The 64,305-nt window shown below is 39.9% G+C and overlaps 4 protein-coding genes and 1 long non-coding RNA gene across 5 annotated transcripts; 1 reads left to right on the top strand and 4 right to left on the bottom strand.

Annotated features, from left to right (window-relative positions):
* Positions 1-7,623: 7,623 nt before the first annotated feature.
* Positions 7,624-8,723, bottom strand: LOC147524646 (uncharacterized). Its single transcript, XR_015220186.1, has 2 exons — positions 8,319-8,723; positions 7,624-8,220 (listed from the first exon to the last, which is right to left on the bottom strand). It is a non-coding gene; the product is annotated as an uncharacterized LOC147524646 (long non-coding RNA).
* A 1,603-nt stretch (positions 8,724-10,326) lies between these two features.
* LOC147524647 (uncharacterized) lies at positions 10,327-18,559 on the bottom strand. Its single transcript, XM_086603956.1, has 7 exons — positions 18,396-18,559; positions 18,243-18,310; positions 11,647-11,714; positions 11,254-11,360; positions 10,930-10,979; positions 10,743-10,825; positions 10,327-10,659 (listed from the first exon to the last, which is right to left on the bottom strand). The coding sequence occupies exons 1-7, from the start codon at positions 18,457-18,459 to the stop codon at positions 10,545-10,547; spliced, it is 555 nt and encodes a 184-aa protein (XP_086460082.1). The 5' UTR covers positions 18,460-18,559; the 3' UTR covers positions 10,327-10,544.
* An 827-nt stretch (positions 18,560-19,386) lies between these two features.
* LOC147524648 (uncharacterized) lies at positions 19,387-26,112 on the top strand. Its single transcript, XM_086603962.1, has 2 exons — positions 19,387-19,833; positions 25,560-26,112. The coding sequence occupies exons 1-2, from the start codon at positions 19,609-19,611 to the stop codon at positions 25,800-25,802; spliced, it is 468 nt and encodes a 155-aa protein (XP_086460088.1). The 5' UTR covers positions 19,387-19,608; the 3' UTR covers positions 25,803-26,112.
* A 13,796-nt stretch (positions 26,113-39,908) lies between these two features.
* LOC147524649 (uncharacterized) lies at positions 39,909-40,682 on the bottom strand. The gene has a single exon (XM_086575694.1). The coding sequence runs from the start codon at positions 40,680-40,682 to the stop codon at positions 39,909-39,911; it is 774 nt and encodes a 257-aa protein (XP_086431820.1).
* Positions 40,683-41,943: 1,261 nt separating this feature from the next.
* Positions 41,944-42,393, bottom strand: LOC147524650 (uncharacterized). The gene has a single exon (XM_086575706.1). The coding sequence runs from the start codon at positions 42,391-42,393 to the stop codon at positions 41,944-41,946; it is 450 nt and encodes a 149-aa protein (XP_086431832.1).
* Between the last annotated feature and the right edge of the window lie 21,912 nt (positions 42,394-64,305).

The raw sequence follows: 64,305 nt of genomic DNA on the forward strand, positions 1-64,305 counted from the left end.
TTCCGAATCTTTATAATCTTCGAGAACAGACTCATGGCACTTCAAAGCTACTATCGATCACGCCGAACTTTGCATACCCTACCATCACACCGAACTTGATAGCGATGGAAAGTAGAAACGACAGCTCCCATTGAGTGAATCCAATCTTTTCCCAAAATGACATTGTAGGAGGAGTTACAATCCAAGAGAAGAAAATCAATTGTAACTTCCTTGTTCATTAATGTCACCGGAAGAGAGCATCTACCAACTGATGTTGCTGCTGTCCCATCGAAGCCAATGATAGGATTTGGATCGGGAACTATCATTTTATCGGGGAGGTTGAGTCCTTTGTAACAACGCTTGTAGATCACACTTGCCGAACTACCTGTATCAATCATGATTTTCTGCACACGGTGAATTCCAACAAAAGCTTGTATTATAACGGCATCATAATGAGGATGGTGCACTCCTATCAGGTCATTGTCAGTCCAACTGAGAGGTCCTTCCTCATAAGTTTCAGTACCCATTCCATGGAGAAAATCATATTCACTATAAACATAGTGGTGGCTGAGATCAGTGATCTTGGAGTGATTGAAATTCTTGCGCTGGGTGTTAGACATTGAATCAACTCTGGCATGACCGACTTTGATTACATAGTGTGCGGTAACGACTAAAGCTTGTTTCGTTTTACCCAGCACATAATCCTGAAGCATACCCTTCTCGATCAAACCTTGGATTCTACCCCTTAGAGATCGGCATTGTTCAATTCATGACCAAAATCATCGTGAAATTTGCACCACAGGGATTTATCATGTGTAGCCTTGGTATCTTCGGAGAGAGGAAAAGGTGGAGATAAGATATTCTTTTCCTTAATCTTCTCATAGATAATAGCGTACTTCTCGTTGAGGGCGGTAAGCTTTAACTCTGGAAGTTTCTTTTGTTCTTTGTCGTTCCATTGTTGTGGCCTACCATCACTCTTGGACTTTTGATCGGTTGTTTGTTGAAACTTCGGTTTTTGACTCTGATCCTGCGGCTTGCTTATTCGATCCCTATCTCTGTGAACTTCGTGCGATGCATCATCTTCATTTCGAATAAACTGTTGAGTTCGAGAGAAAAGTTCATAACGAGTTGTTGGGACGCTTTTACAATAGAGTTGTAAATGCCATCCCTATCATAATTAATGCCTTCCTTGAAGGCATAAATGACAAGAATATCGATGCATCCGGGATTTCAATGTACCGCTTTCGAAATCTCTTAACAAACTTCATCGAGCTTTTCTTCTTTTTGTTATTTAATACTGAATAGAGAATCAATATGTTTCGGTTCTTTCCAGTTGTGACGAAAATGCTCGGCAAACTTGTAAGCCAAATCAGTAAAATTGTGGATGGATCTTTCTAGAAGCATGTTAAACCATCTCATCAACTCAATTCCAATGAGTGTGGACGGGAATAACTTGCAAAGAAGATCATCGTCGAAAGCCCATAAGATCATCTTATTTCTGTAATTAACAAGATGCATCAAAGGATCTCCATCAATCTCATCATACTTTTCGAATTTTGGCTGCTTGAAGTCCTTGTGATGAACAGTTGTTTGGATTCGGAGAGAGAAGGGAGAATCGATACCACTCTCGATAGCAAGATTTCGTATTTTATTTTCTCGTGACTCCTTATCATTAATAGCCCCGGTATCATTTTCGTGATAGACGCGTCGTTCAGAAAATGGAACATTCTCTTGACGATGGTCACGACCGAACTGTGGACGTTTTGGCCAAGATTTCTTCGGAGGAGGTGGAGTGAGTTCTCGTCGACCCGTCCATGTAGGTGAAGGTGACCGAGCCAGTAGAGGAGTTCGGTTCCTTCGTCTCCTATGGTGAACATCGGGAGAATACGGACGGAGTGCTGGACTGTCACAACCATTTTCTTGACCTGATGCAAGTGAGTCTCCATCTCCATGGCTACCATTGTCAACATACTTTGGCCGACAATGAGCTCTTGGATTGGGACTACAACTTGAGCGACTTGGTTGTGAACTGGAACTGCTTGGTGAATAGTCCTGCTGTCGAGATCGGCGCATACTGCTGTTGCGACGAGGACTTGCAGTGACTTGCCTACCCCTTCTATAGCTTGGGGTAGGAACTTCTTTGGTTTTTCGTTGGTTGGGTAGTCTATCTTGCCGACCTATATGAATATTTTGCCGATCTCCCTTAGTACGGTTCAAATCGGTAAAACCGGTTTTCGTCATGAGATCTTTTGTGAGTTGGTGATCCCTGACAGGGTGGTCGGCATCAAGGTCGGCAGAGGAGTTTGTGGATTCGCTTACGATTACACTGGAAAGTGTAGGCTTTCGGCGTTGCACATTTTGTTTTCTTGTGAAGCCTTTTCGTAGCGACTTCGCGACGGTTTTTCTTGGTGCGGGGAGTTTGTACTTTCGGAGTCTTTGGATGGTGATGCTTGCGTTCAAGCGATCCCAAACACTTTTGCCGTAGACCACGAATCATCTTCGAGAAGTTGACGCCTTGTTGTTTTTTTGATTGTTATTCTTGCTCTCCAATTGTCGGAGGCGACGATCCTACTTGAGTTGATGGATCGGATACACGAATACCCACTCTCGATCCGCAGATGGCCGAGGACCATTGGACTTGGAAAGTGAAATTCCAATGAAGGTGAATGAACAATGCGGCGTAAAAGGGATACTTTCACCGTTGTTTGTTTTTCGAGAAGCCATTGGCGTAACTTTTGTTTTGTGGTTGAGGGTAGAACACGAGGCGCCAAATATGTTTCAAAGAAGATTTGCCAAAACACACCGGTTGAGGGTTGGAAGTAATGTTTTTTGGAGATGGTGATTGGGGAAAGATGAGACTGGACTTCGGTTTTGAAGTTGCCTACGTACCCAAAGATATTGCTTGGGATCAAGTCTCGATTGCGTAGTTCTGGAAAAATGACTAAGGTTGGATTTTATAGGTAGCATTGGTGATAGTTACTTCCTCGTTCTCCAATATTCCAATCGTGGGATGAAGTTGGAGAACTGGCGGGAGAACTGTCCAATCATGGGATGAAGTTGGAGAGCTGGCGGGACAACTGTCAGCTCGTGGGATGAAGTTGGAGAACTGGCGGGACATCTGTCAGCTCGTGGAATGAAGTTGGAGAACTGGCGGGAGAACTGTCAGCTCGTGGGATGAAGTTGGAGAACTGGCGGGACATCTGTCAGCTCGTGGGATGAAGTTGGAGAACTGGCGGGGACATCTGTCAGCTCGTGGGATGAAGTCGAGCTGGCGGGACATCTGTCATTTCGTAGGATGAAGTTGAGAACCGGGCGGGAGAACTGTCATTTCGTGGGATGAAGTCGAGAGGCTGGCGGGAGAACTGTCAGTTCGTGGGATGAAGTTGGAGAACTGGCGGGACATCTGTCATCTCGTGGATTGAAGTTGGAGAACTGGTGGGAGAACTGACAGCTCGTGGGATGAAGTTGGAGAACTGGCGGGAGAACTGTCAGCTCGTGGAATATAGGCTTTGAGCATGGGCTTTTTCATAGATAAGCTCTGAGCATGGGCTCTGAGCGTGGGCTTGTTTATAGTTGGGCTCTGAGCGTGGGCTTGTTTATAGTTAAGTTCTGAGCATGGGCTCTGAGCGTGGGCTTGTTTATAGTTGGGCTCTGAGCGTAGGCTTGTTTATAGTTGGGCTCTGAGCGTGGGCTTGTTTATAGTTGGGCTCTGAGCGTGGGTTTGTTTATAGTTTGGCTCTGAGCATGGGCTTGTATTGAGTTGGGCTTATATTGGGCCACATTTGTGGGGGCCGGAACAGGTATCTTTTTGTTATGTTCAACAGCTCAATTTCGCAAGGCCCAGTTCAAGTTTCGCCAGGCCCATTTTCGGGTTGCACTTCCGAGTCAAGGTGATTTGATGAAATCTACCTAAGTCCGGATCATTATAATACTTGGGATGTCCGGACTTGACAAATTTCGATTCCTTGTGCTTAGCTCCTCATATCCTAGGTTCGGCCTAATATACAAGGTTCAGGGCATGGTGATGACAAGTCTGGCTTTCACGAAGTTTAGTTCCGGAATGTAATCCCAAGAAGTCCGGATCTTTGTGAAACATGGGTCGGATTGATCTGACCAAGTCCGGGTCATCACAATATATTGCATGTTCGATTTCACCAAGTTCCTCATGTCCAAGTCCGGATCATCACAAGGCATGGCAGGACCGGTTTTCAGCAAGTTTGGCTTAATATACAAGGTTTGGGGCATGGTCATGGTAGGTTCGAATTTACAATTCCTTGTACTGAAGTAATGCGAAATTTTACCGATACATTCCACAAAGAAAGTCGAGGCATAAGAAGTCACGTACATTTTTACCGGGCCTTTTTCCTTAAGGGTTTGATTCACAACCCATGAATAAAAAAGGGGGGCATCTGTGTGTGCATATTTTAGCAAATAGATATGCAACACGTGGCAGCATCTTCTTAAGGCTCGGATATGGTCTTGGTGTGGGTAGAAAGTACCAGAACATACCTCAAGTCCAAATCCTCTTACTTCCTAGGTTCGGAAGTGAGACAAAAAGAGGAGGTTCATGGGCTTTGGAACTAGTTGGAGTAGTAGGTTTGTATAACCAACTCCTAACTATGAACTCCAAATCCGGAACTCAACTACTAGGTTCGGAGCAAGTTCGTGGGCTTTGGAACTAGTTGGAGTAGTAGGCTCGTATAACCAACTCCTAACTATGAACTCCAAATCCGGAACTCAACTACTAGGCTCGGAACTCTAACTACTACTCCGAACCTAAACATGTTTTTCTGTTGTTTAAGTCAATAAAGGGGACCTATTTGACTTGGGAAACATGAGGCTTCTAGAAGAGTCAAGATGAGACTTAACAAGAGACGGTCTCCTAGTTAAATACTAATTGGGAAACCTCATCTATTCTTATAAATAGAATAGTTGAACTACGCTTTGAGTTTTATTCCTATTTCACAGGATACGTAGGCAACCATTAAAGAACGTGGTTCAACTCATCATCTTCTACATCTCTTCTTCTTCTTGATCTAATACTTTTCATTATTCTTTGATCATCAACAAAATATTTGTGTTTCTATATTAGGAAAAATCATCACACATAGTCCAAAATAAATTGATTTGGACGGGCAATATTGGTTGTATACCTAGCCCCTAGTTCGTGCTGTAGACAGCCTGACAATGAACAAACTGTGCAAGGTATATACTCTAATTATGTAGGAATTAATCTGTGTTGCGTGGAGTGCCAAGTTGACATATTTGTGTGTTTCTCCTTTATGAGAAAATCATAGGTCACATGTACAATCTATATGTTGAACTTTTAAATCCATATATAAAACCTATTGAAAGTTATCTCTTCCTAAGACTATGTTGCCATGTTGCAGCTGGCATCTAAATATATTAGTTCAAAAGAAAGATAAAAGAGATAGAAAAGCCTTGTAAAAATGGTGAATTAAAAACGAGTGAACTTAATATGATTTGAGAATGCTTAGATAGTTTTCGGTTTTGAATTGCCGATTCATTGATTCAACAGATTGCTTCCCTCTGATTTTTTACTTTAATTGATGCTGAAGTTGAATGAAATTTTGGTAGTTTTTTAACCATGCTGCAGGAGCTTGAGTAGAACGAGTGAAGAACGCATTATTCTCAAGAACTTCGACCCACTGATGGCGCCACTATAAAGTTTCATTTTGTGCAGAACCTTATGATTCTGAGAAAAATGGGGGAAATTGGATGGAAATGTGGTATTGACTGAGCTCGGGTATGTGCGAGCTGCCTACGTATCCAGTTTTTTGGTGAACATACTGGAATCAAGTCAGACGTAGTTCATGTTTGAATTGGACTTTCTGGTGTGAGATGGAGAGTGGAGAAGATCCTGTCTAGAGCAAGTCTAGGGAGGATTGAGCATGGAGCATGGGGTGTGTAGAACCTAGAGCATATGAATGGCTTTCTCTCTGATGGATAATGGAGATGGAGGGTTGAGGGAGTGAAGGAGACCAGCAATGTGTTGAAAGAGAAGAGACTTTTTCCCATTGTCGAGTTTCCGCTTTCTAAACTAGAATGATAATTTCTGGTGGTAGTGGTTATAATTGAAATAGACATCAGATCACTAACACATAACAATTTGTAACCATAATGTTACAAAAACTGAAAAAATGTATATTGCAAAAGAAAGAAGGAACGGTTAGGTATAAAGAAACTATAAAAATCAAAGCTAGAACCCTAGAGATTGTGATTCCACTTGAATATCCATGGAAGCCTTAGTCTTGTGAGAAATGTAATCGATTTCACAGTACCGATCAATATGGTGTAAGAACTACTAGGGTGTGGACAAGAAAACAAAATGGGCAATGTAACCAAAATGGTGCTGGAGCAACCACTGAAGGGACCACTCATATGGAAATAGAGAGTGATGTAATTGTGCAGCAAGGAGGTGACCAGGTATCTGAAGGAGCAGTTGAACCTCTTGCCATATCATAGTGGTTGCTACGAGCTCACTTACAAAACAAGTATTGACCATCAGAGAAGCAGATATTGAGGGAAACTTAAATAAATCAGAGGGGAGAATGTGTGAACACATGTAGAACCCCTCGTCATTGCTACCAGAGGTGGTGCCAGAAACCCTCAAACTGCAAGCCCTGGATCAGACAGGGAAGTAACATTGATAAAGATAAAGGAGTGACCAATTCTTTTATGCTCTTGAACTCTAGTGAAACCTATTTAGAGGATGAGTCACATGCTAACATGCTCACAATTGAAGGAGTGGCAAGTGTAGATGAGAGTCATCAACATAGAGTTTTACCGATTAGCCAACTGTCGAGTCGTAGTAGAGAACGAAATATGTATGAAGAGTTAGCTGTTGGATATGAAGAGTTGAGGACGAAAATGATGATCCCTTAGGCTAAGTCCAATGGTGCATCACCCTCTATCTCCATTCCACACAAAAATAGTGTTTTGAGGATGGGGAGTCAATTTTGGTGTCCAATAGTTTGGACCATTCTACGCCACTTCGACCGGCGCAGAATTAAAAAAAAAATGCATTCCACGCCACTTCAAGTGGCGCCGTTTGGGATTTTACAAACCACACCACTTCAAATAGCGCGGTATGAAATTGAAAAATGCATTCCACGCCACTTCAAGTGGCGCCGTTTAGGTTTTTACAAACCACTCTATTTCAAGTGGCGTGGAATGCACTCTCTATATATGGAGAGTTAAATAGAGATGAAGGGCAAAAACCACCGCCACTCCCTCCACTTTTGAAGGAATGGAAAGCCATTGCACCCAGCCTCAGAGAAGGAAACTGAGTTCTTTAGGAATAAAGTAGCACTTGCATCTTTGCGTAGGAGCTCATCAAAATATGTATCGCCTTTTGAAGATCAAAATCAATAGACTACTGTGAAACAAAAAAAAAACAAAATGATTCCAGAGTGTTCTTCAGGAGAAATAGAGCCTGCAATGATAAAGAAGGTAAAATCGCTAACAAAAAAACAAAAAAATGAGATCAATATAAAAGGTGGTCTGCCTTACACCCAGCTTAAATTATTTTTATTTTTTTTAAACAAAAAAAAAGGAAGGAATTAATGAACGGTTCCTAAAAGGTTAAAATTGATGATACTGAGATCTAAGAGCAACATTATGTAACCAAAACATGACAACAGTATTTCATATACATATAGCTCCATAACACAGAGAAACCAGACGTCCCTAAAATGATCTGGTCCCAATTTCAAAACACAAATTATCAAAAAAACACAAAGTGCATTTAACTGTGAGTGAATCGAAAAACTGCTTCAGCACCACACACAAATTAGAAGTAAAAGGGAAATTCTAAACTTCAATACCACACAACATTACAAAATCAGATATCACTTAGTACACCCAATTACATACACGCATATAAATGATTTATTTCCAACATCTCGAATTCTACAGATGTTTCCACCCAGGGGGGTGTCCAGCAGCAAGGTGAGTTGTAGTTGCTGTTGTAGCTGGGAGTTTTGAACCTGCCGTTGTGGTATGGTGTCCTTGAAGCCCATGTCCCTATGTATGATGACCTTTTGCGGCGTCCTGATGGCCATGACCGCGCATGATGCGGTTGTGCCTGGCATCGAGTTTTTCGGCTTTGTGCTCAGCTTTGGCTTGGTGTAGCTCCATTTTGGCTTCAGCTTCTTTTGCTTTCCGTCGCTCCGTGACTAACTTCTTCTCCTCTTTAGTCCTAGCAGTTACTTTCTCAGTCTGCATACATTTTTCACATCAAAGTAATCACTAATCAGTAGACCAATACTTGTAAATAAAAAACATCAGAACTTGTATTTAATAAAAATCAAACTAACCTTCTCATCAACTTTGGCTTTGGAAATTTTGGCACGTTCTTTAATAGAACTTACAACGTTGCGAAACTTCTCTTTGACAGAATGCATTCTCTTCTGAAAATTGTTTAAATAACCAAATTATAGACAAGTAGTAGAATAGAGAGGAGTTGATGAACTTAATTCTACTGATGAGGGATGAGCTTTTATTATATATAGGACTTGGATATCGTGATCATCTTTATTCTAAGACCACCAGATCGTGGAACAAAATTAACCATGTCGACAACCACGCGTCACTAATGCAGGCACGCAGCTAATATGATAATTCACTTCATGACACGTAGTGTAGCAGATAACGTTTCGTACTAGATTACAGGTATGATGTACTTATTGTCATGTCGTTTGTGTTATTGTAACGGAACAACCGTGTTTGTCGACACCAGTAATCATACAATATACGCAAAACGTTTGCGTAGCTTGTCAACATTCTGTCTTCAGCCACGTGTCATTCCTTAATTCACCACCAAAACTATGTGTGAAAAGAGACGAGTTTTTCACGTTGTTGAGTTTATGATTACTGAACTGTTCAACTCTGGTGGTAGTGGGTTGGAATTTGGAAATAGACATTAACTTGTAACAATATATAATAACATAAATAAAGATTGTCTAAAAAAACGAATAAATTGAAATGATCTGGTCCCAATTCTAAAACATAAAGTGCATTTGAGTGCGATTGAATCGAAAAACTGCTTCAGCATATACAAATCAGTCAAACTTTAAATTACACAACATTTCAACATCTGACATCACATAGTACACCCAATGACCCAAGTACATCCACATATATACACATTATTATTTCCGACATCTCACACTCTACATATATTTCGACCCAGGGGTGTGTCCAGCAGCAGGGTAAGTTGTAGCTGGGAGCGAACGTTGAACCTGCGGTTGTGGTATGGTGTCCGTGAAGCTCATGTGCCTGTGTGATGACCATATGTGGTGTCGTGATTGCCAGACATCATGTGTGTATGCTTGCCGTGGAGTTGCTCGGCTTTGTCTTGGTGTAGCTCCATCTTGGCTTCAGCTTCTTTAGCTTTTCTTCGTTCCTCGGCTATCTCCTTCTCCTCTTTAGTCCTAGCCGTTGCTTTCTCAGCCTGCATGTATTTTTCACAAGTAATTAATAGACCAGTAGTATTTGTACATATAAAACATCAATACTTGAATTTAAGGATTAAAATAACCTTCTCTTCAACTTTGGCTTTGTAAATTTTGGCATGTTCTTGAGCAGAACTTGCAACGTTGCTAACTTTCTCTTTGACAGGATGCATTTCTCTTCTGAAAATTGTTTGAATCACCACAGTATGGACAAGTAGAATGTATAGGTTTGAGTTGATTATCGTGATCATCTTCATTTCTAAGATCACCAACAGATCAAGCACGCGTCACTCATGCAGCTAAGTATGACAATTCACTTTATGACACGTAGTGTAGCAGATAATGTCTGATACTCTAGATCACAGGTATGATGGAATTATTGTCGTTGTGCTAGTGTGAGTGTATCAGTGTAACCCGTACGTGTTCAGGTTCAATGTTGCACTATCTTACAAATGTCTCACTCGTTCACTGAGGTTCCCAAAATAACCCAAAACCCAACCACTGACCACCAATTGGAAGCATCATTCAGTCATTCTTACCCATTTAAAAAAACTTGAAACTCCTGCAGTGAACGAAGATGTACCAGTGTACTTTAAGCTTACTTAGCTTAATTGATAGTTTGTAAACCATCATGGCAGATGCATTGGCAGCTAGCATTCCCAATAGTTGGTTCATTGAAAATTTGAAATTGTACCTAGCTCATTAGATTATATTAGAAAATGCTATAGGCAAAGTCGCAAAGAGTATGTAACCGGCTCTCTATCTTCAATGAAAGGAGGTGAGGGACCACTCCAACCCTGCTTGCTTATCAATCAACCAAAAAGGGAAAAAAGAATACTGATGGTTGATGCAATATTTAATGCCCCAAAAATGTAATATAAAGCCAATTTTCCATTGATCGAAGACTAACTCACATCACGAGCTCTATCCCTGAACCGTCACCATAGACTACACTACAATTTATTTCCGGAGAAATATAAGGTTTGGTTATGATACAAATGATGACTCGCCTCATAACTCTTTAAACATGCTACAAAATTGGGATAAATGCATCCTTTACACTCAATCAGTACACTACATAGAAATCCTTTAGTGGGGTTTAGGTACATGCCCATCAACAGCGAAGTTACGCGTAGCAGCTGGCAATGCTAAGCGAATTCCATCGAGTTCAGGCTTTGCAATTACTTGACATCCCAGCCTAGACCTGAAACAAACAAAATACTGTTAAAACTGAATTTTAGTAAATTAGAAAAACGTACAATAACAACTTGAGATAGAGAGACGAACGTTTCTGTAAGACCAAAAGCGAGATCCAGCATGTCGTTCTCCTCATCATTCGGTTCTTCTAGTCTATTATAATAGTCGCCATCCTAGACAAAAGATTCAGTAGTCAGCATTAAAATAACCATGTCTTGCACGTTAGAATAGCACAAAGAACCCAAAACATATAGTCTTGTAGCGTTAAGTTGCATACCCTTACAATCACATGACACGTTGAACACGCCAATGAGCCTTCACACGCTCCTGCAATAAGATAAAAGAAGGGAGAGTAAGAAGTAAGACTTGATCAGGGTGAGAAGTTGAATTTCAAGTGATAACATAGACCAGTTCACTGATGATGCTAAATACACAGTTAAAATCTTTATGAGGATACTCGTCCTGATATCATGCTAGTTCCAATCTTCTAAAAAAACTATTTGGCATGTAATTTTGCAAATTTGAATTGATCAAGAAAGCTAGAGTAAAAGTTCACGACTAGAACAAAAAACATGATCATAAAGTATGCCCAGACACTTGCCTTCTAGTTCTATCTCATTTTCATGTGCAGCTTCCAACATTGACATTCCAACAGGAACTTCGATATTTTTTTCCTCTCCATCCTTGTCCATAAATGTTACAGATATCCTACTCAGTCATAGAAACATAAAAAAAGGTGCATATCAGGATAACACCATTGAACCAGATAAGAAACATATTTGGGTGTGTGACTGTTATCATACATAATTCATGGGGTCATCAAAGTGGTAAAACAATGGCATGTTCCCAGATCAAGCCTAATATGTCAGAACCATGGATTTGGAGGATTTGCACTATTAACGTAAGTCTGGAGCCCAGGGAGTCACATTTTAACATGTACTATTCTCAGCGCATTATGGTGTTTATAGCTTTACCAGAAAGAGTAATGACTTACATCACTTTTTGTTGATTCCCTTCTCCATGAGCAATATCACAGGCAGATGTGGAAAAGGCATGCGATTTCTGAAGAATGAAATAGTACAACACTTTTGAGTTTCTTCTTCTTGTTACTGTCTTAAAGAATAAATCAAAGAAGAAAATTGACAAGTGTAGACGTGTAGTGAAGGTTAGAAGAGAACTCAAAGGTGCAGCCGACTAGCAAAGTTGGTAAAATCTTTGGGTGATGATACCAGAGGTCTGGGGCTCGAACCCCGCCAGCATCAAAGAGTTACTGATCTCATTTAAAACAGGCTTGCCAATCAAAAAAAAAAAGCTATCATGGCTACTGTCTATGATACTCGTACACGCTTTTACCCATGGTCCTGAGACAATATTAATATCAGAAAGAGTAACAGTTCTAGATATTTTCGAGATACTTACTACCCTTCCTGTTTCGTCACTTCTTGTCATAATTACAACTTTTCTTTTAATGAGGAGCACCCAAACATCTAAAATCAGATTCCACTCCAGAAGTTGCATTGCATGCACCAGTGGAGAATAACACCTTTTTTGCCAAAGATAGAATGCATACAGTCCTTCGTCTATGACGAAAAACTTCTGGTGGTTACAAAAGAGGAAAATACTGGGAAATCTCTTCCCCCCCCCCCCTCTTTCTCTCTCCCGCATCTCCTAAAACAGCAAAGGCCAAGTGCAAGTGTGAAGGCCAAACAGATAGTAAAGCTTGCAATGACACCAACTGAACAAAACGGAAATAACTCTAGGTCATAAATAAACAGGCATGATCAAATGAGTTTCCCTTATGCATAAAAGGAGGACAAGGTCTCTTATAGAGTTCCCGTTTTCCTTTTCAAAGGGCAGTCATTAGTGGGAATCGCCAACACAATAAACAAGATGAAAATAAAATAAAATAAAAATGGACACAACCTTGGGACAAACGCCAAGGCCAAAAGGGAAGAGGGAAGAGAAATGAGGGGTATAAATATCGCATGGACACTTAAAAAAAAAACATCCATGTTAGAAACTTTTTGATTTAATATTATTGTAAATGTCGTGTCATGGTCATATATAAGTCCTTGATGTAGCAGAGGTGAGGAATAAAATACTATAATGTAACAGAATCGGAAAGAGACAAAGCCTTCGTCTCATTCTATATCCTCTCTAATAAGAAGGTTGCATAGCCTTTTTAAAAGTCAAATTCAACTCCCAACTTTTTCAACAGCTGCTAAAAAGTCACACCTCAACAATAATTCATAAACGGTTTGAAGTTCTAATCTTATATAAAAGACAATATAGGAAAATCCGCAGAGCTAGAGTGACCTCCAGCACTAAACCCGTTTTTCCTCTTACCCTGAATGAAAAAGGTTGTCTAACCTCCTCCATACTCTCCCTCAAACAGCCTTTTCAATACCCCACCAAAGAAGGGAACAAATAGAGCGAGCATCTGCTCCCATGCATCAGTGCAATTACTTGTCGGCAACCAATTGCCAAAGTCAGGTCCCTTCACAATATGAATAATTTCATAAACCCAGGACCCCCATCGAGTTTAACAACCACACCATATCCTATTAAAAAATGGGAGATTGTGATCCACCTTGATTTCTCCCCATAAAAAGGTCTGAAACATAATATAAAGGAGACAAGCCAAGGAGTTTATGGTAAAGACAACCTCCGTCCCCCCTCCTTTTTAAGAAGTTGACAAAATTTTCACCCAGCCAACTTCGTATCAAACCTCTCCAACAATACATACATACAGATTAGGGTGTAAACGGGTACTTATTGAATCGAATACAATACACACACATCCAAATCAGATAAAAATACTTAACATAGAAATTTGAAACCAAACTGGAAAGAACACTACAAAAGATATCAGAAGTTGAAATCCGAGAGGTAATATCAGATCCGTCCGATTAGCTCAAACAAACTTAACAACATCGCATACCAGCTTGAGAGATTAGATAACTATCCAATATATAAGCCTTTCTTTGGTTGTTTAATGACAAGTTGCTATCAACTTAACACAATATCTTCATATATTGATCAAAACATTTTGTTAAGCATATCTAACCGATTCATATATTGATCAAAACATTTTGTTAAGCATATCTAATCGAATACTATTGAAGCAAATATTCAGGATCCTAATCCAAGAAATTTTCCAATTTAAGTTAGATATCAGCCTGAGTTCAATGTCCGAAAATTTTCAAATGGACTCCTAATTTCGTCCCCTAGTAAAGGTTTTCACAAATAGTGTGCGCACAAGGAATAACCCAGATAGGAAGGGAATGACGCTTAACATCGCTTAGGACCCCAAGCCATAAAAGAAATTGTTTTCCATACTAAGCGCCTCAGTTTTTGGTATTTTTTTGTCATATCATCTTAAAACTCAATACAGCCATTGAAAACACCGAAAGACCTCTGAGTCTCTGACATACCTTAATAAGCTCTCTTTGAATCCAAATGTCTCATTCACAAACTGAAGATTGCATAACAATTTGAGGCATAAGAAGGTACCCTAGTCGTTGGACAACGAAGGATCGTGCCAAGGGCTTTCACCACAATGATGAAGAGTGTTAAAACTCCAATTTTTTTTTACTAAAGCAAGGTAATATTTACATTAGAGCACCTATCTATTTTAGAGGTTACTTACCCACCATCCTAGCTGAGTAATGGGTGCTAATCGGTAAAATAATGAGCAATAAATTATGATATAAAACCAAACATAGAAACAAGCTCCCAATACTCTCACTACTCCCCCAACTCCCCCAATATCTAAACAGTGCTTCTCAAACCAAAATATACATGGTGTCTATCAGGAATTCAGGATTGAGAAAAATGCAACTTGATCGAGGGAGTCAATCAAAATCATTTAAAATTAGATAAAGTCGAAATTAATAATAATAATAATAATAAATAAATAGATATGTAAGTAAATAAAAATCACAACTTTGATGCATAAATCCAAACTCATTAACAGCCAAATTATTTGTGGGATACGAACCCTTACTATGACTTGGGATTTCCTGGAAACCAAGAATCCACACATAATGGAAATTAATATACCCCTGCCAAACACTGAATCACTCGACCTATAAGTAAACACTCGCTTAAAATTTAACAAAAGAACAAACCAGATTAAAGACTCTGGAGTCAGAATGGATGACATGGTCCAAGACTCCGTGTGTGTGTGACACGGTAAATGAATGCCCAAATTCTTCTGAGGCAGGAGCATGAAAGAATATTTAATTGCTTCTAATTACATTATTAGTAGTCTTATGAAATTAGTAGAATTTCCTATTTGTTTTAGATCTAGAGTAATTAGCAAGGTTTCTATTTTGAGTTCAAGTAGAATTAGGAATATGGTATATTATATGAAGGCATCTAGGCCTTCATTGTTAGATGGTTTTTTATTGAATATCATTTTAAAGAGAATTGTTCTTCTTGTTGAAAGTTTAAACCCTAATTTTAGGTGTTTTTTTCATTAAACTTAATTGATGTTTATCGATTGTTGAAGCTTTCGCCAACAAGTTACCTCATCATCTATAATGAGACAAAACTTGACAACAAGATTTGTTACAATCAAACAACTAGAGATCAAGAGAATCAGGCCAAACAGAGAGCAAGTTTCTCCAGACTCCCAACAGAAAATTGTACCACATAATTGTTCCTCCAAAACCCATCAAAATTCTGTAATTGACCTTCAAGAGAACCAATGACTATTTTCATGTTAAACAGATACGATGGTTTCAGAGACCTAAGGTTCAATTTTGTGAAACTCCAAGATATTTGGATTAAAATAAGGTATATTTACATCAAAATGTTTTTCTATAAATAGAAAAGGTAAGTTACCCACAATGTTAGTTGAGCAATATGGGACTACTTTATAAACATAGAACAAGAACTGACTCCTAAGACTTTCACTACTATCCTCTAAACAAAGAGAAGCAATTAACGGTGTCCCCCAATTTAAAAATCTACAGCTCTTAACTACCACCTGATAAGTTGATGCAGCGTGTGGTGGAGAAACTATTGCTTTTCTATCGAATCAGTTGAACGTAATAACAACGTTGCCTAAAACTTGACGAACTTCCTTCGAATTAATTGAAATTCACAAAGAACTTATTTGAAAATCGAAAGACATCCAAGATTTGTTGATCCTACTAATATAATACCAAGATATGGGGAGATAAATAAGAGAAAACACTTCTCTAAACAATTTTCACTAATCAATAAGCAAATTTCGTGTTACAACTTAGAGTCACATTTATAGGCTTCCAAACACTTCAAATTGGAAATAGAAACATCAAGAAAAATCATAAATTAATACTACTACCTAAAAGGACTTAAAACTACTTAAAATACTTCAAAAACAGCTTTGGAAACTTCTAAAAACACCCTAGAATCCTAAATAACGAAAATACATAAAATAAGTAATTTCTAAGATCACATATGGGCTGAAACTTTGGAATTCCATCAATCTCATTGATCTGGACTTGCATCATAAGCTATTGAACAGGACTAGAAAAACAATGGGCTAGAGATACACACATTATCTAGCATCCCAAAATAACACAAAAGCTAATTATTCTAATGTGTTACTTATGAAACTAACATGGCCTAGTATTTAGTGAGATCCACCTCCCAATATATTCTAAGATAAGTTTCCTCCTACCATTAAATAAATTCATTTGCAAACTCCCCTTCCAAACTAAAAACCCTTTGTTAAGGCATTAGGGATCCACAAGGATAACCTCGATAGGCTATGAGAAGGCTTGCTACATAACTTTGTGAGCAATAAAAACCAGAGTAAAGGGTCTATAATCACCTATATTCATCAATCCTTGCACCTACATACACTCTAGTCGCTGACCTTGTGTAGTTACCAACATGTGAAAAAGAAACAGGGAACCCAAAGGTAGCAGCTGCTAAAAAAAGAGAAGTGATAAAGAGTACAATGCAAAGGATCAGAAACAGATGCAGCGACAATCTTGATTGGTAAAAAAGCTTGAATGTGTTTAGGAGCTTGATGTAGTTTAGAGAAGACAACTTTGTGTTTGGCCTGGATCCTACAATGATGATGTGTGTATCAGTGTGGTGCCAGAAACTAATCTAATGGGGGAGGGGAGACACATAGCATAGCTCTCTACTGCTCTACTGGAGGAAATGTGGGAAGAAGAAGCCTTTGAAAGTGAATGGCCTCCATCAACCTTGCTTCCACTGTGAAGAGAATTTGTACTCAGAGCGCAATAAGCCAAACACTACTTTTACAATGCTCAAAGCCTCTAACAAGCTAATATGAGAACCTTATCCAATGACATGTATATTACTGTTTCGACTCGTATGAGAGACCTTATCAACCACCCACCCCCAGTTTGTCACATTATAACAAATTACAAATGTATTTTCACAGCTTCCCCTACATCCTCCCTATGAAGCATGGACACCGACATAGACGCAGAAGTGGACAACGCAGCGGCACGATCATATCCTAAAACAGCAGGACACAGACGCAGCAAGGGTGCGGACATTAAATAATGTTTTAAAATTTATTATATAATGATGTAACATTAGATTTCAAGTCATATCATAAACACAGGAACAATAAAAAGAGTCATAAAGACATCTCACGTAACTATATAAGTCATGTCAGACGTGTTCAAACCACCCTACCACGTGGGGCACACACGTGTCCAAGCCGCGTCCGCATCCAACATGTGTCCAAGCAATGACACAGTGGAATATTATAGGTGTCTGTGCTTTGGAGCATCCTCCTGATAATCTCCCTGGATCATGTCCTGAGGAACCTGTTCGGAAACATTAGTCCCCGCTGCCAATACCCGTCCAGATTATCGGTAACCATGAAAACTTTAACCTCTTCGAATTACCTCTTGAGCCAAAAAACTACTTTGGTTAAATTGGAGTAAAAACTGACAATCTCCCAACAGGTGCCTTCCTCCTCCAACATACCTTCTAATGTTAGACCAAAGCATTTCTTTTGCATCTTCCATTTACAATGGTAGATATAGATTTATATTTTGATTCCATTCCTTGAACGACCTAACGTTTAGCCTATTCGCCTTTGATATCTACTTACGTAAATGAAACACGCTAGCTCCCTTTTGATAGACCATCGTCTCCTATCCCAATGATCGAAGGCAAGTCTATGATCAGTTTATTAACAAAGGTTCTTTATGAGAATAATCAAATGGACCCTCCAATCCTTTTTCCTCACTTTTGTACTATCTCAGCACGTGCTCAAATTTTTCTCTTGTATAGTCATTTTTTTATTTTATTTTAGATTGTTTGAGAAAATGCATAAATGTCTCTCAACTAGATTATTTCTGTTTTGTCTTTTCTTTATTGTTATCTTCTTCTTCTTTGTTCCAGCTTTTGAGGTAACTTCAAAAGCGTATAAATTACATTAGTTCATGCAAAGAGTAAAAATGTAAAACAGACAACGTCCAATGCTAAACAAGGATTACAAAACCAACGATCTTTCTAGAAAACAATGACATAGCATGTACCAAACAAAACAAAGCAATCAATAGTTTCATAATGAGCATGTGAGAGATGGAAAAACAGAAGCCTAACCAGAGATTGTAAATGTTGAGTATAAGGTCCTTGCATATATCCTCTTCTTCTTATAGTAGTATACTGACCTGCAAAACAGATCTTATAGAACTCAAATCATACTTCCTTGCATGATAAAAAATTTTTAAAAAAAAGTAAATCATTTTATTGTACCTCTTGTAAGCTCCTTTACTATAGAAGACCCAACTTGTGCGAGTTTGGATTTTGCCATATTCATCCTGATGAGTCGAATTTCAGTGTTGTTTCTCGAAACAAAAAATTATACTGTTTTTAGTTTTCAGTGTTGTCCATTTTCAAATCCGGGCCGGGCCAAATGTATAAGCCCTTACCCGTACATTTATCTTGTTGAATAGCTGATAGGCTAGACCGCTAGGGGGTGTTCATGGTCCGGTTTCTATATAAACAGCAAACCAAGCCATCTTGTCGGTTTTCCCATTTTCAAAATCAAAACCAAACCGTTATTAAGTAGAACCCCATATAAAACCGAACCAACTTAATGGTTTGATTCTGATTTTGTTATTTGGTTAGGGCCATCCATTGGGCTTGTTGTCAAGTTCCATATAGGGTTGTCAATGGATTTCGATAATCAGATAACCGATCCGAACCAAACCGATACAAAATGGTTTTGGTAATTTGGTTTATCCTCTGCCGATTTCTATTTTCCACCGAACCGATAAGATGGCATTTTAGTAATATTTAAGATTAATTTTGAATATGTTTATCAATTGTGTGGTTGAAATTAATTGATTTAATTTAGGATTTAATTGATTTTATAGTTTTCGGTTTGGATCGATGATTCGGTTTAGGTTTGTAATATATTTTATCGGTTTGGTTCGGTTTCAAATTTTCAATTTTCTTATCATTTCAGTTCGGTTCGATTTTGGATTCCTATTTTTCTTATCGGTTCAGGTTCGAATTTTCCAGAATCCGACCCAAACCGATCCATTAACAGCCCTATTTCCATATCCAATTAATACGGTTTGGTTTCAGTTTTCATTACGAACCAAAGACTGAATCTAGCCCACAGGTTCTTAATTTTTGGAACCAAACAGAAAATACCAAGAACCGTAAAACCTGTCCGGTTCGGGATTTTTGTTGAACAGCCCTAGCTGATACTCCTTGCTCCAAATCAGAATTTGTTTGTGCAGCCGCAGCGCGCGTGCCCATTTTATAAACTAAAAAAGAAAAATGAAACGAGAAAAGACGCAGAAAGAGTCCACAATCAAGTAATCGAAAAACAAAGCAAAATCGTTCCTCATTCTTTCTTTCTTCTCTTTATTAATATATAACAAGAACACTCCATTTCTCTCTCTCTCAATTTCGTAGAAAACGAGAAATCTAAATAATAAAATAGAAAATAAATGAGATGAGATTTTTGAAAAGAATAGCCGGTATATTCGGTCTACTGAAAGACGAACGAGAATTAGAATCAGAAGAATCAGGGGACACTCACGATCGTGAGATAAAAGAAGAGCTTCCACTTCCACTGCCACGTGGACAAAGAAAAGGTTTTAGTGTTCAAGTACCCGTTCATAATCAACTTGGTCCACTTCTTACTCCTTCCAACAATCTCAACGATGGAGGTGTTCAGGTGCACCCACTTCCACACTCAATTCCTTAAATTTGTTTTACAATAAATATATATTTTATTGGCTATATAACTTGGCATACTGTCCATGGATCTGGCATCTGGAAAATTATCAATTGTATACTCCTTACTACCACTAAATAGGAAATCCTTTGCAAGTGATCAAAGCTGCATAGCAAAAGTAAAGGAAGTGGAGGCTAGGTTGGCACCATACACCCCTAGCAACCACTTGCACAACTTTCTATTTTGGACCAACTAGGTTGCCACCTTACACCCCTACTAATCTATAATTAATCAGGCTGGTTTCTTTTTAGATTATTTCTAATTATAGATTTCGGTAATCGGTATCGTTTTTAGTTCCTTTTCCATTAGTTTTTAATTTGTAAACCGTCTAAGGCTATAAATATTTATGTAGGCCTTTAGTTAAATTAATTCTTGATTGAATGGAAATTAGGTTACAGTAGAGAAATTCGTTAAATTTTCATTATTTTGATGTCAGCTTATTTTTTATTTTTTTAGATTTGCTGTCTCAATCCTTTATGAGGCATATTCCAGTCATAACTAGTCAATTATTCTTTGCATTTTCTATTACATGATAATCACTTGAAAAACTTCCTATCTTGGACCTCCCACCTCCTGATCCCAAGTTGGTCTTCCTTAAAAAAGCTTAGATTCATTGTTGCACATCACTGATGCATGCTATTTTTTAATCAATGCAACTGGCTGTTATATCTTTATTTGGCAATGCTGTATGGTAATTAGATTCTTTGGTATTTGTTGTTGCTTTGTTGACACAAATATCATATAAACTTACTGAGGATTCACTTACGGCATCAACGCGGATCATTTCCGTGCCCAACCATAGTTATTTGAGCATGTGTGCTAGAAGTCTCCGTAAGTTAGTGCTTGTTGTCTTTTGGAAAGGTGAACAACCATGTATCATTGCATGTTTGTTTTGTATTCTTTATTATACAGTCAAGATGATGGGTGAAGTCTCAAGACGAGCATTCCTTGCTTAATTAAAATCCAAGGCGGATCAATTTTAGATGAGGCGATTTTGGGGCAATTAACTGTGCTCCATTCTCAAGATTTGTGTATGTGTGTGTGTGTGGTAGTATTATTTTAACAGATCAGAAAACAACATATTCTATGAATCCACACCCTTTAGTTATTTTCTGTATGTGGGGCTCTTTACATATAGAAGGATGATGTATCTTTTTGTTCTCTTGGTCGGATAGACTCCATTGCTTGTGTGGAATATGACCCAGTGTTCTACGTGGTGAGATGGATTACTGCTATTTGGGACAAGGATAAGGTGGAGGTGTCTGATAATATCGTTGGATCATATTCAGTGTCTCTTGTCTGCAATTTTGCTGGGGAAGCAAACTTTAAATTGGTTACCGTTGTTTATAGGTCGTCTAAGAAGAAGAAAGAGGAGTTTGCTTCTTTTAGGGGAGAACTTGAAGATGTGTATGCCTTCAGTAGGGGAGGCTCATGGTGTGTAGCGGGTGATTTCGAGATGATTAGATTTTCTCATGGGAAAACGGGCGGTTGTCGTATATCTTCTAAGATGAGAGACTTTGAAGAGTGGGTGAGGAGATGTGAGCTTATTGACATTCCCCTCACTGGAAGCCAGTTCACTTGGTCTAATAAGCATGAGAATCCCACCCTTTCGTCTTTGGATAGATTTCTTGTGAGCAATGACTAGGAGGAGAGTTGGCCTCGCTTGATTCAAGTCGTGGTCTCTAGTACGACTTCAGATCACCACCCCCTCACCTTAGCTAAAAAGATAGGTAGGGGCAAACCCACCCCGTTTAGATTCGAGCTCATGTAGCTCTCTCATCCTAATTTAGTGAATAAGATTCGAGAATGGTGGAGGGTTCATCACGAAGGCGATAGACCTAGCATTAGGTTTGCAAAGAAAGTGCAATTTGTTAAGCTTAAGATTAAATAATGGAATAAGATAGTGTTCGGAAGGGTAGATAGGAAAAATGATCAACTCTTAAGTGACATAAGAATAGTAGATTTGAAGGAGGAAGGTCTTCTTTCCAACGAAGAGTGAAGTAGTCGACTAGACATGAAAGTGAATTTGAGGAGATGGTGAACTTGGAAGAGATATCTTGGAGACGGAAATAAGGAGAGCGATGACTCAAGGAGGGCCCAATCTATTACTACACTTTTCCTCCAATGTGCCAAAGCTAGATTTAGAGAGAATTTTCTTGATAGGCTTTTGATTGAGGCTGAGTGGGGGGATAATCTCAAAGTTAAGGTGGTGCAGTACTATTCAAAGTTGTATACCGAACCTAATCGTATCTGCCCTCGGGTTGATAATTTTGTCTTAGATTGCATTTCGAAGAGGGAAATGGATGAGGTAGAAAAGGGCATGGAGGAGGAGGTGTTGGAAGCTATGAAGTGTTTGAAGAGTGATAAATCTCCTGGTCCAGATGCATTTCCATTCGAATTTACTAGAAAAGTTTGGGAGCTGGTGAGAAACAATTTTATGGATATGGTCCGAGATTTTGATGATTCAAGTTTTTTGGCCCATAGTCTCAATAATAACAAGCTTATTCCCCAAAAAGTAGTTCGTGGAGGATATCAGAGATTTGTGCCCCATTAGTATGATTGGAAGTGCTTACAAAATCATTTCAAATGTTCTCTCTATTAGGTTAAAAAATGTGTTATCTAGAGTGATCGCTCAAGAGCAAGGGTGTGATGGGGTCACAGAAGTGAATTTATATATACCAAATGGAAGATCTAAACCTATCCAAACATCACGGGCCGAGAAAAGTCAACTCATGGTCAAACCATGAGCTGGGTGCTCCCAATTACCATTCCATCTTTTAGTACGTTTCGAGACACCAAATAGAGTGGTCGAACGTCTAATTCGGAGCACCGAGTTAGGAGTTATGCCTGGGAGAAGTTCACACCTAGATCTATGTTCCCTTTTGGTTATAGGGGGAAATCATTATTCACTATATTAGGGAGAGATGAGGTCCCATCACTCATAGTCTCCGGACTATCAGCTAGGAACTTCCTTGGTGCAATACCAGGGCCAGTTCATGGCGACACTCAAGGGTGCGTCATGGATTCTCGACGACTCTAGGACGGGTCTAGAGACTAGGGACGTATCGCATTGGAGCATGCATACATAGTACCGATGGAAAAGAGGTTGCCAATACCACATCCTAGCGCATCGCGCTATGCTGTGTTGCTTGGTCGTGGGAACATCTAAATACTCGTCCCAATGGTGTATTCAGTTATCCAGTCTCAACGATATGGAATAGGTATGCTTAGTCTCCTCTCTGACATATCCGAGGATTCGACTATGGGCAAACAGGGTAACCCTCAGTCTTGACTATCCGTGAATTACTCGAGCACCGAATGTTTATCAGGCTTGTGCATGGTCGAACTGCACGATCATGTACGCCGCACGGACCACTCTTAGCACTTAGCACTTAGCACATGATTCGGGACTTGTCCGTGACAAAAGGGCTTTTGTTTTTGGACGACAAATTTTGGGTGGTGTGTTAATTGCTAACGAAGCCATTGATGACAGGAAGAGCAGCGATAACCCGGGCATCTTATATAAAATCGATTTGGCTAAAACATATGATCATGTGAGTTAGGATTTTCTGGATTACGTTATGATGCGTATGTGTTTTGGGGTTAAGTGGAGGGGTTGGATAAAAAGATTGTCACCTCAGCTTCTTTTTCTATTCTCATAAACGGGTCACGTGCATGGTTTTTTAATTGTTCTTGAAGTATAAGGCATCATTTATCCCCACTTCTTTTCCTCGTGGTCGTGGAGGTTTTTGGTAAAATGATCGAGAGGGCTAATAGTTTAGGGATTTTGAAAGGTTTTAGAGTTGGTAAGGATCAGGTTTTGATCTCTCATCTCCAGTTTGCGGATGATACTATCTTTTTGTTAGGCAAAACTTGGAGCAATTGAGGTATCTTAGCGGAATCTATGTTGTTCTAAGGCAGTATCGGGTCTTAAGGTGAATATGGCAATGAGTACTATTTTTGGGGTGCGTGGTGGGGATAATTTGGATAGTTTGGGTCCTCAGTAGGTTGTAATATTGGTATTTTCCCCTCCATATACCTGGGTCTTCCTTTGGGAGGTCAAGCTCCATTTGGGGTGAGAGATTTAGTCATAGGCCAGTTGGGTGGAAGGGTTGTTTTCTGCCTAAAGGTGATTGAGTGATCTTGATTAAAAGCGTTTTTTTCTAGCTGTTAATGTATTGGTTTGGGGAACATGGTCTGGGGTGGAATTGTGGTCAAGTTGTCATACCGTACAAGTGCAGTATATGGAAAGGTGTTCATAAAGTGGGAGAGGTATTTCACAAGAATATTAGATTATTTTTAGGCAAAGGTGCTAGCATCAGCTTTTGGGAGGATATTTGGCTAGACGAGAGGCCTTTGTTAAATGTTTCCCCTAGATTATATGTTGGTTTCTAACTTAAAGAATCATCCGGCTCGGATCGTTCATGAGTAAACACAATAGTTCAATTGCTTGAGACCTGGGGTATTCTTATTGCTTTCTTTAACAGGGATGCAGTGAATGCGTCTGCTTTCACGATGATGTTAGATTTTATTCCTTCTGTGAGACCAGACAAAGATACTAGACTTCGGTCTATCGACAAGACAGGGTGGTTCTCTTCTAGATCTTTTTACTTTAAGTTCCGTTCACAAATTCCCGTCGTGATTTTAATGCCCTTCCTAACTTTCCTAGTCATATTATTTGGGGTTCTAAAGTTCCGTCAAAGATTACCTATTTTGTTTGGTGTGCATTTCTAGGTAAAATCTTGACTATAGACAATCTTAGAAAAAAACATGTCAATGAAGTCCTTGTCAACTTTTGTCCTTTGTGTTTAAGGGATGGGGAGTTTGTGAACCATATTCTTCTACTTTGTCTTTTTTCGTAGCGGGTTTGGTGTCATTTTATCCTAGACTTGGGGGTTTTTTTGGTTTCTCTAGTTTCGGTGACAATGTTATTAGCCTCATGGGACTTGAGAGTCCATTCTGAAAATGGACGCCACCGACTTTGAAGTGTGTTACCTTTTGCAATTATGTGGGGTATTTTGTTGGAGAGGAATCAGAGACACTTTGAATGTGTAACCTATGGAAAGTTGTGCTGGCCATCAAAGCACTTTTATGTTTCTGGTCAAAGGTGCATAGTGAGACACAAGACATGCCTTTTGAGCCATTTGTGTTTAGCGGGGAGTCCATTATGAGTTGATTAGACTGTGGGACTTGCCACAATACTCTATGTTTTTTCTTTTCCTTTATTTTATGCTTATATAATGTAGGATATCTCATCTTATTGTATCTTTCTTTAGATATATTAATAAAATCATACTTTACCAATCAAAAAGAAAGGTGCTTTAGATTTAAAAGCATGAACTAGCATCCACATCAATATTGCATGGTAGATAGTGCGATCTGGACGATCCAATCTTCATCATTTTCAAAGTTTAATCACCGCCAACCGAAAATCAATAGGAAAGATGCTGTTAAGCTATTATTGGTGATTACTTTTGGGAAACTTCGGAAGTGAAATGACAGGAAGCTAACTTGTTTGGTAGCCTAGAGTAATATCAGAGAAAAAAAACTAACATTTCTCTCAAATGATTTATTTATGCATCACGTTCATTGACATCTTTTGTTTTATTCTAACTGTGTCGTTTATGTACTTAGTCTTCTAATAGTTGCATATCATGTGAGGTCAGGGATTGAGGTGGTATGCAAGGCGCCTTCGGATAGACGAAGATGGGGATGTTGCAGATGAGTTCCTTGATGAAATCGTGCCAGAAGTGGTCGAGATGCCTTCTAATATGGATGATCAAAGACCCGTATCAAAGTTTGAGGTGAAGTACAGAACACGGCCAGCCAAAGTGAGGAAGCAGGTGATCTCTATTGATGGAAAACTTCAGCAAAGTGTGGAGTACCAGGGAAGACTGCAATTTGTTTAAGGTTGTAAGGAGGAACTTGATCTTTTTGGTGGATACATTATCTGACTAGTGTGGTGTGTGAAGGATCTTGAACCTGTACGTTTGAAGTAATCCTATACTGAAGCATCCTTTTGAAGGGAACCCACTCCACCCCACCCACTGTTGCTAATCTATTTTATCAAGTTGTTATCTCAATGATTTCCCTCTCTGTTTTGGGCTTTGTATTTTGTAAGTGAATCTAAATATTCCGATGTAAGAAGTTTTTTCTGCTTACTGAAGGAACGATCAGATAATTTACTTGCTACTAAATGAAGTGTTGTTCCTTGTGTCATTTCGAGAGAGTTTGAAGGATGAAATGGAGCTCGATCCTCGATGTTGGTATTGAGTTAGGTGATAGTCTTTGTAACTTGGTTGTTACCCGGCCCACTGATATTCATTCCCACGACTCACTGTCCTGGAACGTTTAAGTGGCAACTTCTACTCCTACAAATGTAGCCTAGGCTCATGTATTAAAGTAATTTTAGCTGTGTGCAACATAGGCACATATTGGATGAATAACCGGTACAAATCTTAAAACGGTCCCGTCACTCTGAATTTTTGGCCGTGAAAGTGTACAAAGTAGTAGTGCGTTGCTAAAGCCTAAAAGACCTTAATATGGTATTAAGGAGTTTTTTTTTTTTTTGATAAAATGATGGTATTAATTTGTACATCAAAACAATTCATTACTGAAAATCAAAACAATTAACATTAACCTGAAAACAAGTAAACAACTTTAAAACATGGGCTTTTTTACATAGACTAACCCCGACCCATTGGAAACCCCCCCATAGTTGCTCCTTCTTCCACCGTGTTGGATTTCAAAATCATTAGCAAGTGATGAAACCCAAACCAAACCCCATGGCTTTGAACAAACAAATCATAATGCCAAACCAGAAATCCGGACATAAAGGGTCGAACCCATGGCCTTAGAGATGTTGGACCAAGTAAATCCAAATACCAAAAACCAACTGATTTATTGTGGGAAGGTGGTCGCACCAAAGGGATAATGAGCAACTCTCCTACATACCAACGAGAAAGGAGGAAGCTTTTCTTCTTTTTTTTTCTTCATCACTTCCAATTAGTAGATCTTTGGAATCCCTAGGTGGAGAAGAGAGTTTTCTTTTCCCCCGGCAGGAAGGGTATCCGCTTTAAGCCGCCAGGAGAGTCAGTCCGCCATTTTCAAAGTAAATCTTGTGAGTGTGTTAGTTAGAGTTAGAAAGAGTGAGTAGTGGGATCGTGTTTTTTTTTGGGTGTTTAATAGTGTACACCAGTATTAAGGAGTGGAACAATTCGTAGTAGACAACTTTCCAACATGGGCTTTTTTTACTTAACCCCCCTCCCCCCAATTTTCAAAATCATTAGTGATGGCCACCCCACTCCGTCAATTTCCTATGTAACAGACATTGATATTTAGGATAATGGCAATTTTACCCCTAGTTCAGAGCGGGAATATTTTGGGTTTTCCATCACATTAAAACGAACAATGCTTTGTGAAACCCCCTAAAATTATGCCCTAAATTGATACGATCGTTTTTTCTCTCTCTCTCATACTCTGTCTCACTCTCACGCTCATCTGGATTGATCGTGGTCACTTCTTGGTCGTTCTTTCTCTCTCACTTCACTCGCACTAATAAGTTCGCTAAGAAGATTTACTTTTTAATGTGGTATAATAAAATTGCATCTTTAAAACTTGGTTGTTTGTTTTATGGTAATTTTCATGTGCAATGATGGTTGTATTTATGGTTTGTAACTTTGATTTGTAATGTATGATACTATGTTTAAGCAAAAATTAATTTTGAATTTTGAATTTGTATAATACTGTGTTTCAGAAAAATGTATGTTAGAGGGTATAGGGTTTTGAGGATACATTTTAATGGAGAATGGAGAGAAGCAACTAGAGATAGTGTTAGGTGCAATGTTTATATGGGTGGGGAAATATTGGATACAGATATAATAGATGGTGATAAAGCATCTATGGTGAAATTGGTTGCTTGGGTCACACGTAAAATGGATTGTCCTCCAAATCCTATACTTAATCTTAGTTGGGCTGATGGAGAAAACCTAAGACAAATAGTGTATGGTGATGATTTGTTTTATATGTGGGCTCATGCAAGTAGAGATAGGGTTGAGCAACTGAGTAGTGATGATGACAGTAATTTTAGTGAGTACCCACCCACAGACTATGAAGAAGAAAGTGATGATGATGTCGTATATGTTGAAGGAAAACCATGCAAGAAAGGACATGAATTTGATCTTGATGAGTGGCCAACAGTTGAGGAAGTGGATAGGTTGCTGGACTTGACAAGTGGGTTTTTTAAGGGTAAACAACTCTTGGAGTATAATATTGTGGATGATGGGTCTGAGTCTAACACTTTAGGGCCCAATAGCTAATGCAATACATCACACGGAGGGGACCAGTTGGGTGTGGGAAGTCAAACAAATTGTTCTATTCAAGGAGAAAGTCTCAAAGCAACTATAAACAAACGAATAGTAGGACAAGTTCCTAGCTAGTCCCAAAGCTCTTGCTCCAAAGTTGCAGGTATACTTCTAATTCATTTTCTACTTTCTTGAGATGTATTCATATTTGTGTACATGTTTCATTGATTTTAGCAGATGAATCTGGCCATGATGAGTTTGATGACATTGTTAACTTTGACTTTTTGAACTTTGGAGTGAAAGACAATGTTGCTGAAGTAGATGAAGTTGCAGGTATACTTTTCTTTAATTTTGTTCTTCATTTGATTTGTATTGTACAAGAAAGAGGTGATATATTTACTAAATGTTTGATTAATTTTGTAGTTGAACCAGCAGGCCCAAAAAGACCACAGGTAGATGTGGATCGAATTGATGCATAGGAGGAATACCACAATTGTGAATCATCAGATGAAGAATACATCCCTTCTATAAGTGATAGTGATAGTGAATTTGATGACTACGTTGAAGAAAACAATGGAGAGCAAGTGGAAGATGTAAACAATGTTGCTAGAGTTAATGAGGTTTTAAACACAACATTCAACATACCATCTGATGAAGGTGTTATTGCTGAACCACAACCAGTGAAGTTGTTTTTTGGTCAAACTTGGAAGGATATGTATGAATTAAGGGATTACATGAGACTTTATGCTATTACTAATAAGTACATTCTGAGACAAAAAAGAAATGACAGTGATAAGATGGAGTTGGTGTGCAAGGGTAAGGATTATGAATGGTTGTGTTATGTGAGGGTATTGCCAAATGGTCATACAATGAAGTGTAGGAAGTTGATTGATATACATACATGTGTGAGTGATGCAGAAGACAAGAATCCAATGGCAAATGCTAACTTGATAAGAAGTCGAATTGAGATAGAAATGAGGATGCATCATATGACCTTTACTCCTAATGACATTAAAAAAATAAATGATGCTTAAGTTTCAGGTGAGGATTAAGTATTGGCACGCTAGGAACCTAGCAATGGAAGAGATACATGGAAACTATGATCTTTCATATGCAAAATTGTCTAAGTTGTGTAGGCAGCTTCTTGCTTTTAACCCTGTAAGTGTTGCAATGCATTCTAGGTATGAGAATTTTCATAGTTTTACTACTCTCTGTATTCCTTTTAAGGCTTCTCTGGATAGATTTGTTCAAGGGTGTAAGCCTCTGCTAGGTCTTGATGGTTGTTTCTTGAAGGGTAAACATAGAGGTGTGTGTCTATCCATCATTGCTTTGGATGGTAGCAATGGAATGTTTCCTATTGTCTTTTATGTTTGTATTGCAGAAAACACAGAGACATGAATTGATTTTTTTAGATAAGATGGCACCACACTTGAATAGGCATCCTAAGAATTTGACCATCATTTCTAATAGGCAGAAAGGATTGTGTAATCCAGTGGCAACTGTGTTTCCTGACTACGTACAACCAAGGGTTTTGTTTTAGGAATATGGTGCAGAACATGAAGACTAAGTATAAAGGATTTGACTATGAAGTTTGGTGTGCTGCCAAAGCTTTTGCACCAACAGAGTTTGAGAATTTGATGGGTGAACTATAAAAAGTTGTGGGCTGATAATGACTTGGTGCCTAGGGTTAAGGCAATCATAGATGAAAGATGTGACAAAATTGGAAACCTTCGTGTCAATAGTTCTCAAATCCAAGGCAAGTATTTAGTTACTCATACCTTTGGTAAATGGTGGAATGTGGACTTAAAATCTCTCACATGTGATTGCAATGAATTGCAAGTCACTACTCACTAGGATTCCTTGCTTTCATGTTGTAACAATCATCAAGCCAGGATGACTTCTATGGGTTGAGTAAGTTCTTGTATCTATAGGTTGTATTGTTGTCTTAATTATGTTGATAATGTATATATTTATAATAGTTGTTACATATTGTTGGTTTAGGTATTGTAGCCTTTACTTCTCTAGAGCAACTTATGAAAAAGCTCGTGGTGGTCACATCACACCATACTTGTATAAAGATGAGTGGCCAGTAATGAGTGATTAGTCCTAATTTTTGAATATGCTATAGTGTATTATTGTTAGTGATTTAGCCTTAATTTTGAGAACTTCTTTTGTAACAACCAACTGAAGCCGAGTTTATCTATCCACCAATCAGAAGAAGGCAAGCTGGTAGGTCAAGAGTGAACAGAAAAAAAAAAGGTGTAGATGAAACAAATACAACAAGATGTTCAAGGTACCAAACATATATATGGGCATAATACTAGAGGTTGTCAAGGAGAAACAGTAGGAGACAATGCCAATATTGCATAAGCAAATGCAACTGCTGCTACCAGAGGGTCTCATAGAGGAAGGTGAAGGCCTGGGAGACCCAGAACAAGGCAACTACCTAATCAGACCAATCAATGTTGCTGATGGGAGTTAAGTTCCTAAAGGTGAATTGCCTGCAAAGGGAAGAGGAAGTAGAGGTAAGGGAAAGGGCATAAATGCTGAGGAGGGAAGCCAAGTGCCATTAACAAACTGTAGATAGGAGCCACCAAGGAGTTGCAAGTAGTGTGGATAGGATTCAAGGACCTGCAAGTGTGGATGGGGCCAAGAACCTACAAATGTGGATGGGAGCCAAGGACCTACAAGAGTAAGAGTAGTAAGAGGTGGTAGGGGTATGTGTAGAAATGGTGAAGATGGGAGTAGGAGAGGAAGAGGAGGTGGTAGGGGTAGGGGTAGGGTAGGGACAATGCTCAATATGAGCATATGCAAAGAATGTCAGAGCTTATATTTGGAAATTCACAGACCCCCACAACCCAGCCAGTCTGAACCAATTCAAACACAAGAAAGTGTACACTATAACAGGCCAGTCTTGAACATTCCTGTAATGCCACCCATTCCACCTCTAAGAAAGAGAGCAAGGAAGTCCACACCATACTCTCAGGCTTCTTCACAAGCAGAGTGTTGACTATAGTATTGAATTTGGGTAGTAAATTTGTGTTTTTAGTAGTTATTTATGTTATGTTTTTATTATGTCGGACATAAGTTGAAGTGGTCTAATACTATTTTGTTTTGTTATGTTTGGTACACTAAACTTGAAGTGCTATTTTACATTGAAGTGCTTTGTTTTGTTATGTAATGTAATGACATGCTAGCCTGTTTTGATTCATGTGTTATGTTGAACTGTGGGTAGACTTGAATACAACATGTAAATGTAAACTTCAATACAACATGTAAAATGCAACAACCACTCCAAATTCCATACATTATTACATTGTCAGTTTCCTTACAAGCCCAGTTATATATATCAGACACACTGCCTTCAATGTGCATCTTAATAGCACCATCAATGCACAACTTCAATTTTCCCTCCTCTTTTGGCTTATCTTTTTCCTTGATATGAACTTCCACATCAACAATCTTTCCTTTTGCTTCACAGGTTCCTAGATTAATCCATTTAAAACCACAACATCTTGGTGCTCTATTACATGTGAGGAACCTCTGTCCTTTACTACACTCTTGGGTACTTCAACGAACCATCATGGTATCTGATAAACACAAAAAGTGTAAACTAAATATCAATGATAAACACCAATACCTAATCTATCAAATATTGTGTTTAGATCAATTCCCTATTCTCAAATATAATCATGAAATATAGTAGAGTATGGATTTCATTCCACACTTAAGCAATAAGACGAATATGAATTTAACAAGATAGAATACAAATAAACAATGGTGAGAATAATAATATGTTGATAGATAAATTAAACTATGATTATGCTATTGATTAAAACTTAAACTAATTTATTTAAACAATAAAATATGACATTCAAATAAATGAAGAAATATATAGAGTAATGAATAATCCACCTAACGAGTTATCTCATGCAAATTCTAATTACTTCATTGTAAAGCTTTATTCTAATGTCTTCCCGCAATGTTCCAACAAAAGCTTTGAACATTCTTGATCCCTAGCAATAACCTACATCTCTAGTCATTACTACTAGCATGAATGAGAGTTATGATTAAACATCTTTGTTCTAACCCTAACAATCCTTGGTTCAATTCAATATACAGTTTATCTCTAAACATATATAAGAAACTAAATCTATTTAACCTTATACAATTAAATAATTATCATCTATATTAAAATATCTATTTAGGCTTCATAATCATCCTCTCTAATGAGGAGATTAGCCTAAACCTATTGGAATAACAATTATACTAACAATTAAATAAGACATTGAACTAAATTAATGAAGAAATGAATGAACTTTATTGAAATAATAGTGTTTTAATGGAGGTTGGAGGCAAGAATATTAAATCCTAATTAATTAAACTAATGGGGGAGAAGAGTTTTAGAGTTTTGCCTTAATCCTCTTTATATACTAGAGCTTTATATTACAATTTTTCATGCATAGGCTTAGGCGATGAGTTTTGGGCTACTAAATCAAGTCCAAAGCCCAAAGAATTAAATCCAAAAGGGTCCAAACTGCTAGAATTTACTGCACTATCTTTTTCATCCACTTTTACTACTTTGATTGGATCGAGACTTAGACAATTTAGAAAGCTCTCTCTGAGCCGGTCATTTTGATATAAAATATACCCAATTCCGAATTCTAAGTCCAAAGATACAGCCTGTTGAAGTTTTGTTGATTTTCTGTCTTTTTTCTGCCCGAGTTGACTTTGACTTTTCCAGCTTTGACTAGGCTTTTAAAGGTTCTTTCTCCTCGAAACTTGAGCTTTAACCATAGAACTTCCTTAGCAATCATTTTAACTTTTTAACCATGCAAAAGTGATGTCTTTATATACATATTAAGCTCCAAGACCTGTAATACACAAAAGCAATTAGATAGAGTGATCAACTCACATTATTATAAACATAATTGGCCTAAGTAGACTACTATTAAGGAGTAACTACAGTTTTAGGTGCTTATCACACCACCCCCAAACAACATTTTGTTTGTCTTCAAGTAAAGATGAGAAATTAAAACAGATAAGTGGCCAAAAATGTAATCCTAGTTAATTAGTCTCGTTTCGCGGAGTGCGATTGCATTGACCATATGCAATAAGACCTTAAACTACTAGGAATTCCCTAGTAGACAAGTTATAGCCTCGTGAAAGTTTTCCAGAGAAGATACTCACAAACTTCATTTATACTACACTGACTAAGAAATAAAAATAATGTTCCCTTAATTAACTTCAAATATTTATACATCTTACTAGCAAGGAATAAAGAATAATTATTTTGAAACCTAAGCTAATACATGCATAATAATCAAATCATCTAAAGATAAACATACATGCAATGAACTATGCTATAAAATGCAATGGCAGGTTCGTTTATGAAACTTTTAGAATAACGTCCTTAAATAGGTTAGTTTTCATAAGGAATGTGTCAAAACACAAATCACTCTGATTTTTCCACTCAAATTCGGTCACTCTAGTGTGCAGTAGGCACACGCCACCCCACAATCTCAATGATAATCCAAAGGAGCCGAGGTGGATCAAACACAACTATAACTTACTATCACACCAACATATTTTTAATTGAGCTAGATGTCTTTATTAAGTGATATGAGATGTAGGTGATGGTTTAGGAAAGAAGGAAATGGATATTTAAATAAACAAGTATGAGAAAATAAGGTCTTCAAAATAGTAACTAGAGAAAATTTTGTTCTTACTTTGCTTCCACACTTTGCTCTATACTTAGCCTTTTTTTTGCTTTTGACTCATTTTGATTATATTTTTGGAGTTCTAACTTTGATTTTTCTTTTCTTTTGGAAAGTTTCATTTTTTTTTTTTTTCATATTGTTCTTTTCTTTCTTAAGAAACTAACTAATTTTTGTTTTGCACCGGTCTTTCTTTTCTCTTTTCTTCAGTTCATCCTATTTCTCAGACTTATTAAAATGGGTAGGCTATTTTTATTTTGTTTTTATAAAAGGTAAATGATTGATTTGTGGTTTATGAAAAGGTTAAAGAAAGGCTCAGTGGGGCGACTAATGAAAAATATTTTTTTAGGCTGGAATTTATAGCTATATCGATCCAAAGATGACTTAAATTCTCACTTAGGATATATCGTGGTGATTAAGCAAGTGGACATGTGATCTCTCTACTCTGGTTTGACTACTTCTTTATGTCATCATTCAGATATTTCACTATTATGAGGCTTTTAGGCTAGATTCTCATAGGATTTGTAAAATTAAGTAATCTAACCTAGGTCTCATAAAATTACTGTCAAGTACAATCATGATGTTCATGTATGACGTTTATGAAAAGATGTAATGACTATTACTTATGTATTACTCTAAGTTTATGAAAATAAATTTTAATTCAAATGCTAAATGAAATTCTAGACTAATATCGTCATTGAAAAAGGGATACTACTATTATCACTAAGTGCATAATATAAATAATATTTTCTTTTTTCTTTTTTCTTTTTTTAAAAACTTTTTATAAAGAAGAGTGCATAATTTACATCCTAAATGTGCCTAATTTTTGCAAATATTTCTATCCCACCCCCAAACAGAATAACGTTTTGTCCTCAAAGTGTAAATAGAATGAAAGAGATTTGTTGTAGCCTCTTTTTCTCTATTTCTCTTTTTCTCTCTTCGCCTCCTTTTTTCTCTTTTTCCTCCCCCTTTCTCTCCTCTTCATTGTTCTCTTTATACCCCCTCACACTCCCTCGTAGTCGTTCATCTGTCCATCAATCTCTCGGCCTCTTTGTCGCCACGTGTAGGGTTTCCATGAATACCAGAGGGTCTGAGGATCTATCATGTGCCACGCGTGTATTGTGCTTATCTGACTCCAGGCTCATCCAACCTTTGACTCACGGCATTCATTTGTCAGCCCCATGCCCCACGTGTTCCCCCCTCTCCCCTACATTTTGATAGCCGCAACCCTTCTAGGATGCTCCCCATTTCAAGTACTATCTTACTACCATGCCCATCTGTCGTTGATCTTCCGGACGTCATAATTTGGGTCATTATAATGCCTCCTGTCAAGTCCGCGAACCTACTGATGTTTGCGGAGTTGAGAACCCACCTTTGCCCGCCTTTTTACTTGGCTTCTGTTCCACGCTTAATTATTCATCTTACACGTGTTCCACGTGTGCACGGTCTGAATCTCCTCATTTCTTGTTCCCCCATGTGTCGTGTTTTCTCTGGTTCAACTATCGGCCCCTCGGTTTCTGCCCCTCTGCTTTTACCATTTTGCCCCTCACTCTTCAAATCCCGCTCGCTCCCCCTCCCTCTCTCATTCATTTCTCACTCTCCTCTTTGTTTTGCTTCAGATGCCATTTTTGACCTCTCTCACTTCTCCCTTGCTATCTTCACCTTCTTCTTACTGCCAGCCCATTTTACTTCTTAGAGTTCTTCTTCTCATTTCTTTCTCTTCTCAGTGCTTGCTTAGACGTTCATTCTCATCCTTGGATCAGTGCATCAGGTTGATTGTCTTTCTCTTCTTCTCTTACATTTCCTTTCGCGTAACAGTTCATCTTCCATTAATCTCCCACATGTCGGAGTCCCAATCAGAGGATCCGACTTCTTCGCGATCTGACACGGTGGCGTCCCCTCCTCCAGCGGACTCCACCGCGACCACCTCCACTACTGGGAGGCCATTTAAACTTCCGCCGCCTCCCCCACGATCCCGTTGACCTAACTTAGAAGCGATTATGGTTGGCTATGGAATACCGGATGACGTCCTTATCAAGCACGTGCCTGACGTGACTCATTTTCCACATCTAGTTCCCAACATACCAGGATGTCTAATGGCCACGGTCGGTCAAATTGTATCGGGCTTGAGATTCCCACTTTCTTTGTTAGATGTCGAGTGTACAACCATTTCAATATTCCCCCTTGCCAAGGGATAGGCAATTTCTGGCGTATTATGTATGTCACGAACCACTACAACCAGAACCATGAACCCAAGATAGTCCTTCGCGACATAATTTCCCACTACTACATACAAAAGAGTACTAAGGACGTGAGCGTGGGATGCCACTCCTTCTGTGTCCGTCCCGACAAACAATCTTTTGTTCTTCGAATCACCACTTCAGATAAGACCTGGCATCATTACCCCTTGTATGTGTCTGGTAACTTTCTGTCCGCAGATATACCTCCCGAAATGACTCTTAACCACCTCACCTTTCTGCCCCGTGGTGAGTTATGTTACATATTTCTCTTTCTCATGTTCGATATGCCACTGACTGACCCTTTATTCTCTCTTTGCACAGGTTGGAGGACTGACTCTAAGTCTAGCTTCTACGACGGGGTCACTTCCGCAGTCTTTGAACAAATTCGCAATCTGGGCCCCTCCCAAACTGAAATTCTCGGCATAGATCCCTCTCTGGGGACTCCCTTACTAACCGACCCAGCTTTACACACCTTAGGCAAATACTCTGCTCCCTTCTATCGCCCACCACCCCCCCAAAGAACGAAAGCATCGGCCTTCACCTCCTACCCTGACAGGACCCTGTCCTTCCAAAAGAAAGTCCCATAGCTGTGGCTTTACCCGTAAAACCACCAAGTCCCAGGCCTAGGCCCAAGCTCTTGCCGAGATAGTTCGAAAAGCTACCGCTAACCTTCCCTCTCAGTCCTGTAGATACACCCCCTCCTCCTTTCATTCTATCTCTGATTGGGAAGATCAATATATCTCTCCAGACACCCCTTTCGCAGATTCACCACCTCTTCCCATGGATATCACCAAAATAAGGCTATATGACAGTGACTCTGATGATGAAGTGACAAAGGTTCCCGCCACCCACTCTGTCTCTACTCCGGCGGACCCCCTTGCGGCTGCGGAGCCTTCATCCGGCGAGCCCCTCTCAAGTGCAGCCGGCATTCCACCTCCACAGAACCTGTAGTTGCGGTTCCACCCACTTCCCAGACCCATCGTCCCGGCAAAGAGACCGTTCATCCATCCCCAGGGGTCGTGGCTCCTGAGATTTTCTGCCCCACCTTCAAGATTCGCGGCCGTCATGTCAATGTCACAGATTCTGCTATGGAGAACCCGGCTGTAGCATCTACCATGTTCTATGGTTCTCATCTCCCCCGTGATCTAGCCTACGCAGATAGTGGAACCTTTGAGCAACACTGAACCTCCCTCTACGCCAGCTAGGAGAAGGTAACCAACTCTTTAAATATGCGCCACTCCCTCATATCTTTGTTATTCTAATCTCCCCTCCGTTTCTAGGTAAGCTTGGATATGTCATATATGATCCGCGGCCTCTTCTCCTCTCTGAATACCGTGGAGTCGCTAGAGAAGGAGGTTGGCAGTCCTAGCGGATTGAGGGCCACCTGTGCCCGTCTCCATATAGACCTGGAAGTTGTGACTATGGCTAAACTCCGAGCTGAAGATGAACTTAAAATTGTTGAAACTGCCCACCAAAAATTCATGGATAGAGTAAATGATCGCTTGAGCAAGCAACGGGAAGCCCTTCTCTTCCAGCACACTGAAAGCACCAATGTCCTCCTTCTGCAACACACCAAAAATATGGAGCAGCTGCTGATAAGCTTCAAGACTCAAGCTGACAAGCAGGTGGCTAAAAAGCTCAGTGAAGAGCATGCCCGTCTAGTCAAAGAAGGCCGCCTCCTCCCAGTTAAGCCTCAATTTCCCCTACCAGAAACTCATGATGTCGCGAACCCTGTTGTTGATAATACTTCCAACCTGTTGTCCGAGGACCCCTATTGATGAGAATACTCCTCCTGAACATGCCGTGACACCACCTTAACCAACACTCCCTGCTGAAGTCTCGCTACAAGACTTAGATTAGCCCCACTATTGCCTATTCCTTTGCTTTGAAGATTGTATTTGGCTTTGCCCTATCTGTTTTGTAACTAACTTTGACACTTGTAGTACTCAATTGTTATTTTCATGATGTTTAATTACTTTGTTTGAACTGCTTTGCTCCCCACTTTGTTTTTATCTCCCTTTGTTTTAACTATTGTCTTGATTGCGACCTCACATACCCACGCACCATATAGTGGCTTTGTCGTTTGACACTCTCTAGCATAGTAACTCCGGATGTCATTATTCATCCCTTTCCATCTCAACTCTCTCAGATTGACCGTGTCACCCACTGGGGCCACTTCTTTCCCTGCCCCCATGTGTGACTCAGGCCTCTCATCCGAGAAAGGCTTGTCCCACTTAACAGGCTCTAGTAGGCAATGAAGCCCGTTGGGTCAACTCTTCCTGCCCCAAATTTGATTTGGACCCCTCGTCTGCGAAGGGCTACTTCCCCCCCACTGCCTCTCTCTTTGAGTGATTTTGCAGACTGCTGGGGCTCTCTCTTTGCCCCCATATGTGATTTAGGCCCCTCATCCGCGAAGGGCTCATCCCACTTTGCCAGCTCTAGTAGGCCACGAAGCCTGTTGGGACAGCTCATCCTGCCCCAAATTTGATTTGGACCCCTCGTCCACGAAGGGCTCCTTTCCACCCGCTGTGTCAAGTTTGATTGTTGAAGCTATTCATAACAAGTGATATTCTCTTCTCAAAAGTGTCATTGTATTATATATTTACAAACAGCTCCAGCGTTTTGCTCTGGATCTCCATTACATTCAAGTGTAGAATTTTTTTAACATTCTCACATTCCATGGCTTTTCTATTAATTTTCCCTTCGCAGTCTACAGCTTGTACGTGCCAGCCTCTCCTACGTCAGCCACTATATAGGGGCCCTCCCAGCTTGGACCCAGTTTTCCGTCGTTCTCCCTCTTGGTACTGGGCATCACTCGTCGCAGCACGGAATCTCCTATTTTGAACTGCCACGGCTTGACTCTCTTGTTATACTATCTCTGGAGACGTCGGTGATACTCTTCTAGCCTGATGTGAGTCGAATCCCTTCTTTCTTCTACCAAATTCAAGTCACATGCTAGTATGCCCCAGTTCAAACCTCCTTCTACGGCCTTTGTTCGGGTTGTGGTTGCCACCATTTCCAAGGGGATCACAGCCTCGACGCCGTAAGTTAGGGAGAAAGGGGTCTCTCTAGTGGAAGTTCGCAGTGTGGTTCTGTAAGCCCAGCGAACATGATTTAATTTGTTGGCCCACGCCCCTTTCTTATCCTCCAACTTTCTCTTGAGACTGTTTATTATGGTTTTATTAGAGGACTCCGCCTGCCCATTGCCTTCCGAATTGTATGGAGTCGAGAACCCTTGTTTCACCTTGTATGCTTGTAAGAACGCCTGCACCTTTGCTCCTGTGAATTGAGTTCCATTGTCTGCGATGATGGCATACGGCAATCTAAATCTACATATGATGTTTTCCCACAAGAATTTAATCACTTGCACCACAAGAATTTAATCACTTGCACCTCCTTCACCTCCTTCACCTGTTGGTGGCTGCTAGCATGAACCTCCTCTTACCGCTGGCCATGGATAGCGGACCAACTATGTCCATCGCCCACATTGCAAACGGCCACGGACTTGACACGCTATGTAGTGGTTCAGCTGGTGCAAAAATCAACTAAGCGAATCTCTGACACTTATCATATCTCTTAGAGAATTCCACCACGTCTCTCTTCATATGGGGCCAAAAGTAGCCCTGTGTTAGCAGTCGGTGAACCATGGTTCTTCTCGCTGAATAGCTTCCACAATCTCCCCCATGTAACTCTGCTAACACTTCTAGGGCCAACCTCAGCCCGAGACACTTCAACAGGGGTCCATTAAAGTTCTTTCAATATAACTCTCCCTCTAACAGAATGTACCTCTGAGAAGTCTGTTCCAATCTTCTTCTCTCCTTTCTATCTATCACCACTTTCCCAGATAAAAAGCTCTTGATGGGATCCATCCAACCCTCCTCTTCTTTTGCGGTCTGGCATACCTCCATCGCCTCCTCCGTGCTGGGTTTCTCCAACCTCCTTACTTTTATCATCTTTTCCTCAGATCCTGGTATTGCCACGGCCACGTAGGCCAGGGCATCAGCATGTCTATTCTCACCGCAACCTAAATGCACGAACTTGATCTTCGCAAACCTGGCGGATCTTTCATGTAACACCTTTAAATACCTCGCCATTCGCAGACAGCGAGTGGCAAACCCCCCATTTACCTGACACACCACCAAATTCGAGTCCGAGTACACTATCAGCTCCCTTACCCCCACATCCTCGGCCATTCTCAAACCCGCTATCACCACCTCATACTCTGATTCATTGTTAGATCCCGCAAATCCCAGCGTCATGGTTAGTTCTATTTTGTTGTTATCTGGTGTAACTAATACCACCCCTATTCCACTGCATGTATCCGTGGAAAACCCATCTGTGAACACTCTCCACCCGTTTCTCTTGTCCCAAGGGTCTAAGATATCCTGCTCACTGTTCCTTTCAGGCTCCATGACCACCTCTTCCCCCCAGGTGGGATCCTCTGCTGGGAACTCCGCTAGAAATTCTGCGACGGCCTGTGCTTTCTCCGTGGTCTTGATCTGGTATTGTATCTCGTAAGAACTCAGCATCACTGCCCATTTTAGCATTCTCCAGACTTTTCCGCTTTTAACGCTTGTTTTAGGGGCAAATTTGTTACTACCACTATCGAGTGTGCTTCGAAATAAGGTTTCAACTTCAAGGCCGAGAAAACCAACGCCAAAGCATACTTCTCAACTCTACTATACCGGGTCTCGGCATCTAGTAAGGTTTTACTTTGGAAGTAAACCGGCTTCTCTATCTTATAGACAATTGGACAAGCACTGAGCTAACTGCATATTCCATGACCCCCAGATACAAGTATAATTTCTTTCCCTGTTCAGGCCGCGACAACAAAGGGGCCTTGCCCAAATAACTCTTCAATTCCAGAAATGCCTTCTCGCATTCTGTGGTCCATAAGAAATCTGGTATATTCCTTAGCAATTGATACAGCGGCCTACACTTGTCCGACGACTTTAAAATGAATTTGTTTAATGCTGCGACCCTTCTCGCTAGGCGCTATACCTCTTTGACGTCCTGCGGCGACGGCATCTCCACCAAGGAACTTAACTGTTCGGGGTTAGTCTCTATTCCCCGGTGAATAACAATGTAACCCAGGAACTTCCCTGTGGTCACGCCAAACATACACTTCTCTGGGTTGAGCTTCAAATTATGCGTCCGCAGTATACTAAATGTCTCCTTCAGACCCTCTAAGTGCTCCTCCTCTAACATACGCTTCTCCACCATGTCATCTATGTATATTTCAATTCCCTTTCGGATCTTTCAAAAAATTTCTCTCCTAACCGTTGAAAAGTAGCCCCATCCTTCTTCAACCCAAACGGCATCCTCGTATAACAATAGGTACCGCCTTCCACCACAAAGGTCGTCTTCTCCTGATCTGGTCCGTACATCGCGACTTGGTTATACCCCATAGATGCATCCATGAACGAATATATTTTGAACCCCGCGGTTCTATCCACCAATTCATCCACTCTCGGCATGGGGTAGGTGTCTTTAAGACACTCTAATTTAACATCTGTAAAATTGACACACATATGGACCTTGCCATTCTTTTTCGGTACATGCGAATCCTGGATCTAATCCTGTGACATCCTCAATCACCCACGCAAAGACATCCTTATTTTAAGACAAGAACCGTACCAATTTACTCCTCCACTCCTTAGGCAAACTAGAACCTACTGAAGTGAACTTTTTCTCCTCTCCCTCCCCTAAATTCACTATTTCTATCTCATCGAGGGTCTTCGGCCCCACCACCGACTCAACCTCCCCCTCCACGGAGGTACACTGTAATTGTTATGCTTGCCTCTTCCTAGGGTATGAAGTCTCTCCTGATCCGCGGACCAATCTCTTCACTGTACTCTGATGACTATTCTTGGCCGTCACCTGATCGCCGCGGACTTCATAAATCCCGGTTGGGGTAGGAAACCGGATCACTTGGCAGTAGGTGGAGGGTACCGCCTTCATCTCGTGAATCCACCGCCTCCCTAAAATGGCATTGTACTGTGAGTCGGCATCCACTTCCTTGAATCGAGAGAACACTGTAACCAGCCCCGTTGTCACTGGGAGTAGGAGCTCCCCCAGAGGCTCAGTCATGCTTCCATTGAACCCGTACAAATTTGTCTGCGAGGGTCTCAGTTGTTTCTTATCTATCTTCATCTCTTCCATTGTCCCTCTGAACAACAAATCCACGACGCTGCCATAGTCAATTAGTATCCTTTTCACCATGTAATTACCCATCGCCATTGTGATCACCAATACATCTTCGTGCGGAGAGTCGACCGCCTAGAGATCTGTATCGGTGAACACTATGCTACCCTTTCCATTTGCGGACCATGGAGTTGGCCGCAAATGACCTGACGCTTCGTGGACCTGCTGGATGCTCACAATTCGTCTTATCTTATCTTGGTGGGCATTATAACTCAAAACCTCTCCATTGAAAATCACATGATCGTTCTCAATATCCTCCCCTAATTTGGTACTTGCTCTGCTTTCTCCTCCTCCATTGTAAATTCCTTCAACAATCCCTTCCTTATCATCCTCTGAATTAACCACCTTATGAGCATGTAGCAGTCATTCATCTCATGGTTATGTATCTGATGGTAGGCATAATAAGGCTTGCCTTGCATTTCCGCTGGCTTGGTTCGCGGCCTCTCATGCCCCTGCAAATTCTAAATTAGCGGCAATATCTCACTTAATGACCTGTTCAACGACACTTGTTCCACTTCACGACAAGGTTTTCTCTCCATGTTCTCCCTCTTAACCTCTTCTCTGCCCTTTTCGGGCCGCGACGAGTACCCACGATACCCACTGCCTCCCCTGTCTGACGACTCATATCTCCGACGGTCCTCGCCTCTGTCTAACGACAATACTGCCTTTCCCGGCCTTTTCATCTCTTTCTGCATAGTGTTCTCATACCTTATATATTTCTCCACCCTCGGGTATAGTTCCTATAATGTCGCGATTTCGTTCTTGGCTACAAACTCATGTACCCTCATTCTCGGGCGTAAACCTCGTTCAAATGCTATCACCGTGGTTCTTTCATCCAAGTTTTCCACCTTCAACGTCTCTACCTTGAATCTGCACAAGAAATCCCTCACTGACTCCGCGGATCTCTGTCTTACATTGAACAAAGTCGCGATATCTACTACTCGCTTCTTCTGATGTATGAAGTGGTCTATGAAAGCTTGCTCTAACTCCTGAAAGTTGTTTATACTCTTAGACGGTAACCGGTAATACCGGTCAGAAGCTCCCCCTTTTAAGCTTGCGGGGAACATCATGCATCGCAGCCCATTATACCGAGGTTCTTGCCATAGCGGCATCTGATGTCGAAAATGATGGATGTGATACGTTGGGTCTCCCTTCCCGTCATACCTCTCAAACTTGGGCTAGTTGAACCTCTTTGGAACCTCGGACTTCCAAACAGTGTCCGCCAACGGGTTATGGTTTAGTCCCGCCACCACTTGGGTCGCCGCTCCACCTACGCCCTTAGCTCGTTCCAGGTTTGCCTTCAGATCACTGGCAATCTTTTCTCTAACTTGCTCTTTTGTGAGTCCCGCCACCACATTATCCGCCAAGTTCGGCCTCTCCTCCTCCTCTTTCTCTGACTCAGACCCATCTCTATCAAATTCCTCTATGGTCTCCTTCTCCCTTCGTAGCCCTTCATTTTCTTCCCTCAACCTTGATATTTCTTCATGCAACAGCCTTGTTTCCTCTGAATCCGACACTACTGTCTCTTCCCCGCCTTGATTTCCCCCGTCGCTCCTTACTGACTCCACCTCCTCCTCGTTGACCACCGCCTTTCTCGGTCTTCCTACTCCTCTTTTCACCCTTGTCGCCATTTCTCTATTGGCTTTGATCTCTTCCCACAGATGGCGCCAAATGTTGTAGCCTCTTTTTCTCTCTTCACCTCCTTTTTTCTCTTTTTCCTCCCCCTTTCTTTCCCCTTCACTGTTATCTTTATACCCCCTCACACTCCCTCGTAGTCGTCCATCTGTCCATCAATCTCTCGCCCTCTCTGTCGCCACATGTAGGGTTTCCATGAGTACGAGAGGGTCTGAGGATCTATCCTGTGCCACATGTGTATCGTGCTTATCTGACTCCAGGCTCATCCAACCTTTGACTCACGGCATTCATCTATCAGCCCCATACCCAACGTGTTCCCCCCTCTCCCCTACATTTCGATAGCCGCGGCCCTGCTAGGATGCTCCCCGTTTCATGTACTATCTTACTACCATGCCCATCTATCGTTGATCTTCCGACCGTCATAATTTGGGTCGTTACAAGATTACTATAGAAACGTGGTAAAAATTGGCAGTACCTGTAACAGTAATAATTTTAATCAATATTTTTCTTAATTAATGTTTTGAAGGAATATGTTGAACAATTTACAACATATGCACCAAAGAAACATATCTCATGAAGATATCTCTATTTTTCGAACATTCCTGCACTTGTTGGAAATAGTCTCATTAACACAAAACTCATGAATCTAAAAAATGAACACAACATTGTATCTTTTTAAATTTTTATTACTTGTTTTGAGTTCTAATATATATCTTCGACGAACAACATAATAAATCTGTTTTTTGTAGGTGATACTATTAGTGTTAGTGCTTATCCAAGTGAACTTTGTTGGGGTTTATACCAATACCAATCGATTCTCCCACTACACAGATAACTTGTATTTGAACACAATTCAACTCCAGACAAATTCTAAATATCAACTACAACCTATACTAACATGCCCAACTCGCTAAACAACTATTAGCAACAGATAATAATGTAAAGCAGAATTAAACACATACCACAACACAAAGATATACTGTGGTTCGGCCAATAGTGCCTACTTCTACAAGAGCTAGCCTTTTATAAAGTGGGAAGGAAGATTACAATCTCTCCTTTCAGTCTTTCACCTTGATATCTACTTTTTACTACGTTAGAGATTGTCTCTCTAATTTGACAAAAGTGCAAATTCAAAGTTTCCTTACTCACAAAATTTCGTGTTCATATAGTTGGAGTAAAGATTCGATCTAACCTAAAGTCTAGGACAACTACAACTTGGTTTTTACTCTTAGGGAACTAGTGAGTAAGTTAAATACTAATACTAGGTTTCTTTTCTACACAAACATAAAAAAAATTAAGTTTCAAGTGAATGCAACTAAAACACAATACGATTTACTAAAAGAAAATATGGAGAGTTAATCCTCCTCATGTGAAGTTAACTTTTGTTGTTGATTTTAATAAGTTTATTTTATTCTTCCTAGAACTCACAGACAAGTCTAATAGAAGAAAACTTGATTCCCTAACATGTATGGCTCATCTCTAAGCTCATACATGCTAGCAAGTGGAACCAAAGCAATGACTTATCTCTAAGCTCATCACTTTGATCCCTAACTAGACACTACACCAACTATCATTTTGGGATAGGGTGTAGGTCTAGTTGTTCTTCCTAAACAACCCACCAAACCAACAACAAAGATTTTTCCCTCACATGAGTTTGATTAACTCCCCAAAGGGAAGTTAGCTCATGATCCTTGGAATGAAGGATTACAAGTTAGAAAGTACAAAAAGAGAGAGAGAGAAAAAGGAAAAATAAGACTAATTATCTAACTCACTTGCTTTTGATTTATTTTCAACTAGAAGAAAACCAAAGTTTCCTCCATTAAAACTATTACAAGCTTTTCTTACCAAAACTAAACTAAATAATCCAAAATGACTAAGGAACTAAAATAATACAAGGTAAGAAAAAAGAAGTCAATGGAGTAAATGGAGTGTCCCCCACTTGTTTTGTTTTCTTCTCCATTTGAGAGACATCTCATTTCCTCCCATGTGAAACATCAAACCACATTTACTTCATTTTTATCCACCACATTAAAACAAAGTGACACCTTGCCTTTTTTTCACTATTAACACCTAATCTAATTAATTACATGCAAGGTGTCAACTTTGCACTAATAATTTGTCATTTTTGTCTTGACATGCTCCATGATTGATGACTCATCCAATCTTGTAGGCCCGCATAGTGGGTCATATGTGCAGTCCAGTGGCGGTCCGGTCTTGAGGCAATTTTACAACTTCCCGCCTATGCGTAGAGTTCATCGCATACGATTGTCCGAAAGAAATTTCGGTTGTCGCGATTCGAGTCCGGAGATGCATATCGTGCACCGTGATGTTTAGTTCTTCCATTTGTTGGCCGAAATGCATCCGAATGTCCCGCGGCCGGGCAGAGAGTGTAGTTTGATTTTCCATAAGGAGAGCGTGATTCTGCAAGGACCGAGAATGATTTTCCAAGATTTCCTCCTGTTCAACATCATGCTTTGCTTGACGTTCTTGGAAATCCTTAAGAGTTGTAATGATGATATTCTGACGAGCATGTAGTTCCCGCATGCCATGATGAAGAAATTGAATGCCTTCCATGGGGTTAAAAAACTTTAGCATGGCATTTTCATCAAAGAAACGGTCAGGGTTTGAGCTTGGGTCGTTCTGTTCATTTGTCAGAGTATCAGGAGTCCAAAAACCAATGGAGTAGTCTGTTTGGAGTATGCTAATATGTGCTCTTTAAAGTGGTGTTTCTGGAGAAATAACTGGATAACCCCAACGCATCATAATTTGCGTGACTAAAGTGGGTAGAGGTAGAGGTGCTAACTTTCTTGTTTTCTGGTGGTGATCACGTTCCACAGGTGTTGGATTAGACAAAAATCATCTCTTTGAGTCTGCAAAATCCAAAGTAGGTGAAGTTGAGTCTTTGTGACTTCTGATTGGTGAGATGTATCGATCACATTGTGTCCTAACCGGTGGAGCCGCGACTTCGTTGATTACGTTTCAAAGAGCGAAAGAACAAGCGTGATGTCTATTTCCCACTTCGCCATAAGATATGGTAGCTCTTAGTAAACTTTTGACAGAATCAAATGATGACTTTGGAAAAAGGCACTCTGGGTATTCATTGGTATTTGAAGTATGTCGGAGATAATTTCCCTAGTCAATTCCAATCGTCGTCCATAAGCATCCAAAGTAGAATTTTCCATTCTCAGGTTCTATAAATTGGTAGAACATCAAAACCAATTCTTGGGAATCACAAGCTGCTGAATGATATAGAAGAGGCGTCCATCCCCGACGTATTATTTTGGTGTCAAAATAAGGATAAAACCGGCCATCTTCCAAAACTTTTAGGTAGTCTTTCTCGAGCATTATTTTTCTTGGTTGATCCATTGGTAGTATTACTGAGGGAAGGATAGTGAGAATTGTTTGAATGAGAATGGCTGAAAAAGAAGAGATTTATAGCCAATCTATGAGTCTGTACCAATCTGGATTCCAAGTGTAGTTAATGACCCATGTGATTATGAACAGCAACAATGGGGATCCATAGTAAGTCTTGTTATGTCAGATTTCCAAAAACAATTAATGAGATGTTTCAATGTTAGAAAATACGGAGGAAAGTTTCACAGGGTAGTTAGACTTACACGTAATTTCAGAAATGATTATCAGACCTCAGTAATAGCATATGGATAGAATAATCGAGCTGCATGTGTGACAAGTGTTATGCATACCTTGTAGCGTGCGTGATTTTCTCTGAACAACATGAGTATCAATTAATTAATTTGGTGAGTTTTGGATGGTCTTTCTTTGTTATGGTTTGTTTATTTATTTATTATTATTATTATTATTATTTTATTTTTTTTAGAGAGGAAAAGACAACTAATATACACAAATATTTAATACGAAACTTCTCCATTTAATACATAACCCATACAAATGTGTGAGAATTATTTAACACACCATACTAATATACAAAATGAAAGTCAGAAAAAAAAAATGGTTACATAGATCTAGATGTTCTGGATCATGTTATGCATGAGTGACAAGAGAATAATGATAAACATTGTTATCACGAATACTGTGATAGCCCATTCGCGTTGCTCTTTTTCCCATCGCTCGATTGGATTCATTATGATCAAGAAAATGAATTTTTGTGTGAAGTGTGAAGAGTGAGAGAAAGGGATGAGTGAAGGTGGAAAAGGAAAGTTGTATTTATAATTAGATTTCTGACCGTTGGGCATCTGACCGTTGGGCTTCTGACCGTTTGGCTTTGAGAGTAGGCCCAATGCATCGAGGAACAAACTCACATATTAGAAAGTACAATAATTGCATAACATAAATAATTTCTCATTCAAACCGTCTGGAGATACAAAATTATGAGAAATCAACCGATATATAATATTTTTATCACAAGAAAACTAAAAATGCAATGTATAAGGGAATTAAATGACATAGTCATTTCTAAGCCAAGGGAAATAAACGACATTGGGAATCCTCGGGTTAGCGGAAGATGAAACAGTTTTTACGTGAAATCGACCCAATTTAACTTCCGGGCCGAAATGACCGTGCGGAATGTGGCCTATAGACTGTAGCAATTGATCTTGGAATTGCCGCTGATTTGCCATCATCATTCTCTGGAAACGGCCTTGGCGATTGCGCATTTCTTGCTAGAAGTCATTTTGGGAAGTAAGCATCTCTTCCTGACGAAGAAACATCCTGTGCATACTTGTGTTCATGTGTCTCAAGGCTTCCATGGGAGTGTTGATTCGGCGCATGGTAGCCTCATTAAAACAGTTGGGTGGTGAAGGGGGAGGAGGAGGTTCGTTATCACGCTCAATATCATCTCTAGCTACTGGGTCCCACAAGTCTCGAAAATTCCAAAATTCTCGAAAGACCTTGTTGGAATGAAAGGAGTAGCGGACTAGAACCTTAAGTTAAGCATAAGCTGAGTAACAAGTACAGCAAGTGGAGCTGACCTGTTTGACGCGGTCGTAAGAATATGGCCCAGGAAATGGACCATACAGAAAGTGTTCTTCTTCTCCTAGAGGATCCACAGCAGGTACAAGAATGTTTTGTTCACGTCAGATGTCTTTGAAGTTCCAATGACGTTGTACGCCAGCCATTGAGTGACGGCCAGTTGGTTTCGTCTAAGCGAGTGCTGGTACATGAAGTTCGAGCCATTATTGTACTCTCCCTCGAGAAGCGTGTCAAACATTAAGTCCCTCGTAGTCGGATACTCTGACAACAACAAGGTCGGACTATCAGAGTTTATTGGAATCTGTGCTGTATTCAATATTAACTCCAGCGTGAGTTCACGTTCCAACCCATCCACCGTAATCCAAAATTCATCACCCCGGAAACCTCCATTGTCGTAAAATTTCAACACCAAATCTTCGGAATAATCAGCTAGAATTCAATGCAAGAGATATTCCCACTCTCTACTAGCAATTTCCTCATCGAAAAATGGATGAAACATCCCGAAATTGTAGAGATTTTCAAAATTTCTCTCAACTGTGATTCTCCTTCGTGCTGCCATAGCAAGGTCTAGATGAATTTTTGAGGGTGGAAATTGCTAGGAGTGATGGAGGAGATGGTGCTGGAGGAAGGGAGTTCGAATTGGTGGAGTTTAGCCCGCATGCGCGGGTTGAATTCAGGTCTGTTTAGTCGCGTGCGCGAGGTGAGTGTGAGGGAGACCAAGATCCGGATTTTGAGGGGGAAGAAATGTGAGGGATGGACGCGTGGGTGCCCCGCGTGTGGGTTTTTGTAAACGGGTCCGTGATTTTGGGTCAGGTCCAATTTTTGGCCCAAACCCAAATGAATTCCAGAAATTCCCCTTATGTCCCGAAGTGTTCCAAAATTTCAAACGTGGAATTTCGATTCGTTTTAACTCCAAATTGAAACAATGATATATCAAAACGATCGGCATTAAAAATGACATTCACTGGAATATGACAAAATCACATTCAAACCTTTTTATTTATTTATTTTTATTTAGTTAGTTATTTATTTTTATTTATTTATTTATTTATTTATTTTTTTTTTTTTTTTTTTTAGTTTTTATTTATTTACAATTTTTATATACAAATGTATAAGACGAAAGGAACGTGTCAACAACACCAGAAGTCCAAATAAAACAACACATCACAACAGCTTAACTCAGGCAACTTTCATGTCGGCTCTGGGGCAAACCCAATCCAGCCAGACTATGGCTTAACCTTTATGTTTTGGGGGCCTAGGGTTTAGGACGGTACCATCCCTGACCAATGTGCAATGGTCTAATAATAAAATTACCCTTAGTACATATGGTATAGCCTCAAACCGCCCCTTGATACAGTCATATAGAAAACCGATTGGGGTTGGCCTGGTGGAATCCATTACCCGCACGAACTAGGAAATGTCCGATGTTGTATATCACGACTCTCTTTGGGCACCATGCTTGGTGCTAAGGAAAAAATAAAAAACGAGTATATACATGTTGAGTCTTTTTACGTCAGATCCTCAAGACGAATGTGAGTCTTTTAACTTCAGATCCTCAAGGCGAATCCCAACCTGTGGGAACAACGGGACGACAACGAAGTTTATCCTGCTGAGCTGGTGTCAGACAATAATATACCTTATACTGGCTCATCTCGGATAGAAGATCAAGACCTGGACAGAAAGGAGTTTGACAGTTCATACACCACCCCATCTTTTTCGCCCGTCGCTTTCGAGCAAAAGTACTACGACCATTACCTATTCGAGATGGGTGAGATTTGCACCAAATGATGAGTTGGAGTTCGCGAGGAAGAGAATAGAAAAGGGAGGAGAAAGAAGGAGTTGAAATTTTTGGTACCCATTGTTTTCCGGAAGCCACGTTTGCTCGATTATCGAGGAAGACATTTATACTCGGTTGGAAGTAGAGTTTTTGTGGACTATGGTTTCGGGCGCTTTGCAACCACACACTCTAGGGATTTTTAGAAAAAAAATAGAAGAGGCCCGGCTACTAAAATGGCTTACTTTCTCTTTTAAACACATGGAAAGAAGTACACCATCGAATCTATTAGTCTATGTAGATTTGGATCATTGAGAAGAGTCTCTTCGACATCCGGAGAGCGCAACTCATGATAATGTTTAAGGTGTTGGCCATTTACTTGAAATTCGCTATCATCATTTACGTTTTCAAAGAAATAGCCCCATAAAGGGGTGATAGCGAGGCGGCGAAAGGACCGGACCATCGAAGTTTTTAATTTTCCGGAAAAATATGTAATCTTGAGTTGTACAACAAAACTTTTTGACCCACTTTGAAATCTTTTTTCTCAATATGTGCTTGTCATGCACTCTTTTCATGTTGGCTTTATAGGATTCGAGAGATCATAGGCATAACTCGAATTTCCTCAAGCTCATTTAAGCGCAATTTTTTCTCTTCGCTGCGGCGTTAGTATTATAATTGAGGCTTTTGATGGCCCATAGAGCACGGTGCTCAAGTTCAACCGGCAGAAGACAAGGTTTTCCAAAAACGAGGCGATAAGGAGACATCCCTATAGGTGTCTTAAAATATGTTATGTATGCCCACAAGGCATCAGATAATCGTAGAGACCAGTCTTTTCTAGATGGATTGACAATTTTTTCCAAAATGGATTTTTTTTTTTAAATTAAGCTAGGGTTAGGCTGACCCTCACCTGTATAAATCAACCAAGTCTTACATAGATCGTACCTATAGCATCCTCCTCTATGAGTCTATACAATTCTCTATCTAGGGGAGGTATAAACTTTACTAAGACATTACAATCAGAAATCTTAAGCCCTGCAAGCAAATCTGCCGGCTTGTTAGCTTCCCTGAAGACATGTGCAAAAGAGCAATAGCTGAATGTGGCAGCTAGCTTTGATATCATGGCTTCCAAATTCGAACACGTCCATGGTGGTTTTGCGATTTTTGTGATGATCTTCACTGCTGTAAGTGAGTCGGTTTCAACTTCCACCTTTTTATATCCTAATTCAGTGCATAGCTCTAGTCCAATCGCGATTGCTTTCAGTTCCTGATAGAGAACAGCTTGTACATCACCGCTTCCCCGTGATAGGTCGCAACCACCTCTCCTTGATTATTCTCGATTAGACCTCCATGGCGGACCCCTCTGCGCGTCAAAGCACCATCTGCGTTTAGTTTTACTCTGCCTTCCTCGGGAGGAAGCCACTTACACTCTCGCCTCTTCCTTTCTCACGAACTTAGCTCGAATTCCTAATGTCCGACAAAGCCGTCTTGCTTCAAGTATCTTCAATCAGCTGTTTGCATCGCACATATCTCTTTATTTCTCTGCTGATTTTCCTCGGGACTATTTTTGGCTGGCCTCTCCCCTATTCTTGAACCTTCTCCGTTCCTTTCTTTCCATATCCCATCAACTCTGCCGCGACATATATAGACCTTATAAGTATCAGCCACAAAATTTGGATCCTCTACATAATCTCAGCAGCGATGACCACTCCCTATTTGAGCTTCTACCATCCGTTGTAATGCCCAGGACTACTTTTATACCATCAAAGATCTCTCGCGAATACACACATTCAAAGAAGAGATGATTTGAATATTCTCGACTTTGGTTACACAAGCAGCAGCAGGAGGAAGTAAGGATTTTTTTCTGCATCAGCCTATCTTGCGTTGATAAGCTATTCGAGAACAGTTGCCAGGTCGTAAAGGAGTGTCTTGGGATAACCCATCTGCCCCACACAAGTCTCTGCCATCTGACTTTTACTTCTTTTACCCTCAGGGCTTCATATGCACTTCTCGACGTGAATTTCCCACTCTGATGCGGTGTCCACACCACTCGATCTTGAACTAGGTGCTTGTTGATTCGCGGTACCGGGATATCCTCTCGTAGCCTATTACTTTGGATGTTACGTACCACTTCGTTCCAATCTCCTTCTGTTAACAGTTGATCTACTGTGGCATTTAGTGGTAGCTGTATTTCAACAACTGCCTGGTCATTGAACAAAAGAGGGCTACTATGACACCATAGATCGTGCCATACTAATGTATCTCTACCATTGGTGATCGAGTACTGAATGAGCTCTTTCGCTTCTTTTCTGCTCTGTAAAATGTTCCGCCATGACCATGAGCAATCTTATGGGTCTGTCATCGTCCACAAGTATTTGTGGGCCAAAAGGTTCTTCCATACCCAGTCAACCCAGATGCTATTTTCCTTCGCCGCTACTTTGAAGACCAAACCATAGTATGCTCCTTTGTTCCATACTTCCATATTCATGATCCCCAGACCCCCCTTTCGTCCTTTGTCTTATATGTGGTTCTTGAAAACAAGCTTGGTGCACACATCTTTTTGTATCGCATTACCACTCCACAGAAGGTCGCACAAATTTTTCAACTTGTTCAAGAACTATTTTTCGCAGAATGAATGTTCGGGCCCAATAAACATGTAGTGAGCCAAGCACTGATAGTATGAGTTGCAGTCTACCTGCATGAGATAGCAATTTTGCTTTCCAGTCCTTGATTCTGCTTGTGACCTTATCTATTAGTGGTTGACATTCTCTGATTCCAAGTCTAGCTGATTCCAAAATGGATTTGCTCTCTCTATTAGAGACTTCTACTTGACCACTGGTTTGAGGATGATACGGAGTTGCCACTTTGTGCGTGACTCCATATTTCTTTACTAAAGATTCAAAAATTTTATTGCAAAAATGTTTTCCCCCATCACTAATTATAGCTTTTGGAACACCAAATCGAGAGAAAATATTTTCTTTTACGAACAAAACGATCGTTTTATGATCATTAGCACGACATGCCAATGCCTCAATCCATTTTGACACATAGTCAACTGCTACTAGTATGTATAGGAAGCCATGTGAATTTGGAAATGGACCCATGAAGTCGATGCCCCATACATCAAAGATTTCCATAATTAAAATGGGATTTAAGGGCATCATATTGCGTTGAGTAATGCGTCCTAGCTGCTGGCAGCGATTGTATGCTTTGCAATACTCATGTGCATCTCTAAACAGTGTTGGCCAATAGAATCCACATTGTAGAACCTTGGCCGCAGTTTTCTTACCACTAAAATGACCACCACAAGATTGTTCATGACAGAAGGATAACACATCATTGTGTTCCCAGTTGGGAATGCAACGGCGGATTAGTTGGTCAGAACAATACTTGAAGAGGTAGGGATCATCCCAAAAATAAAATTTCACAGTGGATAAGAACTTTTTCCGGTCATTACGAGACCAAGATGAAGGGACTTCTTCGGTAACTAAGTAATTTACTATGTCAGCGTACCAAGGGGATGAAAAAATAGAGTACAAGTGTTCATCCGAAAGGAATCACGAGATAGGTTCGGTATCAAGATCAACATCATCGACAAGTCGCGTGATAAATGATCCGCAACCACATTTTCGCAACCTTTTTATCTCTAATTTCTAGAGTAAACTCTTGCAAAAGGAGAATCCATCGGATCAACCTTTGTTTTGCATCTTTTTTCGCTAATAGATAACGGCGCGCGTGGTCGTAGTAGACAATAGTTGGAGAACCCACTAGGTAAGGACTAAACTTATCAAAGCATATATACAACGGTGAGAAACTCTTTCTCAGTGGTGGTATAGTTACGTTGAGCTTCATTAAGGATTTTACTCGCATAGTAAATGACAACTGGCTTATCTTCTCGGCGTTGCCCTAGTATAGCTCCAATAGCATAGTCGCTCGCGTCACACATTAATTCAAAAGGTTTAGACCAATCAGGTGGTTGAATTATGGGAGTGGTAGTTAATGCGGTTTTTAAAATCTCAAAGGCTTGTTTGCAATTGAAACTGAAGTTAAAAACGGCATCTTTAAGCAGGAGATTGGTTAAAGGTCGAGCAACCTTTGAGAAATCTTGAATAAATCTCCTATAGAAACCTGCGTGTCCTAAGAATACGCGAATGTCTCGAACTGATTTTGGTATAGGAGGTGAAGCAATTTTTTCTATCTTAGCTTTGTCGACTTCGATTCCGTCCTTTGAAACGATATGTCCTAAAACTATTCCTTTTGTAACCATCAAATGACATTTTTCCCAATTGAGAACAAGGTTTTTCTCTTCACAACGTGTAAAAGCCTTTTCAAGATTTGATAGACAGCTATCGAAAGAATCTCCATATATTGAGAAGTCGTCCATGAATACTTCCATAAAACGTTCAACCTTATCACTGAAAATGTGAAGCATGCAGCATTGGAAAGTACCAGGTGCATTGCAAAGGCCAAAAGGCATTCGTCTATATGCAAATGTACCAAATGGACACGTGAACGTGGTCTTTTCTTTATCAGCAGAGTCTATGACTATCTGAAAATAACCTGAATAACCATCAAGAAAACAGTAATATGCATGACCGGCTAAGCGTTCGAGCATCTGATCGATGAATGGAAGTGGAAAGTGATCCTTACGAGTGACAGCATTAAGTTTGCGATAGTCAATGCATATTCGCCATTTCACTGGGATACGAGCAGAAATGCATTCATCTTTATCATTTCGCACAACTATAATGCCAGATTTCTTGGGAACAACGTGTATTGGACTCACCCAAACACTATCAGAGATAAGGTAAATAATACCCGCATCGAGTAACTTTAAAACTTCCTCTCATACCACATCTTTTATGGTAGGGTTTAGGCGACGTTGCGGTTCACACGACATCTTAGCATTTTCTTCAAGGTGTATGCAATGGGTGCACACAGTAGGTTCAATGCCTTTAATGTCATCGAGGGACCATCCAATAGCAGAACGATGTTGTTGAATGACATTAATTAAACGAGCTTCCTGATCGTCAATCAATTGTGAAGAAATGATAACTGGGTGACGACCATTTGGATCAAGCTGTACGTATTTTAATTCCGAAGGAAGAGGTTTTAAATCAGGGGTGGGTGGAGTGGGTATTAAAGATTCTTGAGGAAAGTCATCATCCATGCAGTAAACAGATTGATGTTCATCCAAGTTACTGGACATCACAGTCGTAGGGTCAAATAATGGTATTGACTATAATAACTCATTTACTTCCTGTGTATAATCATCGTCCTCAAACTCGGATTCACTAAAGGAAAGAAATTGGTACACTTCATCTTCTGGAAAAGAGTTTGTTAAATACTCTTGCGTAATGCTATCAACCCTGTTGACCTCACCATCATTGTCAGGCTCTGGGATTTGTTTCATCAACTTGAACACATTCACCTCGACCGATAGATTTCCGAAGGACATGGTCATTGAACCATCCCTACAGTTAATAAGAGAATTAGCAGTTGCTAGGAACGGACGTCCTAAGATGATAGGAATGGAATCACATGCAACTTCTGTATCCAAAATAACAAAGTCTACAGGATATAAAACGTCTTTGACTTTTACGAGGACGTTTTCCACAATTCCTTTTGGATACTTTATGGAACGATCGGCTAACTGTAGAGTCATGGTGGTAGGTTTGAGCTCATGAAGACCTAGTTGTTTAAATAAGTAATATGGAAGTAAGTTCACACTAGCTCCTAGGTCTAGAAGCGCAGTAGCGGTATATTTGTCACCTAATGTACATGGAACTGTTGGTCTACCAGGGTCCTTGTATTTGACTATACCATTGTGTTCGGTGATGGAGGGAAACTGTTCAATGAGGAACGCTTGTTGAGGAACATTAGTTCTCCTTTTTGTGGTGCACATATCTTTCAGAATTTTTGCATGTTTTGGTAATAGTTTTAAGGCATCGAGAAAAGGTAAGTTGATTGTCAAATTTTGAAAAGTCTCTCGAATTTCAGCAAAATTCTCATCGAGGTTTATTCTTTCTTTGCCAAGCGTGCAGGAAACGGTGCCTTAGGGCGGAATTTGGCAAAGGGGTCTACCTACTTGTTTCCTACATTCGGAGATGTTAACTTTGTTGGATCTGGTGAATCTACCGTAGGTTCATTATTGGAAATAGATTCATTTGATCCTTCGGATTCCTTTGGTTGATCATCTAGCATACGTATTTGATTGTCTACAGTTTTTCCAGATCGTAGAGTAGTGATTGCATGCACCTCACCTTGGTTGGGGGTGCTTGTACTAGGTGCATTGGTGAGATCAAAGGCTGTGTTTGCTGGTTTAGGGTTTGGAACTGCTTGTGCAGGAAACACGCCTTTCTGACTCTTTTCTTGCGCCAATTGTTGAAGTGATTGTTGGATAGACGTTAAAATTTGAGACTGTTGGTTCATGTAAGCCAAGAAAGTCTCGTTTGTCCTATCCGTAACGGGTGGCGCAGGTTGTGCAATAGGTAGTAGTTCTCGATTATTGCTTAGAAGTTGTTGATTATAGTTGGGATTATGGAACAAGGTTGGAACAAAGGCTGCGGTTGGTTTGATAATTAGCATTGGAATTATTTTGAAATTGACCTTGTTGGTATTGTTGATTATTTCCTTGGCGATATGGAATAAAATTGTTGGTAGGTCAAACAGGTGGATTAGCGAAACCTGGAGGAGCCCCCATCTGTTGGTTATTTTGCTTTGTTTAAATTCGGATGTTGTCTCCAAGGTGCATTAGGAATGTTGAATGCACATGCCTCCTCCGACTGTTGAGAAGGGGAGGCATATAACAAGGGACAATAAACATCCGGATGGTCAGGACTGAGACAAAGAACACATGGGGATGTGTCAACGTTCATGACCTGTTTTGGAAGTTGATCGTTTACTTGAACTGCAAGGGCATCTACTTTTTTAGTTAGGAATTCTATCAAATTTTTTAATGCGGGATTGGGTTTTACCTCAAAAATAGATGTGGCCTTTGTAACATTGTCCTTTGATGACCTAGACAACTCAGTGTTACCCCAGTGTGACCTTTTTTCGCTTGTTTTTCAAGAAAAGTATATGCTTCAGTAGCTCCTTTGTCCATGAAGCAACCGCCATTCATTATATCAAGAGTTTTTTTTATAATCAGAAAGACCATTAAAGAATGAACGAACAAGGACAGCTTTGTCTAGTTGGTGATGAGGACATTCTAACAGAAGATCAATAAAACGACTCCATGCTTCCGTAAAGGATTCATGAGAATTTTGACGAAAGAATTGAATTTTCTGAAGCATTTCAGTTGTTTTCTTATGAGTGTAAAATTGAAGCATGAAAACTTGAACTAGTTTATTCCATGTGTCTATGGACTGTGGTTGTTGTCCTGCTAGCCAAATTGACGCTTTTTCCGCTAAAATGAATGGAAATAGCCAAAGCAAGAGTTGTTCCTTAGAGACTGTTGGATGGTGAAATGTTGTGGCCACTTGTTGCAGCCTACGAAGATGATTGTAAGGTTTTTCGTGATCCAAACCATGATATATAGGTAACAAACTAAAAACGTTTGGCAGGATACAAAAATTACCGACAATATCCTCAAGTTTGATGCAGGAAGAAGGTCCTTCCTGTAATGCAATATAGAAGTCCGACAGGGGCTTCTCAGCTGGTGGAGGATCATCGGCCATAACGCATGCCGAAGTTAATGGCTTATTTGAAGGATCGTGATGAAGGTAATTAACAAAAGAAGAACAATTTTTAGGTGAGAACTTACGCAATTGCTTATCATATTTTTTTCGACGATATGTATGTTCAATTTCTTTAGTGGAACCAGACCTTAATCTCATCCAAGCATAAAATTAGATCTAATTTACAGAAGGAATTTAGTAGTACTCGAATTTTATTATTATCTTTAAGCATTAGAGTTGAACAACGTAGGCCTAAGTTGCTGTTAACGTAGCAGTGAAGCTAGGAATACGTGTGCATAAACCAACAGCCAGGTCACAAGAGAGATATGAGGGAGGCTTTCCGTGCAAGCACGGTTCTAATTAAGTAACCTCAATATTTCAAGTTTCCTAGACACCGTTAGAATATGATTAAGATTTATGGAATTAAAATTTATGCAAAGTCGATATTAATTTTTATTTTTTATTTATTTATTTTTATTTTTATTTTATTTAAAATTTATGCAAGGGTGAAAATACAAACATGCAAATACGATCTACTCACACAATACTAGGTGCAGTAGCATGTGAAGATACTCTACTCATACGTATAGCTATACGAATTGGCAAGCTTGTGTCATCGATAAATACTTCCATACGCGCAGGGCAAATATACATCAAGAATAATGATATGTACACTAATTTGTAAATCGATATTACGTAGACGTATATCAACAGTAACAGGCAAATTTGAATCACTCATACGTATCTAAATACATTAGCATGTGAATATAGTATACGTATGCAGATAAATACGACAAAACTAAACATGCAAGGTATTATACATAAACTAAAATACGACTCTTGTATTGCATAATAATTCGATTTCGACAATACTCATTGAGATTGCGGGTGTCATATAGAGAGCATCTTCACCCCGTAGGGTTTAGAAACAACTTACCCAACTCAGATTTTAACCCTCGTTGGAATGTTCTCCTCTTTCTTGACAAAATCGACTTATTAAACAATAAATTGTACTTATACGTAGAGAAATACTAAACATGCAACAATAGACACTTATACGTAGACAGACATATAACCATGCAAAATAGTACCATTTATATGTATATATACATTGATATGCAATTCATGCCCAGTTAATCGTATATAAATATTTACAGGTGTTTGAACATGATACATGCATATTTCTAGGCTAATACGTAAATAGTAATCCATAAACTAATTTATAATAACTACGTATATGACATTCATGCAACAAAATAAAAATAAAAAATAAAATAAAACTTTGGAACCTGTAGCTTCCCGCTAGTCTGCCAAAGAAATGAAACAGACGTTTCAAATCGTTGACGTGATTAATCCCAATAGAATAGTCGAATTTTCAGTTACAGGTCCAGAGAGTGAGGCCTGGATATAGATCAAGATAGATCAGGGGATGATGGAGGTAAATTATGAGCACCAACAAAACAAATACACCCGCGGATGCGGGTTAAACCTGCGGACGCATGTCCAATACCGCGCACGCGTGTCAATGATGTCACAATGAGTTCAACTTTCACAAAACCCTTAGAATTGCCTGCAGTGTACTTTCCCAGTCCTAACTTTCGGTACCTGGAAGTACAAAAAAATAAATTTTTTTGACAGGTCAGTTCATTTGGTTTTTTACGACGAAGAAATAAGAAAAAAAAACGAAAAAATAGGAAAAACAAGGGAGGATGAGAGGGGTGTTTCCCCTTGGAGTAAAGTCCAAACCGTAGCACTCGTCCTATGCCTTTAGAACAGCAAAAGAAGCCATTTTGATATCCACTTTTTACTACGTTAGAGATTGTCTCTCTAATTTGACAAAAGTGCAAATTCAAAGTTTCCTTACTCACAAAATTTCGTATTCATATAGTTGGAGTAAAGATTTGATCTAACTTAAAGTCTAGGACAACTACAACTTGGTTTTTACTCTTAGGAAACTAGTGAGTAAGTTAAATACTAATACTAGGTTTCTTTTCTACACAAACATAAAAAAAATTAAGTTTCAAGTGAATGCAACTAAAACACAATACGATTTACTAAAAGAAAATATGGAGAGTTAATCCTCCTCATGTGAAGTTAACTTTTGTTGTTGATTTTAATAAGTTTATTTTATTCTTCCTAGAACTCACAGACAAGTCTAATAGAAGAAAACTTGATTCCCTAACATGTATGGCTCATCTCTAAGCTCATACATGCTAGCAAGTGGAACCAAAGCAATGACTTATCTCTAAGCTCATCACTTTGATCTCTAACTAAACACTACACCAACTATCATTTTCGGATAGGGTGTAGGTCTAGTTGTTCTTCCTAAACAACCCACCAAACCAACAACAAAGATTTTTCCCTCACATGAGTTTGATTAACTCCCCAAAGGGAAGTTAGCTCATGATCCTTGGGATGAAGGATTACAAGTTAGAAAGTACAAAAAGAGAGAGAGAAAAAGGAAAAATAAGACTAATTATCTAACTCACTTGCTTTTGATTTATTTTCAACTAGAAGAAAACCAAAGTTTCCTCCATTACAACTATTACAAGCTTTTCTTACCAAAACTAAACTAAATAATCCAAAATGACTAAGGAACTAAAATAATACAAGGTAAGGAAAAAGAAGTCAAGGGAGTAAATGGAGTGTCCCCCCCCTTGTTTTGTTTTCTTCTCCATTTGAGAGACATCTCATTTCCTCCCATGTGAAACATCAAACCACATTTACTTTATTTTTATCTACCACATTAAAACAAAGTGACATCTTGCCTTTTTTTTTCACTATTAACACCTAATCTAATTAATTACATACAAGGTGTCAACTTTACACCAATAATTTGTCATTTTTGTCTTGACATGCTCCATGATTGATGACTCATCCAATCTTGCGGGCCCGTATAGTGGGTCCTATGTGCAGTCCAGTGGCGGTCCGGTCTTTGGGCAATTTTACAACTTCCCACCTATGCATAGAGTTCATCGCCCTGATTGTTTGAGCAGCTCACTTATCACCTATTCGGAGTCCTGGTTCAAGAGGTAGGAGCTTCGGAAGTTTGATGCTTCTGTGCGTATTTGGAAAAATTCATATATATGTCGTTCCTCGTGCTTTATCGCAGGTTTAAATAATATTTCCATGTTTACTGCGAATACCTGCAAAAGTATGAAAACATATTTATTTCATGATTATTAAACACATAATTAACCAAATTTATATGTCTCAATGGGGTTTCATAATACACTTTTGGGTGCTTATCACACCTTACTAGATTACTCTTATCTCTTTACAAGGTTGTCTCTTTATAAATGTTATCTCTCAATCTTGATAGCTTTCAAGATTGGGTTTGCTCTGACTTTTGTGCTGCCTCTCGTATGTTTTCTGGGTGTTAGGTTTTGCCAAAAACTCTAACTCTTATTGCAAACTCGCGGTCCACAATTTCTTCTGAAAATAGACTTGGGCGTGGTCGCGCTGAAGGTACTAAAAGTCTTCCACGGCATGGACGCGGGTCGCGCCTTGGTCAAGGCCAATCTGAGCGCGGCTTTCAAACATTTCTACGCATAATGAACTTCGTTCTCTCCTCATGTGAGGGAGAATTCCAACAATCTCCCCCTCCCAAATAGTGAGGGGGGATACCTCCATACAATTTCCAAATCAATAGGAGGAATGTGCTGCCATTCCGGCAATAGCACAACAAACATCAAACTTACCTTTCGGTAAGACTTTGGTCATCATATCCGACCCGTTCTTGTCGGTATGGATCTTCTCGATACACAAATGCTTATCTTTGTGTACTTCTCTAATCCAATGATAACACACGTGTATGTGCTTGGATCTAGAATGAAAACTCGAATTCATGCTCAAATGGATGGCGCTCTAACTGTCACATAGAACTATAAACTGTTTATGCTTTAGCCCTAGTTCGTCGAAGAACCTCTTCATCCATAGCAACTCTTTGCAACACTCAGTGGCTGCAATGTACTCGGCTTCTGTAGTGGAGAGGGCAACTCACTTTTACAACTTTGATTGCCAAATTGCTCCCCTTGCAAAAGTAACCAAATAACCGGAGGTGGACTTCATCGAGTCAACATCACCTGCCATGTCTACATCAGTGTAGCCTTCAAGTAAGGGCTTACTTCCACCAAAGCACAAACACGATTTGGAAGTGCCCTTGAGATATCTCAATATCCACTTAACACATTCCCAATGCTCCTTCCCTAAATTTGACAGAAAACAGCTTATAATGCCCAAGGTGAAAGCTATATCCGATCTTGTACACATCATTGCGTACGTCAAGCTGCCCACTGTGGATGCATAAAGAATCTTTTCCATCTGACTCTGCTCATGCTCACCCTTTGGACACATCTCTTTGGTCATGTGAAACTGGCCACCAAGCGGACAACTGACTGGCTTCGCTTGATCTATGTTGAATCTCTTCAACACCTTCTCAATGTAGCTTTCTTGAGAAAGCCACAACTTCCCGCTCTTTCTGTCATGAGTGATCCACATCCCAAGTATCTTCCTTGCTTGACCTAAATCCTTCATCTCAAAGGACTTACTCAAGTCTTTCTTCAGCTTGGATATCTTGTTGATGTTTGGGCCAACTATCAACATATCATCCACATATAGCAAGAGCACTACGAAATCCCCATCTGGAAATCTCTGAACAAACACACAATGATCGGAAGTAGACTTCTTGTTCCTTGCTTCACCATAAAGGAATCAAACTTTATGTACCATTGTCTTGGTGCTTGCTTCAACCCATACAAGCTCTTTATCAACTTACATACTAGGTGATCCTTGCCTTTAACCTCAAACCCCTCTAGCTGGTCCATGTAGACATCTTCTTCAAGGTCTCCATGAAGACAAGTTGTCTTAACATCTAGCTGCTAAACCTCTAGGTTCATACTTGCGGTCATACCCAATACCACCCGGATAGAAGTCATCTTCACTACAGGAGAGAAAATCTCATCAAAGTCAATCCCTTTTCTTTGACCGAATCCCTTCACAACAAGGCGAGCTTTGTGCCTTGGGTGACGATTGTTCTCCTCATGCTTGACTTTGTATGCAAAGTGTGATTCTTATGCAAATAATCCATCTCATCATGCATGGCCTTCAACCACTTTTCTTTGTCTGTACCTTTAAGTGCCTCTTGATAGTACATAGGTTCTCCACCATCCGATAGTAGCACGTACATATGTGGTGGATACCTGGTTGAAGCTAGTCTCTCTCTGTTTGACCTCCTTGCCCCATCTGCTGGTGCCTCAGGAGGATGCACTTCTGCCTGCTCTGGTGGTGGTTCATGCATCTCATTTGCATCTTCTATACCAATAGGTTCTATCCCATCATGAGCTTCAAGCCCAAGGTTCTCTGCATTCTCAATGCCTTATGCACGTTCCACAGTAGAAACTTTTGGTTCTGAATCAACAAGATCATTGGTGAAAGCCTATAGCTTCTCACCCTCCTCAAAGTCTGTTATGGTTTGGTCTTCCAGGAACACAACATCTCGACTTCGGATTACCTTCTTGTTAATCAGATCATAGAGTTTGTAACCAAACTTTTCATCTCCATAACCCAGAAAAATGCACTGCTTGGCTTTGTCATCAAGCTTGGATCTCTCATCCTTCGGAATATGCACAAATGCCTTGCACCCAAATACCCTCAAGCATCCATAATCAACATCTCTGCCTGACCATACTTTCTCTGGATAATCACTATTCAGAGGCTTTGACGGTGATAGGTTGATCACATGCACGGCTATATGCATTGCTTCTACCCAGTAGGTTCTAGGTAGCTTAGAGTGAGATAGCATGCATCTCATCCTCTCTACAATGATACGGTTCATTCTCTTTGCTATTCTATTCTGTTGCGGTGTCTTAGGAACAATCTGCTCATGACGAATCCCATGACTCTGGCAATACT

This window comes from Coptis chinensis, chromosome 1, assembly GCF_015680905.1.
Source record: "Coptis chinensis isolate HL-2020 chromosome 1, ASM1568090v1, whole genome shotgun sequence".
NCBI classification, from domain to species: domain Eukaryota; kingdom Viridiplantae; phylum Streptophyta; class Magnoliopsida; order Ranunculales; family Ranunculaceae; genus Coptis; species Coptis chinensis.

Coding starts and splice junctions, on each gene's coding strand:
- LOC147524647 (XM_086603956.1), bottom strand. CDS start 18,459: ATGAATATGGCAAAATCCAAACTCGCACAAGTTGGGTCTTCTATAGTA. Junction 11,361..11,646: donor GGGAATCAACAAAAAGTGAT/GTAAGTCATTAC, acceptor ATGACTGAGTAG/GATATCTGTAACATTTATGG. Junction 10,826..10,929: donor CGTGTCATGTGATTGTAAGG/GTATGCAACTTA, acceptor TCTTTTGTCTAG/GATGGCGACTATTATAATAG.
- LOC147524648 (XM_086603962.1), top strand. CDS start 19,609: ATGAGATTTTTGAAAAGAATAGCCGGTATATTCGGTCTACTGAAAGAC. Junction 19,834..25,559: donor TCAACGATGGAGGTGTTCAG/GTGCACCCACTT, acceptor ATGTGAGGTCAG/GGATTGAGGTGGTATGCAAG.
- LOC147524649 (XM_086575694.1), bottom strand. CDS start 40,682: ATGCTGAGTTCTTACGAGATACAATACCAGATCAAGACCACGGAGAAA.
- LOC147524650 (XM_086575706.1), bottom strand. CDS start 42,393: ATGGCGATGGGTAATTACATGGTGAAAAGGATACTAATTGACTATGGC.